Raw genomic sequence first — 72089 nt, forward strand, 5'->3', positions numbered from 1 at the left:
AATTGATGTGAGAAGATCAGCCCTGATTAGCTGCTTCAAGCTCCTGCAGCTGTGACCTCCCCACAGTGAGGGACTTTTACCTGGAATCGTGAGCAAAAATAAAACCCTCTTCTTCCCTAAGTTGCTTTTTGTCGGGATATCTCACCACAGTGAGTGAAATGAAGCTAGGAGATTCAGGCAGTGTGTCCCCAGTTGGCCACGATGAAACTGAATCTCAGTCACTTGTTGCCCCAAGCTTTACAGTTTATTAGCATCCTGGTCACCAGATGTTTAGCACACGGTTATCATAATAGAGACCTTGCAATTTGGGGCTCTAATCTCGGTAGCATGCGTCATTGTTCGTGTGGCTTAATGTCTTGAGTAATGACATCATCTCTCTCAGATTTCCTTCAACTGACAACCCTTCGCCCTCCAAGCTCCAGCCTCACAGATCCTACATTGATTGTACACGTTGAGATGCTAGAAATCCCTAGAAAAGTAAGTTTTGTGTCCATGTTCAGCACAGGAGCTGTAGGAAATGGACCTTCCATTCTCAAGGGTCATTAGGATTAACAGATCACCGTCTCAGAAAGGGAAACCAAGACGGGATAGAAGATAGGGAAAATCAACATGGTCTGATAGCAGAAGGGAGTCCAGTTGAAATATCTCCCTAGCAAAGAAGCAAGAATCCCAGCACAGTTGATGACTTTCTCCCTTCCAAGATGTCAGTGTGCAGTTTTCTCACCAGAAGCCCCACTTGCAGGAAAGGGAAATATATTAATCTCTGTGGCTCCTGGCTTTACTGTATCAGATTATTATTCTATACAAGGTATCTCCAGAACTGCCCTGTCATCTCAGTTATGAAAGGAGAGAAAGGAGGAACCACAGACCTGGTCCAGCAGCTAAGATCTGGCTCTTTCAGAGGACCCAAGTTTGAATCTTAGCACCCAGCACCCATGATGTTTGGCTCAGAACTGTCCATGACTCCATAACACTAGAGCCAGGGAATCCTACACCTTAGGGCCTGCATGTGTGTGTGCATGTACACACACACTCAAACATAGAGAAAAGGAAAACTGCTTAATAACTTTTTGATTTTTTTATGGGTAACATGTGCATGAATGCCTCTGTACCACTTGCCTGCAAGACCCATGGAGGCCAGAAGGGGGCACCATCTCCTCTGGAACTGGAGTTACAGAGAGTTATGGGCCATCATGTAGGTGCTGGGAGCCACCCAGGTCCTCTGGAAGGATAGTCAGTGCTCTGAACTGCTGAGCCAACTTTCCAGCCCTCCCTCATAACCTTCTCAGCTGTGACTGGAAAGCCATCCAAACAGAATGCATAACCAACGCCATCAACTGAAGCTCTCCCTTGAGCCCACTCAGCATTTGATTATGTCATATCTTCTTTCTGACCAAAAACCAGCTCTCTTTCTCTGAGCCCTCATGCTTATTAAAATATCTCATTTGTTTATTCATTCATTCATGCATGCATGCATCTATTCATTCATTTTTGAGACAGGGTCTCTCTCTATATCCCTGACTTTTCTAGAATTTTCCATGTGGACCAAGGTGGCCTCTTACTCACAAAGATTTGCCTACCTCTGCCTTCTAAGCACTGAGATTAAAGATGTGCACCACCATTCTCATACTGTGGGAAAGTATCTTTAATAACATCTCCAATTCTGTTTCATGCTGACAAGTCCTTAAAGTTTCTTCTACACTGAAACTGCGAGTCTCTGTTTGGCCTGAGCTGAAATCCCTAAAAGACGATGGGAACTCACTAGGCTTCTGAAGGTAACAAGGCCCTGGCTGCTCCTTCCTGTAACTGCTGACAATTGTTGGCATCCCCTGGGGGTGTTGGATTTGTTCTCCAAGGATGGGAGATCTATTGTACAAGCCGGGAGGAGGACCCTCACCAGAACCCAACCAAGATGCTCCTGCTGTAGCTTCAGCCTTTAGAGCTATGGGGAAAACAAATTCCTGTCATTTAATCGCTGCTTCCTGGTGTTTTGCTATGACTGTAGCTATAAACTCTAAGGCAGACAAATAGGAGAGGCCGTTTGGTGTCTGATTGTTAATGGACTATTTGTTTATTGTTCGTGTATAATAGTTGCTTCGGATTTGTTCTCATTAATTCATCGTCTTAAGGCAGTAGGGGCAGCTGTGCCTTACGCACCTAAAACCTCTCGGGTAATTGTCATTACATTTTAAGTGCCTCATTTGGAGCATGTTTCCAGACTGGCTGCAGTTACTTCACAGTCCAGTCTGGAGTTGGGACAGTAACCTGGGGGAAACGGCACCCATTAAGAATACAGGAGCTCTAATTACCGCACCAATAGGTTTCATCATTTTAGGGTGCCGTATCTGTAGACCTATATCCAGAATCATCTGCTGGGCTAGCCTGGGCTTCCAAGAAACACACAAGAGAAAATTAAGTATGCAAGTGACCTATTAGGAGAAATGTCTGTTCAGGGTTGGGGGAAGCCAGCAAGGCCGCAAGCATCTTCACAATGGAGATGTGACCTGATGTGCATGAGGCAGGTAAGGACATGGTGGATGCAAAAGCATCCGAGATGGAGATACGGTTGTGTACTCTAAGGTCACTTAGAACGCCATGAACTGATGCTGCCCTTTACAAGAGCCCTTGACTCTCAGGAATGGGTCTGCCATGCTCTGCCTGTTGCCCTACGCCATTGACTAAGATAGCCCACAGGCAGCCTGGCTCCCAACCTCAAAGGGAAGATGGTTTCAAAGTGTAGCACTTGCGGTTCATACTCCTGACACAATAAAGGCATTCTCGTGGTTGGCACACCAGAGTCTCCGGGTGGAAGTGTGTCAGAATTGAAACAGAACTTGTGGGCTGCAACACTGCCTGATTGTGGGGTGAAAAGAATTCCACACACTCTAGTGGTCAAGAGGGATGAGTGTGCTGTGTGAAAAACTGAGGTGTTTGTAAACCTGAAAGAACAAAGCTTGTGTTCCCAGCATTCTCACTCAGTTCTAGAGAGACAGAAACATGAAATTAGAGGCATCACTGTGTCAGAGGATAAATAGGTCTGTGGAGAAAATTTGAGACGGGGGTGCTGGGGAGTCTTGGCAGCAGTTATCACTGGGTGACTCAGAGAAAGCCTCCAGAAGTGAGATGGGTGGAAACTGAAAGGTACAGAGGCCGTGAGGGTTCCAGGCAGAGGTGCAGTGAGTGCGAAGGCTGCTTCTGAGGTCCAAGGTGTAGCCTGGGGTAAAGGGACACCATCCTTGCACCTACTCCCAGTTTTTCAGAAAATAGCCTTTATGTGTGCCAAGGGACAAAGGAGAAGGAAGAAGCAAAATGTAAACAAATGTGCTCTGGGTCAAGGCTGGCAGGTCCCCAGAGTTCTTCCTGTACCTGCCCTTTGGCCATCTCCTTACCCCCACCACCACCACCACAGCAAACAGAAAAGCTAGAGAAGATTAACTGATGGCTATGGAATTATCTAGAAAAGGAAAAAGCGAAGTTGGCCTTCCTGTACAGGATGAGGCAGGAGCGGACTGGAGCTGGAGCTCCTTGGGGAAGCATTTGTTTAGCCCGCAGGAGCCCCTGGAGCCAATCACCAGGACTTCAAGATCGACAGGAAGAACTGAGGCCAGGAAGAAGTTAGCTCTGTGCTGAGTTCGCTCTGAGGCAACAGCTGGAGAGGAAGAGGAGCCAAGAATCCTCCCAGCACTGCTTTCAGGATGAAGGAAGCCAACGCATGTTTGCATCCTGGTGTTAGTGAACTAACTGCTCAGAGAGGGCTGATGGCCATGGCTGATGGCCAGAGAGGGCTGATGGCCATGGCCTGCATAGCCAATGGCACCAAGACTGAGAAGAAATGATCCAGGGCCCAAAAGAGCACTTGTTTTCTTTTTCTCATTTCTTTTTTTTTTTCAGGTGTGTAGTACAGATGTATGTTGTCAGTGTTTTCTGGCCAACGGCCTCTAGGAATACATACGTAGATCATCAAGTTGGATCGTTACTTATCTCTGTGAAGGAACTTATATGTGGGGTATTGTAATAAATTAGTACTTTTTGAACTGAGCTCAGGATACTTGTCTAGTATGCATGACAGTTTAATCTTCAGAGTTCATAAATAAATTTAAAAAATGAATAACATATCTTTTGCAAGATGTGGATCTGGTGAGGTGATTCTGCAGAACCATGGAAGTTGATGTTCACATAGGATTGGGTGTGTCAGAAAGTAGAGACATTTCAAGGACCACTAATCTCAATAAACCATCTGCAGAGAACCAGCATTGGCCATTCTGATCAGGTGTGTGTGTGTGTAACAGGAAGTTGATTGTTTCTTATAGTCTCAGCAATCAGTGTGGGTGTTTTATCTATGCACAGACAAGGTTACAGAGTGTTCCATCTGGTTTCTTCTGGTTCCATCCTGATCTTCAGGGCCTTATCTGAGGTTGATGTTCTACGGAGTGATTTATGTGCAACAGAACATGAAACCCTCAATAAGTCATAAACAATGAGAAGAATGTTGCTGAGAGCCCTAGGGTGCACGCTCGCGCTCTCTCTTTTCCCCTCCCTCCCTCCCTCCTCCCCTCCTCCCCCCCTTTGTTAGATGGAAGCTTCTGAAGAAGTGAAGGTCAGGAGAGAATATCAGAAATCATTAGAAGTTACAGGACAGGCACATGCCTGGCATCAGGAAGGGTTTCTTTTTTTGTTTTCACTTTATGTGTATTGGTGATGTTTTATCTTCATGCAGGTGTGTGTGTGTGTGTGTGTGTGTGTGTGTGTGTGTGTTGCTGGGAATTGAACTCGGGACCTCTGGAAGAGTAGTGAGCCTTCTTAACCTCTGAGCCATCTGTGCAGCCCCCTGGAAGGGTTTCTTGACATTGGTGCTCTTGACTGACAGTGACTGGCTCTGTAACCATGCTTTGCTGCGTGGGCCAGAGACTCAGTTCAGAGCGTCCAACTTAAGCGTTCTGTCAGACTGGGAGAGGTTTGAATCTTGCCATTGCGTCTCAGATACTCACACCACTATGACTCTGAATTTGCAATTGGACAATTGTTTGTAAATAGGGCAATTGTTATGGATGTTCCCTAAGTGTGGTCAAGTTTAACTGAGTAAATTTGCCAGATAATCAGAACAGTGCCAGGATTAGCTAAACACACTCGGTGGGTGTTACCTCCTTCTCATCACAGCAGCATGGCTCTCTAAGTGCTGGCATGGAGTTTGGGTCTCCTTTACCTTTGCAATTGAGCTAAATAAGGAGATACAAAGAGTAGGAAACAGACCACAAGAAAACAAAGGGCAAATGTGAGGAGCACAGGTCCTGTTCTGTGTGTGAACTCAAGTGTGAACAAGTTCCTAAGGGGTCAAAGAATTTTGGAAGAGAGCCGGGGTAAGGAGAGGCTCACAGCGATACCAAATTTTAAAAGTATCCTACGCATCCTTTAGAAACAAAGCCAGCAACCATTTTTATGCATAAGAAAAATTTTACTAAGAAAATATAAGAACACATCTCATTACAAGGAAGATATCACAAAAAGGGAAACATAGTTCACATAATTATCGAGTCTTTATCCTAGCGTCATGGACTCTCCATAAAAAGTGAACGCAGAACAATATACTCTACACAGAGCATCCCCTTCACCTTCCCCCTAGGGAATCGCCTCTGCAAACCTTATCCCACAGTTCTGCCTACACACTGTGAGAAACACTAAGCGAAGGCTTACAAGGTGTGGTGTCTTTGGGTCAGCAATTGATGCTGGCCATACTACGGACGGACACACAACATCAACTGTGAAAATAGTTTTACTTCCTGGCAGTTTTAAAGCTTATCAGGCAAAATACAATAATAAAAAAAAAGCACTGGGTAGGAATGTTCAGCCAAGATAGCTTTCTGGAAATTCCTTATTCCACACATATTCCTCCTTCACCGAGGTTGTGTGTGCATATAATACACTTCACTCAAAGAATCCCTTCCAGGGGCACACAGACAGGACAAGATTCACAAAGTGAAGGCTGCTGCTGCTGACACTGATTTTCCAGAACAGTGACAGCAGTTGGTAGTTCTAAATCAAGAGTGAACTAGTATTGAGAATCTTTGGTGTAATCTATCACATTCAAAACAAACAGAAACCTCAATATATACATCTAATAATTAGGAAATGAGAGGTTTGTAATACATTTGAACTGTTAAGTAGAAACAAGGGGGAACATCACATGAACTGGTAAAATGCATTCTGAAGGACTCAGGTGGAAACACTTGGACAAAACAGCTTGCAGAGACCGACCGGTCTGAGCTGAGCGGAGCTCTGCTGGTTCATCAGTCTTCAACTCCCCTACGATGCTGTCCTTGCTTGTGAAACAGGGTCAGAGATGCAGGGCTCCAGTGTGAATTCGAGAAGCTTTGAACATCTGACACAGAGTAGGCACAGCCTCACACATCTCTTGCCAGCTGTCTCCATCAGACACACTGGTGATACGCAGTGACCACATGAGAACCAGCAATTCCTCTAGAAATGCCCAGGAAAGGAGAAGAAAGTTTCTAGGACATACGCAGACTATTTCAGCACAAGTGACACTAAGTTACAAGTAAGGCTGGATTAGGTACAGGGCCCTGCCTCAAAAGCACAAAAACCAAGATCAAAGAGCCGAGAGCAAGCACACAAGCCAGCAAGGAAAAATCCCAGGAACTGGGGATACAGAACATCAGATACCTCCAAGTCTAAGACTTAAGGGTATAGAATGTCTCAAGGAGCAAATGGCACATACCTTTTTATTTGGAAGAAAAGGAAGAGAGAGTTCAATTACTGAGAATACCACCTAGCCAAAGACACGCTTACTTAACGTGTGTGCTAGCCTGGGCCTTCCAGCAGACACACAGGTAGCAAGAAACACGACCAACTGTGAATGTCATCCTTTTCCTTTTCAGGGACACAATTTAAAGCAGTTGCTTTAAAATCCAAGTATTAATTCAAGTAAATCCTAATAAAGACTAGAGAGTTCCACAAGGCATGTCCTCTTTGGACTATGTGAATGTCGTGGAATTTGAAATTAAAAAACAAAACAAAACAGCACGTATTAAGACATCAACTTCAGATGAGGTGGTTTTCTAAGGCTAGGTTATTTTGAACATTTACATATTTAGTAGGTAACTTCAGCTCATCGCTGGAGGGTTATTTCTGAGGCAGGGTCTCCTGTAGACCAGGCTAGCCTTATCTCCATACGGAGCTGACGCTAGCCTTTAACTCCTGACCCTCCTGCTTCTACCTGCCGAGTGCTGGACTGAAGGCACACAGCACATGTGGCTAGTGGGGTTCACTTTAACTTTGTGTACAAGTACAAACCAGAGTGGCTGATGAGAGCCTGTCTCGTGTGTGCTGTCAGCATCATGTCCGCATTGGAGCACGGCTTGAACGGAAACAGGATGCAGCCGCTAGTTCATTGAGGATTTCTCTCCAATGTGGAACTCCAGAAGGAGCTCTGAGATCTGTGTTAATGCTCTCGCGTGGTGAATGCTCTTCAGGGCTGATTTTGTTTAGGTAAACCCAAGAAAACTGACACTCCAGTGACCCATCTGTACTTCCTCCAAGGCACTGTCTCCATTCCCCGAGGAAGCAATGGCTAAGGCTCCTCTCTGCACCCCTTAAAACGGCAGTCTGAATCCACTGATAACTGTAAAATCTCTTCAGAAGCTGAAAATTTAGAGAAAAATCAGTAAGTCCTTCCTCAGAGAATAAAGAAAACTGCCCTACAAATAGACACTGAATATCTGCTCTTACAAAAAAAAATTATGTCAAAAGTTTCCTTATTAATAGCATATATCAATGAAAGACGGTCAGATGAAAGCCATTACACACAAGATAATTTATAAGAAAAGTTGACGATTCAAATATAAACCCAAGCATACAGTGTCTGAGCACTAAACTTAAAAGTGCGCATGATGTGCTCAGTTTTACACCTGCACCCACAGCATGGGGACCACCAAGAGATCATTAGACATGTGAGACCCCAATGACTAACCAATAATACAAAAACAAAACAAACCACCACCCACAAAACCACCACCGCCACCCAAACCTCCCAAAACCAAAACCCCAAACAAAAAGCACACACCCAGACAAAAACCATGGGATGTGTTTGTGGACTGCCCTAGTGACATTCCATTTTTTTCTTTTTTGTTGCTGAGAAAGAGACCAAGAGAAAAAACGTGAAATTGGATGAGTAGGGAGATCTGGGAAGGTGAGAAACGTATGAAATAAAAATATATTTAAAAATGTAATTAAAAAAACAAATGCCAGAGAGTGAACCCCACCCCTGGCACCACACCACCAGCAGCATGGTCTGTCTGTGTCCCACACCTGTGGGTTCATGTGAGAACGAGGTGCTACTGATGTACACTGCCAGGGCTCTCCCCACTAGAGGCTATTTAGGGGTTTGAAGACAGGCATACCTCTGTTTAAGAGGTGCACAGTGACTCTGAGGCAACCTTCTGGTGGGGGAAGCCACCACTGGAAGTGGTTTAACGAAGTTCTCAGAGCTTAACATCTGCACATTCTCACCGAGTTTCCCTACTCTGCTTCACGGTGGAAAGGAGGCAGGGGCCCTTCTCCTCCTGACCGCCAGAAACCCTCTACCCAGCAGAGAAAAGCCCCATCCCCACTCTTACAAATAATGACCTTCTTGCTTGGTAAAATTCCCCATGGAAGGCCCCCGCAGTCTTCCCTCCCACTCAATTTGATGCCACCAGGGCCTCCCACATTCTTAGGTAATACATTTACACTAAATAATATTTATAAGTAGGATACATTTCATCTTGCCGTGTCCTCCTTAAGACTGACTGCTGTGAACTGTACCATTCAATAAGCAACATCTTAGTAAAATTACTTTAATTCAGCCTCTGTCCTAAACATTAACAAAAACTGAGCAAAAAACCAGCAACACATTTTTATGTTTGTAATGTTCAGTAGATTTCACATACAGAATAAAACAAAAACATGAAAAAAATAAACATTTCTCATAATTTTTGTTCATTTATTTATGGTGTGTGTGTGAGCGCGTGTGCGCACAACAAGTGGGGAGAGGGGGGCAGAGAAGAGCTTCTGGAAATTGATTCTTTCTGCCCACCATATGGGTCCTGCAATTAAATGTCAAGACCTAGGGACAAGGGCCTTAACCACTGAACCATCTTGCAGTCATATTGAGTCCTTTTGTAGACAGTCTGGCTTTGATTGAGATTCTCCTGCCTCAGTGTTGGACCCATGCCTATACATTTGTCTTTCAGTCAAACTGGTTTACCTCATTATCTGACTAGACAGACAGACAGCTATTCATGCCACATTAACCATCATGTTCACCCATATGTGAAATTTCAAGCCTGCCTCCTTTGGGGGTGGTTCTGTACACCGAACACAGGGTTCTGAACTCATTTTCAGAATTTCAAATCAATCTTAAGCAGGAAGATGGTAAAAGGTCCCCTTTCCCTGCAGAGTATAAAACATGTACCTCCGAACTGCCCTGTGCCGCTGCCATTCCAGGATGAGCAGCATTTTAAGTTTTCCCCTGAACATGGTGGTTCAGAGCTATGACCTCAGCACGTGGAAGCAAGCCAGGGTTACACACCGAGTTCTAGGTAAGCCTGCTACAGTCTCAAATAAAAAACTGTGACAGTTGGATGCCACAGCCATTGCCATTTCTCTAGATACTTCAGAGTTCTTTCAGAACATGACTTCCAAACACTGATGTCTTTCTACAGCTCTTACCCTGGGATTAAAAACGGCACTTTCTGGGCTGGGTTGGGGAGATGGCTCAGCGTTTAAGAGCACTGGCTGCTCTTCCAGAGGACCTGAGTTCAATTCCCAGCAACCACATGGTAATTCACAACCATCTGTAATGGGATCTGATACCCTCTTCTGGTGTGTCTGAAGACAGTGATGGTGTAGTGTACTCACAGAAATGAAGTTAATACGACCTCAATCCCAGCCCTCTGGGACAGGCAGGTAGATCTCTGTGAGTTTTGGGCCACTCTGGTCTACAGAGTGAGTTCCAGGACAGCCAGGGCTACATAGTGAGATCCTGTCTTGAAAATACAAAAGAAGGCATTTCCTGGTCTAATTCTACTTTATTTATCTCCACTAAAGTTGGAATCTACTATCCATTCTCAGCAGAGAAAGACATCACTGCTAATATTCAAAGGAATGTATGCTAAGAGAATCTCTAACCACTGCACAATAAAGAACGTGACAGACAAGGAAAAGGTCGACTGTAGTTAACCCCTTCAGACACAACCTCCGAACCACGTGACATTCGTCATGCACCTTAGATGATACTCCCTCAACTGAGTGCAGACGGTGCTGTCATAATCAACACACCTCCATGTCTGTTTGCTCGTAAGATAATGTAACTGAAGCAATTAAATGTAGGAATGACTTTTATTAATAAAAGTGGTTTGTACACTTGCGGACGCCGGTTCAGTTTGTCTAAGGCAGCAGTGACTCTTCCCACTCTTCCGTAATGTTAGTTAGCACTGACTTAGTTCTAGGAAATTGGGATCTTTTTTGTTTTGTTTTGTATTTCCGCAAACCTGCCTACTACAAAGGGATTTCAGAGCAGAAAGTAAAATAAGCAGTAGAAAAGAAGAGTTTTAAGTGCTACCACGTTTTCTTTGGGATCTGGTGAACACTTGGCTTCTTCTCAACATTTAGTACTTGTATGCGCAGCATGGAGGACGGAGCAGAAGGAGTGAGAGATACATTCACGTAACAGCAATACCGCGGCAAGCTCGAAGCACAGCACACCAGGCAGCCCCCTGGAACTGAAGCGTTCCCAGTAATGGACTGTGGGCACTATAGTATATTCAACATGTCTGTCCCCAACCAAATGAGAGTCACAGGAAAAATGCCAAGCCAAGTGGTACGGAAGAATAAACCACAGACAACACAGTAACTCAGAGAATATTATCTTTTTGTCTAAAAACAGTGGCTCCCTGAAGCATGGAAGGTCTCAAGGGAAAGCGTCTACTCGGTTATGTGGGGAGGCTTCAAGGAAGACTCTGGCCAATCATAAACATCCGGCAGCAGGGAGACATAGTTACTCCGCCATATTCTTTCTTTCACATATTTGGCCTTGTCCTCAGGTTCTGGGTATCGGAAAGCCATCTTGTTAGCGTACAGGTACTCCGCCAGCTGGAAAAGAAACAGTGTTACTGTTCAGGCTCTCAATGGCTCTCAGAGAAATACAACAGCATTACCACACACAGACACACATATAGATGAATTATACTTTACTTTTTCCAAAACATAAAATATCATTTTGACTCATTTCAAATTATTTAAAATGTGTCAAGTTTGAAAGATAATAAAAACTATCCATCATCTCATGAAAGCTGTAGCTTTGATGTGTTCTGGTCACCTTTCCTGACGCAGAGAAGAATGATAAGTATTTCTTTATTCAACAAGCACATCTAAGTTCTAGTACATGCAGGTGATATGCCAACCTCCATTCCTGTAACTCTGCTGACAGGGGCTGTGCTGTTTAGACTCTAACTCTAATTAAAACTGCCCCATAGAGCAAAATGCAATCTTAACTACATATTTGACAGCCAGGTGGTGGCGGCACATGCCTTTAAACGCAGCACTGTGGAGGCAGAGACAGATCTCTATGAGTTCGAGGCCAGCCTGGTCTACAGATTGAGCTCTGGGACAGCCAGGGCTCCATAGAGAAACCCTGTCTCAAAAAACAAACAGAACAAAGGAACTTCTGTATGGAAGTTAGCTGCAATCAGCCACAGTATTCTGAAGTACATAGGGCTGACTGGATCCTTCAAGGGCTTCTACTGCCTTCAGAGTGAATCTCTGTGTATGCAAGTCTTCTTGCTGGGAACTTCCTGCTCTTGACTCTAGACAATTCCCCCTTCTTACAGCCTATCCATCCGGTAAGTGTTTAGCCTCCAGACATTCCAAGAGGAAACAACAAATCGCGCATGCCAATGCTAATCAAGGTCCTCAGATCACAGGCACCAGCATCGGGTGGGAATTCTGGACTCTGCCCCAAATACACAAAACCTCTTATGAGCAAAGCTTTGTTGTAAGGCCTTTGTTGCCGAGCATTCCAGGAAATTCCGATGCATTTTCCAGTTTGAAATATGTTACCCAGTGAGATAAACCCTATTTCTCTGTTAAACTCTAAACCATCTTATATTTTTAGTGCTTTTCTCTTAAATATAAAGGAGAGAAAATTTTCCAATTTTGATTAAAATGTAAAATATGCAAAAATCCCCATCAGTTCAATCATAACAAGAGTTGAATAAACTAAAAGTTCATAAATTTCTCAGGCCTATCCACTGAAATAACAATGTAAGACAACAAAGACTTGAAATTCTGGGCTGGTCCAGTGGTTAGGAGTACTGGTTGCTCTCTTATCAAGGACCTGGGTTCAGTTCCCAACACCTACAGGGTGACTTACAACTGCCTGTTAATCTATTTCCAGGAGGCCTGATACCCTCTTCTGGCCACTACAACCATGTGGTATATTCAATTGTCTACACAATAAAGTATAGACAAAACACTTATACACATAAAAATAATCTCAGAGGGTAGAGGGGGGAAAGGAAGGAACAAAGAAAAGGTCCAATCAAAAGGGGATGAGATTCCTCAAGGGAGGATGGGATACTTTGTCAGCGTGCAGGTAAAAAGCAGGCATCTAAAACAATACGGTACTGCCTCAGTCAATATAAGCTTGTGTTTAATCTGTAATAGCCACAGACCCAAGAATAGAGCGGCACACACTGGCAATTTCTCCCCAACAGACAGACGGACAAAAAGGCTGAATCGGCAACAGATCAAGAGGGGTTTGGTTATGCATGCAGGCAGGGAGACGGGCATTAAGCTAATGAGCATGGCAGTCCAGCCCTGATGCAAAACTCTTCTGCCTCTGGACAATGGGGTTGGGTGGCAAGCTCCTGTGGGTAGAGCTGTGCGATTTTTCCCAAGCCTTTTCTTTTAAAAAGAAAGTCAACCTCTGAAGCCACAGCAGATTCCCTCCCTTGCCCAAGCCAGGAGTGCGACAAGCCGAGCTCACAAATCTACAGTAACCTAGAATAGGTAGGTCTCCTTCACTGTGTCACAAACAACATACTAGCCTGGGCTACATCACACCCTTCTTAAACAAAACAGCAGAATGTGAACCACAGAAAATTTCCTTCTAAATATTAGGAACTTATTTCTAATATGTTTGTATTCCTTGGACAAGAAATTGTCATTAGTGGCATATGTAAAGTGGCATATATCACTTACTTTAATAGCTATGTTAGCAGAAACTTCCTGAATGTTAGCAAGCGATGGGTAAAGCCTCCCTTGGGCTAACTCATCATCTGTCAATTGAGTTGTCAGGGCCTGAAAGGAAAAACAGCATCACATGTTTATGTAAACAGAAGAATCCAGTAAAATGGACAAAACATTGGAAAAACAAAAAAATTAAAGACAACAGAATTTTCATTTTTTTTTAATAGGATTACACTAAACCAATGTATAAATTAAATTGCTCATCATGGCTAGGCATGGTGCGACACACCTTTAGTTTCAGCACCCAGAGGCAAAACAGGTAGCCTGTGAGTTTGAGGCCAACCCTGCCTACATTATGAATTCTAGGCTAGCCAGCACTTCACAGTGAGAGCTTTCCCTGAAAACAAAACTAGAAGGCCCCACCAAAATACACCAGAACCAAAACAACACAATTCACCATTAAATAATAAGTAACCAGATCTAAAGATCTGATAGTATCTCCTGCGTCACACATGAAGCTGGGGTAACCGCAGCTCAGAAGAAAACAGACAAGAATTTATTACTATTGCTCATGTGAGTTCTTCAGAATCCCGTCTGAAAGGTGCAGTGCCCCATTCAGAGGGAAGGGTTATATCTTATCTGTTGTAATCTATGCAATCTATGCCGTCTGAATTACCCTCATGACAGGGCACGAGGCCACAGGTAGCGTGGGAGTGTGAGATACAGGTACAGCTATAAATACGAACTAATTTGCAGCTTCTACACACTTGAAAAGCTATAATTTTAAAAAATTAACATAATGCAGAAGTAGACAAAGTCATGGATTGCTAACTTCTTTTTCAACCAAGGATTTAAGTCACCTTGTTTTAAGATCTGTTTACCTCTACAATCCATACTTTATATAAAATCAGCAGTATTTAGAGCATTACCTTTGCAGCTTCTAAGAAAACAGTGTCACTGATGTGTCGGGCTTCACAGAGAATAACAGCTAAAGCCACACCTAGAATACATATGACACAGTTCATTTCCTAAGGTCACTTTTCAAACTATAAAGGACTAAATTCCTAAACTGAGAAAAAACACACGGCAATAAACTACAAACGCAACTGCCCAAGAGAAAGCAATACTGAATTAGATGATCTCTGTCAATGTCTACTTCTTACCACTAACAAGATCATTTTAGAAATAAGTTTGTTTTTTTACAATTATCAACATAGCAAATATTTATGAATTTTTGTTAGGGTCTACTTCAGTCTACAGTGCCAAAAAAATGAGAGCAAGATAGACAAACAGACAGAAACGCACACACACACACACAGAGAGAGAGAGAGAGAGAGAGAGAGAGAGAGAGAGAGAGAGAGAGAGAGAGAGAGAGAGAGAGCGCACTCACTAACCTTTAAGAGACCAGCCTGTCCTGATCCACCTCGACCCTGATTCCAACCGAGGCAGCTGTCCCTAGGTGCATTATCTCACTGTTTCTGAGTCTTTAAGAACTTGCTTTACATTTCTGAGCTTTAAAGACTTGCAATTCTTCCTGGTTCAACACAAGCATCCTGCCTTCTCGCTATTTCTAGCTTTCTCTCTACCCAACAGGGACAGAAGAACAGGTCCATCTACATCCACCGTTCACATTAGGACCTGTGGACACTATTTAATCCAGGCAGAGCTGACACTACACTGGCACTATCCCCCCACCCCCCTTATGTGTATAAATTTTCTTTTCCCCAGAGTTCATGTTCTGTTTCCCTCTTAACTGCTTTCTTTTGTAGTAATTAACATTATTTCATCCTGGAACTTCTCCTTGTCTGATCTTGTACTCTGGCATCCTGGGAATTTTCTGGTATAAATCTCTGCAGCAGCTCTTACTGCTCAGCTCACTCTTCACCCTGTCATTCAGGGACGTGCTTCTTTGATTCCAATTACTAACACCCCTTTGTTAACTAGTGCTTTGTTACCTTCCCTTTCTCGCAGCACAGATTTTTCTGCAGTTGTTCTGAGAATGTATGTTTCCCCCTTTCTGCTCCTCTGGGCTCTGATTTTAGTTCGGCATGTGTCCTGCAGATCTCTCCATCTCCTAGCTTCCAGCCCTGGCCTAGGATCTTCCTGTTTGGGATCTGTCTTTTCATCCCTGGAAGCATGAAGCTCCTTGACTCTGATTTTATAACACTGTGTCTTGGGGTATGTTTCCAAACCCACTGCATCTGACACTAAGAGGAGAGCCCTTCCTTTGAGAAATGTTTGTGAAGTCTTTGATGTTCTTCCGTATGTTTTTTTTTTCTTTCTTTCCTTTTGTCCTGAAATTTCCATTTTCTGATCTTGTAATTGTGGAGGTGACATGTGACTTTATTCTTTTTTGTTATCTATTTCCTGTCCTCTTTAGTGACTTCCTCAATTTTTTTCTTACAATTTTCTGCTATCCACTTTTATTTCAAGAATTTTGCTGCTTCTAACCTGAGATCCTCTCATTTTGAAACACAGCATCTCTATAAGTTCCTTCAAACTTTTCCTGCAGGCCTGTTTTCTTCCAAGATGCCCTGTTGTAAAAACACTGCTTTATCTGTTATGATATCAACTTTTAAAAAACCCATATTACAACTTTTGTTAGATGAAAACTCTGAAGAGCAGTCAGTGTTATTACCTGCTGAGCCATCTCTCTTGGCCCCAAAGCTTCTTTATTCTAATATCTTTCTCCACTCTCTGTTAGTGGTCTACGTCACTTTAACAAAGACACTTAAGTCTGTGTTTGAGAGTTGTCTTGCCCAGTGTATAATTCCTTTTGTTTTGTTTTTTAATTATTGCATTTCATCCCCCAATATCCTCTGACTGGAAATGATTAGTTCTTGTAGTATTCTAGTGATTACTCTCAATTTACAGCATATATCCTCATAAAAAAAATTCCATCAGCTTAAAATGTATCTTCATGCCAGTATGAATCCTTCATAGCCCATCAGGTCTCTTTACCTGAAGGAGCACTGCTGTGAATGTTACCATCTGCTGACATGTGGCATGACTTGTGTCTAGAAACCCTTTCTGTCTGTTTTCCCCGAAAGTTTACAAGATACCTTTACCTATCCTCCCTTCACACCCGAGCGTCTGGGAACTGTTTCCATTGGCTTGAGGAACAGCACTTTCGGTCCTTTCATTTCACACACTACGCAGGCAGAGTTCTCTGAATTCCGAAAATGTCTCCATTTTGCTTTAGCTCTTGTGAACTGTGGAATGAACTCTAGGCTGGCAAGTATTTCCTACAAGCAACATGAACACATCACTCCCTCTCCCTCACTGGTGCTGAGAAATCAAATGTTGCTCCTACACCTGGACTAGTGGTTTCTCCTTGGGGCTGTCTGAAGTCTCAAAGTGAGGATCTGAGTTCTGGACTTCTGGTCTACCCCACAGAGGTTTTCCTGAGGCATAATGAAAGGCAATCTTAGCCATGCAGCCTACAAGCTGCCTCTCCTTCATTTCTACACTCACCATCTTCCAGGACTTTACTAGCAATTAAAAGTCTCTTTCTTGTTGGCTCTTCCTTACTTCTTTCTTTCCACGTTGACTCTGCTTCATTTCCATCTCTTCTGTGCTGCCCTACAGCTACTTGCTTTGGTCTAATCTTCATTCACCCATTAGATTACTATTGTTACTCAATTCCAGAAGTTAGTGGTTTTGGCTTCTCAAGCTCGGATTTCACTGTTGTGAAATAATAATCATGTGTTAAAGCACCTGTCACCCATGTAGACCTGAACCTGTCTTCCTGTCTGGTAGTGCTTGCTGGACTTGAGTCTCCTCTTTCCCTCTCAACAAGAGTGGCATTTGTACATTTCTCTAGAAAACCAGCTTGAGAACAAGTGCTGTGTTTTCAGAGAAGACAGGCCACAGCTACAGACCACAGTCTATTCCCAGATGCAGTCCTGTAGGGTTTCAGCCCAGGATGGGTAGCCACTCATAAGGGGAGGAGTCACACCTGGACAAATGTCAATACTATTTTTCCTCAAGGGCAGATGTAACTTGTCCCTCAGTTGTTTACTTCCTGATCAGTGCTAAGGGACTACAAACTCTAGCCTCTTCAGCACGTTCTCTGCTCTTTAATCTTGACCTAGGACCTCACATCTTATCAGTGTGTACATTACTGGCTTCCAATCTCTGAAGGCTATCTATTCCTCGTTCTCCGTCTGTCTTTTAAAACTTGCTTATTTTTATTTTCTGTGCATGACTGTTCTGCCTGCATATATGGCGTGTGTACCATGTGTGTGCCTGGTGCACTCCGAGACCAGAAGACGGCACTGAATTCCCTGGAACTAGAGTAATACATGTGTGCTGTCATGTGGGTACTGGGAGCTGGACCTGGGCCTTGTGCAAAAGAAATAAACATGTTCGGCAGCCTCTGTTTTCTTAACATGTATAAGGGCTTTGAACTCATACTCCTCCTGGCCCAGGCTCCCAAGTGCTGAGATTATTGGGGAGGCCATTATACTCAGCCTTGAACTAGAAATCTTTATCCAGCTGTGAGTGGTAGAAATTGCAATTCAGATAATACCACAGCCTGAAGTTTCCGATTTCTTTTGTTAAGACTTTCAGACGATCTCCTATTGGTGGGTCCGCCTTTACTTTCACCTTGTCTATTCACAGGGCTTTCTCTCATAAAGCCAGGATTTAAACATGCGATATATACAAATGATCAACTGCCAAACTTCCTAAGAGTCAAGTATGAGGGCTGGGGAGATGGACGGCAGTCAAGATCACTGGCTGCTCTGGCAGGGAATCTGTGTTCAATTTCCAGCACCCACTCAGGATATGTGACATGTTCTTCTGACCTCCATGAGCACCTGGTATACATATGTTGCACACATATACATGCAGGCAAAATATTCATATAATAATAAACTAAATACATTTTTTAAAAAGTCACCTCTGAATGTAAAAATGGCTTTATCAAAATTAGCAAGTATTCTCTTCATTGCTCTCAATACTTTACGCTGTAAAAACAGGACTGTATAGGGCAATGTAAAACCCAAACGCTACAAAGACATCACTGATGGTGCAAGAGTCTTTACAGATGCTAGGTCTCAAGAGACAACCAAAATAACATGAAGAGAAGGGGGCAGTGCATACAAGAGGCCTAGATGGTCAGAAGCAAAACAAACACCTTGTTTACTGTGGCAGTCTGACAACGTACTTACTTGCCTATGCCCTGCACTACTTATGACTTATCCAGAGCCTGCTGCCAGACCTTTAGGAAGCAGAGACATATGTGGCAAAGGAGTTCACACTAGATCCCGATTCTGTTCAGTGTGGCCTTTCTTTCTAATGGACCGGAGTGTAGCTTAGTGGTAGAGCACTAGCCTATTATGCATGAGGTTCTTGGTTCAATCCTCAGCATCGAAAATGAAAAAAGTAAAACAATTTAAAAGGCAACGGAGAATCAACATAAAGTTATGAAACAAACACAAAGGACAAAATATTCCAATGACAGAGAAAAAGAATCCTTAACTTTAAAAATAAAAAAGAAGATATGAGAAAGTAATTCTAGAATACGGTACTGAGAACAAAAAGAATTTAAAGTTGCACAAACTGATGAACACACTAAGTAGTTATAGTGTTAGGATGAAAAAGACTGATGTGCCTTAAAAACCCCTGGACATGCAGTAAAGTACTAACACTCAGACTGCCCACCGGAGGCTAAGTGGAGAGCGGCCACAGAAGCTTCGCTATTACAGAACATTAAAAGGAGGTAGAAGTGAGAACCACGGTCAGAGACAATACAGGGATTCAACTATGAGCAACATATGTAAGCTTCATACAGAAAATGATTAGCAAGGGAAATGAGAGGAGAGAGCAAGTAAAAGTCCGTCACCCACACACGGGTATGACAAATGACAAACCACCCCAGACCCAGCCCAGCAACCATCATCCACTGGAAGGAAAACTGCAAAGACTGTGAGAGAGAAAACCTCTATGATAGAAGTAGACGAACCAGTCCTGACTTCAGATTTCCCATCAGCACCATGGGCCTAACAAAAGTGAATGGAGAAAAGGCCTCAAAGGTCTGAGGACAATGACTTTACAAATTTCACTCAAACAACCCACTGAGAGAACATAAGGAAGATCCTTGAGGTTTGCAAACTTACGTTTTCACAGTCTTTTGTTTTTCTGGAGAGGAGGTCTTGCCATGCAATCCTGGCTGACCTGCACTTGCTGAGTAGCCTAGACAGGTCTCAAATTTATGGTAACTCTTTTGCCTCAGCCTCCAAGTGCTAGAATCATGGGTATGGCCACAAGTGGTTTCACATGTTCTTTTTAAAAAAGATTTACTTTATGTATGAGTACACTGTAGCTGTCAGACACACCAGAAGAGGGCATCAGATCTCATTACAGATGGTTGTGAGCCACCATGTGGTTACTGGGATTTGAATTCAGGACCTCTGGAAGAACAGTCAATGCTCTTAACCACACCTCAAGGACACGGATGTCCTCCTCTGCCTCTGTGCACACGTTCATACACACATGTGAAGAATTCCATGAACATGATTTTATTACTTTGTGTGCTCTGGACACTCTGTCAGGGCGTACTACTCTGCGGTACTTTTACACAAGGCTGACAAAAATCAGGCAAAGCCACCAGCTTCCCTGGAACTGGAGCCACCATGTGGGCGCGCTGGGAATTGAAGCAGCTTCGCTGGAAAAGCCACTGGTGCTTAAGACAGCCCTCTGGAATATCTGTATGCAATTAACGACGGACCTATAACATCTGTAATGATGGCATTTACCTGGGAAAATATACGCATTGTTCCCTTGGCCTGGAGTGAAGACTCGTCCATCTTGGAGTTTCACTGGCTCAAACGGGCTGCCACTGGCAAACAAACACCTGCCCTGTAATGACAAATGATCTCAATTCTTTCTGGCCACTTATTCAGGACAATTCATAAAAGATTAAGTCTTACATTAGACAACTAAGTAACCTGGAAACAAGAAATAATTTACTACATAAAAATCCTTTAAATTCTTTTATTAAAAGAGGCTCTCTTTAATCCTTAACACATCTATTCCCTTTATAAAAGTAAAACTGTTAATAAATAGAATTTCAAATAATAAAGACTCATCAGTGATGTGAACCTTGTAAGTGAAGTGAAAAATAGTAAAAATAATTTGCAACCATATATGGAACATCTGTTCAGCTAGCTCTGTGTTGGGTGCTTTATATGTGGTGTGCAGTTCATTTACCTTTCCTAAAGACCTTAAATGAAGCAGAAATTAGGAATCTATCAAGTCGGTGAATCCAAGTTTTTATAAATCTGAATCCAACAGTTTTCCTGTTTTGCCATGGTGTCCCTCCACGGTTTATTACATGGCAGATGATATAATTACACTACCGTCACAGAACAAACTTGCCACGCTGCCTTGTGAAGGCAAGTACCTCTCCGTATTTTTTTCTTTATGCAATTATATGTACACACATACAGAGCTCTGTGACGCCAGTGGAGCCATCGGCGTTTCTAGGATAATCGGATGCTCTTGCAATTGAACAGGATTGTAAGTTTAAGTCATAAAAACTTTATATTATTATTCCCTTTGCCTCACCAAAATCAAAAATCAAAAACAAACTTACAGGGGACAGTGGAGGCAGGGGAACCTCTAGAAAGTCCCAGAGACCTGGGATGTGAGAGGCTCCCAGGACTCAATGGGGATGACATGAGCCCAAATAACCAACAGTGGGGAGATAAAATCTGAAGAGACCACCTCCAGTAGATAGATATGAGGAAGTTGGCCACCCACCCATCTTCAAATTTGACCCAGAATTTTTATTGTCTAAAGGAAACTCAGAGACAAAAATGGAACAGAGACTGAAAGAAAGGCCACCTAGTGACCGGCCCAACTTCGGATCCATCCGATGCGCAGGTACCAAACTCCAAGCACCATGTTGTGCTTGCAGACAGGGGGCTAGCATGGCTGTCCTTTAGAGGCTCTACCAGCAGCTGACTGAGACAGATGCAGAAACTTAAAGCCAATCACTGGATTGAGGTCAGGGACTGCTATGGGAGAGTTAGGGGAAGGACTGAAGGAGCTGAAAGGGATGGCAACCCCACAGGAAGAACAACAGTGGCAACTAACCCAGACCCCTCAGAGCTCCCAGAGACTAAGCCACCAACCAAGGAGCAAATATAGGCTGGTTCATCATGGCCCCAGACATATGTGTATCAGAGGACTGCCTTGTCAGGTCTCAGTGGGAGAGGATGAGCCTAATCCTGTGGAAACCTGATGCCCTGGGAAGGGGGATACTAATGGGGTGAGGTAGGGGTGGTGGTGGTAGGGGAGCACACTCTCAGAGGTGGGGGAAGGGAAAGGGGTGAAGAGCTAGGAGAGGGGGGACCAAGAAGGGAGGACAACATTTGGAATATAAATAAGTAAAATAACTTAATAAAAAAAAGAACAGGGTAATTTATCTTGAAATGTTTAAAAACAGTTAATGCTAAGTAACATTTAAATACCCAATTAAATTAGGTTAAAAATGATTTGCAGAAAACTGAAATGCCTTAATACGCATGGATAGACATATTGCCACTACTCTAGAACATTCAATAGTTTGCCTCCATGAGGCTTTGTGCATGATAAGTAAGCATCCTACCAACTGAGCTATGTCCCTAAGGCCTTATAGACTTCATAATAAATGCCAAGCAATCTAAAGCACTATGTTATATTGTGTTACTTTAGTGACACAATTTCAGAACAGTACAAATTCAAAGGCACAAAGTGTAAGTGTGGGAGCAAGCTAACTAAGCGAAAGGCTCAGAAAGCATCTCGGACACAATTCCACACGCTCAGTCACTCCCACCCACTCTACAGTTAGTAGCTGCCCCTCATGACAGCAGCAATCCCCTTCTGCAGTCCAGGGCTAACTGGCTACTGAGACATTATTCAGTCTCCTCCCACAACCCCGCTTGTTCAGGAGGCTGAGGCAGAAGATAACAGGGGTCAAGGGCAGCCTGAACAACTCTGAAAGTGTTTTCTCCCTGAGCAGCAGAGGGTGTTAGAGCAAGTCTTTTCTTAACAGAGGGGCACTAAAACCTTAAACGGTGAATACAAAACTCAACATCATCGTTTTGTATGACAGGGAGAAGGAATTTATAAGCTATGATTCAACGACTCCATGCTTTTTTTTTTATTCTGGTAAGACCTTCAAAGTTTCCAAACTGTGAAGGGGTGCACATCCTAAGTCTGTTCACACCGTGTGCTTGTTTACATGTTAAGGTAAAATGGGTGACCTATGGCAGTTCTTTTTTTCCATATGGAATCTGCAGACTGAATTCAGAACACTAGTCTTGGTAAGTACCTTTACCGCTAAGCCACACCCCTAGCCTAAAATCTGCAGTTAAAACTGATTGATTACAATTTATCAAACTATTCTCCTTGGAGAATTTTGTTCCTTCCAAAGGTATCTATTTAGTTCAATATTATTCATCACAATAATATTCAGAAATAAAGTTCTCAAATACCTGAGCAATATTTACTACTTTATAAAACATTACACATATATATGTAAGTGTGTATATATATATATATATATATACACATGTCTACACACATGCAAATATATGTGTGTATATGCAGTTGTATATAATTTTATTTGCAAATGTCAGAACTAGTGATATATTGGACCTGAGCCTTATATTCATTGTGCAAGAGAAAGGCTTGATTTGGAGAACAACAGTCATCAACATTTTACCCTTATAAACTAGGTAAAATACACCCAACAAACTGGTAGATCCAAAACCACAGTCATGCCCCCTCTGGTGAAAGTAAGGAGTAAGGACTAAGAAATGTTCCTTACAGAGGATTACAAGAAGCAGGATGTCACCGCAGCAATGCTATTTAGGGCTGGGAGACAGGAGGAGGAAGGCTCCTGAGACCCACAGTGACCCAGGAAGCAAAGGTGTGGCTGAGATCTCTAGCAGCAGAACTTTGGAACTTAATTCAGGGAGCACAAACCACAGAGGCCGTTAAGAAATACCTCGGGGCAGATCTACACCCAAAGAGCTGACCAGCTGGAAAGGGTGAGGACAGGGTGGAACTCTGGACCTCACCTGACTAAGCTAAGTGAGTCACGATGATCAAACCCAGCCTAACAGTCAGTGGAGAAGTAAAGGCCCAAGTAAGAGACATTCACCCAAGCCCCAAGTAACTTACAACCCGCTACCCACTTCACCTAGCAGCATTCAGACACACAAACCAGCAACCGACTAATTAAAACTCATTACTAAGGTAGTACTAAAATGGATTTACAGAAAGTGAGAGTGTTACAATCAGAAACTTTAACAGAATTCACATATTCCCAAAACTAAATAAAAAGACAAAAAGTGTCAACAGTAGATATGGTGGTTGGTGCAGTCCTATGATCTCCTGCTGAGAAAGCAGGAGGATACTGTGTGTCAAGCCTGGGCTACAGACAGCAAGGCTTTGTTTCAAACAAAGAACAAATCCACAAAGGGAAAAGGATATTCAGAAGAAAACTGAAAGTTAGGGTAGAGGGTACAACTGGAGGGGCAGCGGGAGGGCAGGTGGTCACTGTGCCTGCTGCCAAGCCGGACGACCTGGGTTTGATAAAGAAAAGTGGTTCCCCTAAGTTGTCCTCTGACCAACACATATACAATGTGTTGTGTGGCATGTGTGCCCACACTCATACACAGAATAAATAAAAGTATTTTCAAATTTTAAATATGGTACAGTACTATTTATTATTATACATTTTGTTTTGTTGTTGTTGCTGGTTTTTTGGGGTTTTTTTTTGTTTTGTTTTGTTTTTAATTTTTCCCCTGGAGCTGAGGCCCGAGCCCAGGGTCAAGCACTCTGCCATGGAGCTAAATCCACAGCTCCATAACTATACATTTTAATCACTTACGTGTTTACTAGAGGGGGGTGTACAAACTCCTGCCAGGGCACACATGCTGAGGACAACTTGTGGGAGTCAGTTCTGTCCTTCCACCATAAGGATTCTAGAAGCTGAACAAGGTTGTCAGGGCCAGGACAGAAGCCTTTCCCCGCTAAGCCATCTTACTAGCACCTGTATTATTTAAGACTTAACTTCTGACAAGTCTACAATTGGTATCTAAGATCTTTACACTCATCTGAGGATATGTGAAAGAAACAAGATTGCCGGTGACTTATTAGTGGTGAGAATATTAAAGACTTAACTACATTCTTTATTCTCAAGAGCATAACCCAACAATTATATTCATGAATATTCACATATTCGAGATAGTAAATGAGAATTTGACACATCTGGTTAACAGAACTGTAAAACTCACTTCCTAGGGCCGAGGAATATAGCTTAGTCGTAGCTTGCTTGCCTAAATGTGTGTATCTGCAAGATTGTAGGTTCATTACACAAAACAAAATCCAAAAGCTCCCAATTCTTAAAGTCACTCTGATGACCCAAGAATGCAGGAAGTCATTACGCAGTAGAGAGTGGAGGCTAAAACGCCATCCTGCAGAGCACTAGGGGAACCCCACTACCTAACGGCACAGCAGCTACTGTCTGCAGCTGAAATGCTCTACAACAGTGCCAAAGGCCCCAAAGCACTGACTTGCTACCAGTCTGGGTGAAAGTAAAAATCCACTGCAGACAGCCATTGGTTTAAAAACAAAATGAAAGCTAGTGCTAGCAAAGGCAAAAGCTGATGGCAAAGAGGTCGGAGACAAGTAAAAGGATCGTTTATAAAATAAGGGCAAGAAAGCAGAATTTCTGATTATTTTGAATTTTTATGACTGGAAAATGTATAAGAACTGAAACCAAGAACCCAAGGACAGATCAACAGAGTAAGAAAGTGACTGCCACGTGAAAGGACGGGGACAGTCAGACCTGAGCAGAGCTAAGTGGGCAGCACACGCAGAAATGCAAGTGCTCAACACTGGCAAGTGAGTCTCACAAGAGAGAACACGGCCAAATCAAACCTCAGCACTCAACTGTCAAACAGCATCAACTGTTGACTCAGGAGTACGCTAACCTCCAGGGAGAACTAACAAAGAAACCATCCGTGGGTCCAAACCAAAGGATTGCCATCAAGACACAATGCAGAAACAACAAACTATTTTTTAAAGTACCAAAATACAGCAATTTCCAGTTGTTAATTCCAACTGGGGTGAAAATGCCCTTCAAAATAAAGGTGAAATATACTATCAAGAGATTTCTTCAGACCTATACTTAAGGAAGTGTTCTGGGAGAAGGAAAACTATCCCAGATGGAAGCAGCCAGGCAGGAGGGATGGTCATAGAAAAACAAAGAAGCAAGCAAGCAAACAAACTGTAAATGTGGGCAAATCTAAATGAATAGTTTTTATCTAATAATAATTTAGAGAAAAAGCATATTTGGTTTCAAAATAGAGAGAGAAGCATTCGAGGCAAAGCACAGAGCTGGGAGTGCAAGTAAGCAGGAGCCCACGTTCAGGAACTTCTCTCAGAACTGACACATTTATTTCAGACTCGGTGACCCACTGCCATTTGCACTCAAACACGAACTGAGTGTTAGGAACGTGCAACTAACAAGCCAATGAGACATAACCAACTTGCATGATTCTCACTGGTAATACCTCTGTAAGTGTGTATGCTTCTTCCGCTGTGCACTCGGCCTGTGCTGTAGGATTACTTAAAGCAAATATTATAGGCCTCTCATTGATAGAGGCCATGGCTTTGATCACACCAGGAGTAAAAAGTGGGCCAGCACCTGCCACTCCTGCAATAGATAAAGGAAAAAAAAAAAAAAAACTTCAGCACAGATATAACAAACTGGTTCTTACTAACAGTGTTTCTACAAAACATTTACCATAACAAAACCACAGGTATCATTACAAAGATAGATTTTGTATTGCTGAGAGAATACTATGGGAACACAGCTTCAGATGTTCAAAGGAAAACAATGAAACGCTGAAAGTTTTTACTTACATTTTTATTATCTAACACACACAGTAAATTCTAAGAAAACCAGAGAGAGAGAGAGAGAGAGAGAGAGAGAGAGAGAGAGATAGATCCGACCTCAGCTGCCAGGGCTGAGAGAATGCCACGATATTCATTATAGAGTTTCAGTTTCATCTGGTAATGGAAATATTATATATACTTAGCATCCTGACTACAGTTGGGAACTCTTAAGTGATATTCTTAAATTCTTAAGTGGTCAGAGGACTGTTATGACTAAACCAATCAATTTTTGATGCAGCTGACTTACCTTGATTAAGTTACCAGTCCCAGACACTAAATTAGACCACTAGGTAGAAACGTAACAGAGGACCAGGTGTGGTAGTGCACACTTTAACTGCAGCACTCAGGAGGCAGAGGTAGGCAAGCTCTGAGTATGGGCCAGTGTGGTCTACATACTGAGACTCTGCTCAACAAACACAGAAACACTTAATGTAGGGATACGGAATGTAGCTAAATGGCAGATCACTTGCCAAGCAAACAGGTTTGGTCTCTAGCACTAAGAAAGAAAATACAGTAATGCAGACAGACCATAGTGGCAAAGGAGAACATGAGAATTTTTTCTTCAGCAAGTTGTTAGACAAATGTTACAGGGTTATGGAAGATCTGTGTGAAGGGAGAACACTCAGGCCTTGGTGGGATCTGGAGGTAGCTAAATGAGGCCTTGGCTGAGAGCAGCCCCTCACTTTCTTTCTGTTTCCTTGCTCCCCTGGAGATAAACAAATGAGTGACTACATTCTCAGCTTTCCACACCGAGTTTTAAGAGAAGTGATGTAGAAAACCCTTTAGGATCTTCTTGATGTGTGTGTGTATGAAAAAAACACAGACCTATTTTTCTGAGCATAGGATCTCCTTGTGAAGAGTTCCTACAGGAAGATTTTATAGCTAAACATTAAACAGAGTTCCTACAAGATTACTAAAATCCCATGGCTGTGAACTCAAACCTACAGCTACAGAGAATCAAATAGCCCTGCATCTGTGCTACTAAGAACTCGGCTGTGTCAGCACAGATGTCAGCAACAAGTGCCTCACAAAACACATGGAAAGTTTCCACTTTGAAATTCTCACTCTGCACTGGATTTTCCTGGTATAGTCTGTCAAATGACCTTGGCCTTTTAAAGTTGAGTTTAACAGTCACAACAACTCTAAAAGCAAAACACCATAAAAGCCGGGCTTGTAGTCCAAGCAACTTGGTAGACTCAGGCAGGACAAACACCGGAGCCCAGATGTTCAAAGCCAGTTTACAGGAAAGTAACACAGCCTCAGTTTTGTTTTTAGTTAAAGTTAAAATGTAGTTTTTAAATTACTTTCCCTACTTAGTGTCTCCATGTGTAAGTCTGGGGGCCTTGCCACGGAGAACATGTGGGGAGGACAATTTGTGGGGAAGGCTCTGCTCCTGCTGTGTAGACACTAGGGACTCAACTCACATCAAAAAGTCCAGCAGCAAGCACCTTTACCTGCTGAGCCATCTTGCTGGCCCCATTTCCAGAACCTTAGATGTTTCACTTTGTAGCCCAAACTGGCCCTGAATTTAAAATCTTGCCTTAGTCTCTACAGTGTTGAGACTACAAGTGTGCAACCCCAAGCCTAGGATGGAATTCTGTCCCTTAAAACCTTTCTGTGGAGAAGCCAAATATTTTGAGTCATCCTCTTTATCTGTGAGGTTCTGTACAGATTCAATATGAGCACATTTTCAATACAGGGCAACAATACAGAAGGAAATAAAGCAGTGTATGTACTGAGCATGTGCAGGTCTTTTTGTATCATTCCCTAATAACACAGCTGAAGAACCATTTACACAGCATTCACACAGCAAAAGTCACTAGAGGTGCGCTCAAGTACACAGCAGGATATGCACAGGTTATGCATACGTCCCACACACTTTAACATACAAGATTTAGGTGCAGCAGGTTTGGGTGTGTCCAGTGGGCCTTGGCACCAGTACCCTATAACACTGAGAGACCACCTGCAGATGCTGAAGGCAAGGCAAACAAAATACAGCAACTTACTTTAGTAATCCCACATGCTAGTTATGGCTGACAATGAAATAACAGTTACGTATAAACAACTTCACTTACCAATTATAACTGAAGGCTTAAGTTTGTTTACTGCGTCTTCAAACGTTGCAGGGATGCTCTCTGGAGCCGCGTGAGCGTATGGTTCCTGGTTGCTGTCTATGTTAGCGGTCCGCCCCTGAGTGTTTTCATAAAGTACAGAATCAGTAACTGTATGTTAAAGATAAACTGAACATATGAATTATCAATTAGATGTATTTTGTCCTTATAGCACAAATGCCTTTTCATTTACTTTTTTCTTTGACCTGATGCTAATTCTAACTTCACAGAATTAAAAAACAGTTCATCAGATTAATTACATCCCGAAACATTGCAGTGTTTCAAAAACTCATTCCCTCTATGATGTCCTCCTAAATTCCACATCTACAATTAAGAATCTCTAGTATTTTAGAAATGTGATATAGCAATATAGCAAATATTATAAATTTGCCCAACATACGTAAAGACTGCAGTCTAACAAACTTATGAACAGCCACATCAAAATGGCCTTTTGGTATTAGGAATAGAACCCGAGGGCTTGAACATAGTAGTCAAATGCTTTACTTTAAAAAAAAAAACTCCCCAACTCCCTTCCCCCTTTAAGAGATGGTCTTAGGGGACCTAGTCTCTGCTGGTCTAAAGCTCACTTCATAGTTAAAGCCCTGCCCCACCGCCCCATCTCCAATTAAAGGAGGTTAAGGCTATTAGAACACTGGCGTCTTACACTGCGTTGGGATCACAACCTTACAGAGTAGGGATTTAGTGGGGAACGCTCGGTGTCTTCAAAAGGACAACAGGTTTAGGATCACTAGAAGAGATTTGGGAGCCCTAGACCCACATGCCAAACTGCCTGTACATTCTAAAGAGCAAAACAAAGACATGCTCTGAGGCTGGAGGGGACAGGGATCCCAGCTGTGGGGGAAGCTGCTGTAACCACCACCAAGGTTGTAGTCATTTTATACCCAGACGCTTGACGAAAACCAGCACCACAAAGTGAAGGTCTGAGCTGTATGCCAGCAGAGACATACTCCCCTCCATTTACAGCCCTTCCCTTCTACATATGCTGACAGACACTTCAGCCATAGCACCGTGGGGGCAGCTTCATGATTCAGAGTCTGGGCTTCATACTCAGGCAACAAGCTTAGACTTAGATTCTGCCTCCATCTCTTTGAAACTAATGATTTTGAAAAGGCAAAAATCTCTGCTCATCCAAAAAAAAAAAGTCTCTGCAACAAGTGCTCTTAACTGGTGAGCCATCTCTCCTCCCTTCTATGATCATTTAAAACTTGTTTCTGTGATTATAAAATTTTGTAAGAAAAAAAAACAGGAGCTAAAAAATTTTTATAAGAAAAACAAAAACGAAATAAAAATGCAATGTCCACTCCTACCCCTCAGCCTCCCTGCCTAGGGACATGAGTTTTGACAGGACTAACGGGAACAGTACATTTGATGTTATCCCAATGTCTGGTTACTGATATGAAAAGAGCCAGGACTCTACATACGTGGAGATAGCATGCATAATGCATGTAAATGGGAAGGAGATGTCCTGTCATTATATTATAGTCTAGACATGGGAAACTCAAACAGCAGTGCATACTGGATAAATGGAAATACATATGTAATATAGGTCCTATGGAAATCCTTAGTAGTCAAAATGCAAAGGAATGCAGGTAGGCTCAGGGGGTGCAAAACTCACCCAGGGAAGGTCTTCATTATACATGACTGACACTGGGGATTAGGACTTAAACAACATTATAACACTTAGGGGTTTCTGCTCAAATATGAAACAGCTGCATTGCTAATAGTTTATGCAGGATGTTGAATTCCAATTCAAAACTTAGTTTAAGGGGTATAGCCCAATGGTAGGATGTTTATGTTTGAGTATCATGCATATAAAGCCTTGGGATCAATCCCCAGTACCACAAAATGTTTTCATTGAAAAGAGTCAAATACAATCAGGCATAATAACTATTTCATATCCTAAAAGCCTGAGAACAACGCTAGAGAGTATGTCTGGTAGCTGGCAGCAAGCAGATTATAATTTAAGCGTGAACTAAGAGTCTCTATAAAAAAAAAGACAGTGTATCTGTAACTGCCAATTTCACAAACAACCTTAAATCACTAGATAAAAGTCTAAGTGAGGAATTGTTTAGACCAGGTTGGCCTTTGAGCATGCCTAGAGAAGTTAGACACATGTGTGTGAAGAGTGTGTGTGTGAGGGGGATTGTCTAGATTGTCTTAATTAAGGCTGGATGGAAACCCTCCACTTCACAAGCTAGGCCTTGACAGAGTAAGGAAAGCAGGCCGACAGCGAGCACACATGCCTTCTCTCTCTGCTCTGGCCTGTGGAGTGTCAGTTCCAGGTTGTCTTGACCGCCCCATAGTAAAGTTATAGTCACAGTTATAAGCCGTTAGCCCCTCCCCCTACCCTGTATTTGCTTTGCTCAGGGTCATTTTATCACGGCAACAAAAAGGAGAGCAGGGCAGCCAGCCAGGCAGGATGATCTGTGCCGGTGACACAGTGGAGGACCAGGTCCTGCACACTGAGGCAGTCAGTGACGGGTAGGACAGTAAGAGACGGTACTGTCAACGCCCAGCTCCAACACCACAGCCAGAGGCCCTGCAGCTTCTCCAGGCTCTGCCTTACCTTAACTAGCAAGCCATTCTTGTCAAACATCCAGATCTTTCTCTGTGCTTCCTCTTCTGAGAGACCATTTTCCATCATTGATATGACTATGAGATTCGCAATTCCAAGTGCAGCCTGCCCAGTAAACACATTTAAAAATCAAGACTAGATTATGAGGTGACACCCAATTGCTTTGTTCTCCCTGTAGAAATCATATGTAAATAGATTCTCTGTCAGTCCCTCTGAACACAAATTACTTATTTTAAAAGAGGTCATGATTCTTACACCATTTTTAGTGAATTCTAAATTCCGTGTGATTTTCAATAAGTACCAATATGATGCTGTCTTACTTTCTTTTCAGGCTCTTTATATAGCCCTGGCTGTTCTGGAACCCACTCTGGAGACCAGGTTGCCTCAAACTCACCTCTGCCTCCCAAGTGCACTAGGATGAAAGGCTTGCTCTGCCACCCCTAGCTAATCTTAATTTAAAAAAGAAAACAAACTATTTGTTTTAAATTGTAAAAAGGCTTAAAAACTTACCTCTCCTGCTCCAAGAAATAAGATTTTGTGTTCTGAGATTGGTTTATTAATAACTCTTTGGGCCGAAAGAAGACCAGACAAAGCAACTGCAGCTGTCCCTATAGGAAAACCCAACATTTTAAAAAGGAAACAAACAAAACGCATTATAAATGCTTAAAAAGTGGGAAAAAGCCTTTCATTTTAGCTTTACCTTGAATGTCATCATTGAAGGTACAGTATTTTTGTTGGTATTTTTTTAAGAACCTGAATGCATTATGATTTCCAAAATCTTCAAACTGAATGAGCGTGTTCCGGCCGTATCTAGAAACAGCAAAGTCTTAATAACTTTCTTGAAAGCATCACTACTAAACAGATTTCCTAGGTACTGTTTCTATTACTAGGATCTGAACGTAAGTTATCGTCCCAGCTCAAGGCCATGAGTTTCAGAGCTTGTGGAAGCTTAGAGCCAAACTGCAGACGCCTTGTTACTTCAAGGACACACAAGAACCGATGAGCCTGTGGCCATTCCCTGTATGAACTATCTCCAGAGGCCCAGCAAGGTGTCCAGTGCATATGAGCACTAAGTGACCCCCAAAAGGGACACTTTCTGCAAATTAAAGGGCAAACCTCAACATAGATGCACTTGGTAATATAACAGGAAGATGCACTGACTACGGAACAACTGTCCGTGGAGTCTGTCTTGGGAACAGTAGTGAAAGAGAAGCCATTACAGACATGGTGGCACACATGTGCATCCTGACCACAGAGGGTAAGGCAGGAAGACCATGGGTGTGAGGCCAGTCTAAAGAACACAGGGGAGACTGACTCAGACGAGTAAACCAAGGAAAAGAAAAAGCAAAAAGACTTGAAAGGGAGTTGCATTGAGTCTTCATCTGGGAAATAAATAAGAAGCAAAGGAGAGTTAAACACGACTAAGTGTTTCAACACTTTCAACAGACACCGTTATATTCAGGGTTCACACGGACAGACAAAGAGAAGAAGCTGGTTAAACCAAATGGGGGACAAGGGACTTGTGTATCTCATGTTGAACCCTGAAGGCCAGAGGAAAGACAACCTGCTGGTGGTGTGTCACGTGCATGAGCTGCGGCTGAGAGATGAGAAAGACAGAAGCAGCAGCTAGGAGTCTGCAGTGGCACTGTAACATGAAGCACATGCCATGGGTACCAGAACAAACACTACAAAGTGAGGAGCCAGTCCAGTGCGAAGTAAATGCCACCTTGTCCAGGGAAGGCAAGTGAAGGAGGGAGGACCAGAGGACAGCGTGTGAGGACTCGAGTGGTTCAGCCCTGAATCCGCCATCGTCTTTACCTAGAGGAAAGAACTCATTTCTGAGCAGCCTGTTTCCTATCATTTTAAAAGCTGAGCTTGCAAGATGGCTTCCAGAATTTTTAACCCCTGGGGTAAAAGTACTTGCCCACTAAGTGTGAGGACTGAGTTCAAATACCAAGAGTCCTCCTAACAAGCTGGGTCCAGTGAGCATATGTAACCCAGGGCTCTTACAGGGAGACAGAAAGCAGAGCAGTAGTCTCTGGAAGCTTGCGGCTTAAAAAGTATGCTATATTAGAGTACACAGCAGAAGAACAATGAAGAGACAGACCCTGATTAAAGGAAGAAGGTAGAGATAAGCACCAGAGGTTGTCTTTTGACCTTCACATGCTTGCTATGGTATGGTACATGGGCCATAGAGATGCATATCTATGCATAACACACACACTCACACACACACACACACACACACACACACACACACACTGACCACAGACAGGCCATAAAGATGAAGGGTTTTAATCTGTGGCTATAGAAAACCACTGAGGAAGATATATGTAAAATATGTAAAGCAATACACATTTTATAAGATTAATCCTAGTATTAGATGGAAATGAACGAGAGGGAAACTAGAAAAGAGTTTACAGGAAGCCAGGAGAGCTGGAAGAAGACTACGGAACAGAAAAGACACGCTTATGACACGTGCAAACGTGTACCAGCTGATTCTGAGGAAGTGCTGACGGCATGGTTGGCTGGTGAAGAAGAGCCACAAACAGCACCAAGACTAAAGGTCTGGCAATGGGTGAACATGACTGCCACCGTTAGCACTCAGAGTACAGGAGGCAGGCTGTCTGGGAAGAATTCCATCTGATATAGAAACAGGATGCAATCACTGAATTTCTCAAGGCAGGATGGCCCAACAGGGGCCACACAAGTGGCTTTATGAGTCACATGTATGAAGGCCACAATTTACACATAAGACCACATGCAAGAACTGACAGTCTAGCTCAGTCATTCAGTGCTTGTCTAGCATGTATGAGGTCCTGGATTCCATTCCCAGGACAGCATCTCATAAATATATGTACAAATATAAGATCAGGTAAAGTCTTGCTAAGCAAGCCTGGCAACCTGAGTTCAGCCTACATAAAGGTATATGGGGACACCAGTCTCCACAAAGGTGTCCTCAGACCTCCCTATGCACACCATAGCACATACGCACACACCTCCTATAAGTAAGTAAGTATAGCTCTAAGAAAAAAGGCTAAGAAGTCAGATGTCAAAAGTTGCAGGAGCGCTCAAGTGGGGTGGTGGGAATGAGGCCAGCCATGAAAGACTTATGGGAAAAATGTGCTGTGAGAGTTTGGGAGCAGTGAATGCAGACTTCCTTTAAGATGTCAGGTAATCCCAGCCAGCAATGCAGAAGTGCATATCACCAGGCGTGAAAAAGCTCACAACCTAATAATCCTTCCCTTACAGAGGCTCCTTCACATCCATCAGCTTCATAAGATACCTGTCAGTAATCGCCTCCATAAATTCATCCATCAGATCGTCATAAAGCTGGGAACGATCTCGCTTCTGATACAAGCCCATATAAAACGGATCTTTTAATAGTGCCTATATAAGAAACCGAATGCAAAAATAAAGTCTTTTATTACATTTATTTACATCAAACACATAAGATAAAATCTTTAAGGAACTTAATAGACTTAATTCATTATTACTTATATAAACTTGAAAGCCAAGCTTAAGAAAAACATTAACATCTAAACTTACGAGATCTTTTCCCCTCAGTATATCATGTGCAAACAGGTGGATGGGAAGGAGATGCTCACCATGTTGTCAGTCCCCACGTCGATGCACACAGGCAGGCATTTCTCAGGCTGTATTCCTGCACAGGCTGTATACAAACACAGCTTCCCTACTGGGATCCCCATTCCATAGACACCCAAATCTCCAAGGCCCAGGATTCTCTCTCCATCAGTCACCACAACAGCCTTTATTATAAACAAAATAGAACAAAACGTAAATTCAAAGCTGCCAAAAGTAGGATAGCAATGAGGTGTAATTTTTAAAGGACGGATTCTTTTGCTATAACTCTACTCTCATTGACCAAAGAAGAATCATTAGCCTAATTCCCAGTATAATCCATGGAACATACTTAGACTAGGCTTCTGCCTATTGTGAGGTATTAAAAGAGAATTAATTAGCGATGTTTTCCATCTGACTTTGGTCTGGAAACACAATGAGGAGACAGGAGGACCCATTCAAGAATTCTTTCCATGAATGAAACATGGGAAAAGCGAATTAAAGTCTGAAATCACCGCAATAAAAAGTCTAGCAATAAATAGTGTGCTCTACTAACCTAGGCCAATCAGAAAAACCTTAGCAACAGTAGGGAGAAACCACATAGATTTTAAATACATATACCTACACAGAAGTTTGAAAATTGAGATTGTAAATTTAGTTATTTTGCCAGTTCTTTCTGGACTTCCTGAGCTAGTGATGTTGGAAGGATGGGGAAGGAGGGTGTAAAGTGTAGCACAGGCTGGCTTAGAACTCCTTGTATGGAAGGATCATGTGATCCTTCTGCTTCCACCTTCAAAGTGCTGGTACTGCTCCTGGCCAAACTCACGCTCATCACGGCTTACTCCGGTAAAGACTTCATGACAAAGGCAGTACCATCACTGCAGTGACAAGCACAAAGTCACCCAAACATCTTTAAAGAGGTTGTTCAATTTGCTTCATGGAACAGTTATATTGACCCCTGGCTTGTATTTGCTACATTAAAAACTCTTGACAGTGTGATATTTGCCAAGGATCTAAATCTACTTTAGCTGGGGTAGGGAGAGAGGGAGGAAGGGAGGGAGGGAGAGAGGGAGGAAGGGAGAGAGAGAGGGAGGAAGGGAGGGAGAGAGGGAGAGAGGAAGGGAGGGAGGGAGGGAGGGAGAAAGGGAGGGAGGGCATAGCTACCACCCAGAATCCAAGTTCCTGTCATCTCCTTTCCTTTTTCTGAGGCAGGATCTCATGTATCCTGGGATGCCTTACACTCAAGCTTCTGATCCCCCTGCCTTTACCTGACAAGGGATTAAGTGTATCATAAAGCACACTTGGTGGAGCATCTGACTTTCTTTATCGGGGGAAAGAAAGGCTGAAGGGGCTCTGCCCAGTCTTGTACACTGGTGTCAATGTCTTTCTCAGGGCCAAGCACAGTCCCAGCAATCCACCTCAGAATGATGCTCTCTGCATCTCCTTAGACACAAAGCATACATTGGCACGGACATAGTGTAAGTAAGCAGAGCAACAAGGGAAGCTTGTCCTCAGCAACTTAGAGTTAACTTACAGGGAGGAAGGAGACATTGTGAAAAGGAGGGTGTGCTCTTAGTACCTTAACATGATTTTCTGGCCAGTTATCCACAATTGATCTAACATGACCTCTGTCTGAGATTGAAATAAACAATCCCCTGCAATAGAACAAAAACACCTTTGCATTTCATGACAGTTTTTTGGGTTTTTTTTCTATGTTTCTGTCCATAATTGGGATACTTAGATATTTCGATAAAAATCAATATACTGTTTAATTTCCAAGCACTGATTTATTTCCAAACATTTCAACTCTTTCAAATGATAATTATGTTGCTTACAGAACAGCTATAACAAATATTATTGTTAACTGATATGATTAATATCCCCAAAGAGAAATGTGTCCACATTATAATCACCTAAGTAGAAAATAAAGTAAATAATCCTACATTGGCTTCGATGGATTAATGGTATGATCCAAAGCTCTGCCCCATAATGTCTCATTTCCAGTCAGTCCTCATCTGTGGTGCATGCAAGAGTCACAGCAGGAGCCTGAACTATACCTGGGCCTACGCCTGCTGACTGAGCCAAACAGCCTGCGGGTGAGCTCAGGGCAGTGGGTGAGCTCAGGGTAGCATGCTTTCCTGTCTCTTTACTCCTTTAACCTGAGTTGAGAAACTTTCTAATAAGAAAGCATACATGTGCTAGGCTATCTCCTAGAAATGCTTACAGACTTTGGTAACAGCACCTTACGGGTTAACTGCTTTTCAGTGTCTGCCAGGGAATATCTGCCACATAAGCACAGAGGGTGCTTACTAAGTTCAGGCTGCGAGATCTTCCTCATCGGAACCTTGTGGGAAGAAAGTTGGCAGGGGTCAGCCTTTTAAATAACTCAATGGATGAGTCTTATGCACTCTGAAGTTGAAGGTCAGATGAGATGCAGGGGCTAAGAGTCATGTTTAGCCCTGTCTGAATGCCTACACTGATATCCATGCATGAGCTGGTCATGGGAAAAAACAAGGGTTAAGGTGAACAACAGATCAGAAAGGGCAGAAAACCTCAAATAAAAATAGTCTTAGATCCAGCACATCATTTCCTCTCATCTTCAACAGGACCATTCACCCTTAGTTGACAACCAGTCATGTGCTCCCTCAGGGACTTGAGGTAGTGGCCCGTGGAGTAACTCTTCCTACTAAAATGTTTGATAAAGTTAGAACAGTCTGAGAGCTAATTTTTCTTTTAAAGGGGAGGAGGAGAAGCATCAAAAATTAAAGCTGACAAATGAGAAGCCTATCCCAACCTGGCAAACTACCAAAAGGTTTAACAGGAATTCTGGCTTTAGGGAGGAGGAAGTGCAGCGGCCGCACAAGTCCTCTTACAATGGCAGTATTAACAGGAGCTGCTTAACTGTTTCTACAACATAAGATATGAGCATGCTGACTTTTTATTAATATCTTTTAATACAAATTAGGCTTTTATGAGGCAGGACACCTGGCTGGAAAATACTGTAACACTCAGAATCCTAATTAGATGTCACAGAATGATTCTTTTTCCTTATACCATAATCAATGTATATTTGTATTTAAAAATAAGTCTTACTTAGGTCTCCTAAAGATGTGTCCATATTGACAACAGGCAAGACCAACTGTTGGTGTGTACACAATTGGCATCAGACCTTCGATATCATCTTGGAGTATTCTATAAAACAGTTTCTCATTCCTTTCTTGTATGCCCATTATATAGATGTATCTGAAATTAAGCACAGCAAATGACATCCAAGTTAACTTGCCTCACACGGAAAATTTCGACTTTCAAAAGCTAATCTAAATGTTTAAAACTGAGCTCACACAGGCACATACACACACACCTCACAAAAGAAACCACACCAAAACCCTAAGTTATAATTCTGTAACACTCAGAAGTAAAAATCAGCAAGACACAGGCGCACCTAAAGGTAGATATAACAAAAGAAACGCAGCTAACCCTTTGAAAAAGGCCTGGAAATGCTAAGAAGTCAACAGAAGGCGCACCTGAAATGAAGAATTTTGAACATGGTAACTCCACAGGCCCAGCTCTGGAGTCCTGTCTAAAGAGTTTAGAATCCAGTCGTGTTTCTAGCATTATTCTATACTTGGAGCAGAAACAACACTAAGACAGCACGAGTCAAACCGGAGGCCATTCTTAGTTTCTTCTCCTACGTTTCTCTACCACGGTCTAATATAGATCATCGAGGCCCAAAGCATACGCCTGCAAGTATCCTTCAAACACGGCACTACTTCTTCCCACATCCAGTGTAAACCACTAACTAGTCTTTATACAGCTTTGCTTCCTTGCTCCAGCCCACCTCATTTCCTTATACTGACTTATGCTTATTCTTACCTAGGAGCCCATGTATCTGATGGCCTCGGGACAGTCCCCTACTCATGTCTCTGAATGCAGCAGCTTGGAGGCCAGTCCCCTCTCCTACCCATCCCCCACTCCCACACTCAACTGTGTTTTGCTCCCAACTATGCTATGATTTCTTGTGTATTCAACTTCACATTGCTTTGATACTGTTTTTTAAAAAATTCTAAATTGGCCCACCAATTTAGTGGTTATCTGTAAAACAGGATATATGTGTAGGCTATATGCAAATGTTCTCTCCATAGCTTCCAGGTAGCCATGCAACCAAAGGTTTGCTCTGAAATGGATTGGGCTAGTGAGCTGTACTTGGTAGGCTGGGTGTGCTAACACACATTCAAATTATAATACTTCCAGTTTGCAAATTGAAATTTGAAAATGCTTTGTTAGACTATAACTCCATCTTAGGCTAAGACTTCTGTATTTCTATATTTTATTGGGTGAATATGTAAGTAAACCATCTATGCAAATGAACTTCATTGCTCCAGGGGACAAAGATGGCATAAACAGGTAGAATAAGATAAAGAGATTTCCCCTCACTGTAAGGAATAGCCAAAAGCAACCAGGCCATAAAATTAAACAAACAAACAAACAAAAACAGCTTTCTGAAAGAAAAGTACAAGAGGGTTAAGGAAAAGAAACATGATCCATCTGACGTGAGAGGGGAAGCTGGGCCATTCCTGGGCCTAAGTCACCACTCTTACCTTAGTCACACTTCTGTGCCTCACGCTGACCACAGCCTGACTATTTACCTGGCTGTCACTGTTAGACTGGCTATCGATGGCCTCACTTCCTAGTGTTCTGAGTTCTCTACCTCCCTCCCAGGTCCGCGGCTCCCTCTTTCTCTGGTTACAGCCCATCTCCTGTCGTGAACTGCAGACCAGTTCTTACTGTGAGCAATCCCTCGCCATCTGCTTATGGCTGCACACATCTCTACCACTGCACGACCCTACCAGAGCGTGTGTCCCATCCCCAGTCACACACTCAATTCCAGACAAGCAGGCTAAGTATTACTTTACAGTGATATCAGTTGGAACAATGCCAACACCTGCGCCAATGCTCCTTTTCTCCTTTTCTGCTGTGCACAACAACACAGCAAGCGAGATCACTCCACAAGGCCAAGGGCTGCTCTCTTCCTTGTCTGTCCAGACCTCACTATGTAGCCCAGGCTAGTCCTCAACATCTGACCTGGCTCCTTCTGCCTCAGTTTCTCAAGTGCTACAACACCTGAGAAGTGAGTGCTGTGTACCACAATGCTGGGGTTTTTTTTTTCTAGCTTATCTTTGAAGGGCTTTATTTCATAACTGTCTCTTCCTAACTGAATAGGCTTTCTTGGTTTGACCTTAGTGCTCCCATATTTTATCTGGAATGTTCATATTCTGTTTCACAAAGAAACCCCTGCACCAGGCATGAGCTCAGAGCCATCACTACTATACCTACCCTTAACTGTATTTATCTCCCCCTGGATTAATGGACCCTTTCTACCTCTGTACTTGAGCCTTCCTATAGCAGTTTCTCCAGAGTCTGTTTTGTGCAGCTAAGAACATACTCAACTTTTCCCTCAAGTGAGACTATTTAAAGCAGAGGTCCACATGTTTTATAGTGCCATGTCTTTCCGCCATCCCACTCAAACTTCCTCAGGGTACATGACATTTCTCCCGGCCACCTACTTGATGCAACTCTCCTGCCTCATCATGTCATGGACACTACTCTCAGAGATGAAACCTATTTGTAAATGATCACTGCCTCACTATTTGATGTCCCAGACAACATAAAAATGCATGGCCTCAGGGCTGGAGGGGTGGCTCAGTGGTTAAGAGCACTGACTGCTCTTCCAGGGGTCCTGAGTTCAAATCCCAGCAACCACATGGTGGCTCACAACCATCTGTAAAAGGATCTGATGCCCTCTTCTGCTGTATCTGAAGACAGTTTATTTTTAAATAAAATACATCTTTTAAAAAACAGACAATTTCTACTAGCAGATGTAGCCATTTATCACTGGATTCCATCTTTGAGCAGAATGTCACGAGCAAGTGGGAGATCAGTGAAAGCGATGGGACAAAATGTGAGCAAATGAGGCGACACCGTATGTTTCCAGTGCTCTAATCACTAATAGAAACAAGGCAAGTAATTATCACTCGAACAAAACTGACTCCTGCCAAATTCTATGACAGTGATCACTGGCAACTGTACCCTAAAGTGACGAGGACACGATCATCACAGGTGGAAATGACGAAAGGACAAACGTCACTGTGTGACTGCACACTTCTTGTGCGGGCTCCACACTGTGATTCTAAAAACAGCCTGCCAGTATAAACACCAAACGCCAAGCAACTCTTACTTTTCCAAAGGGCTAGTCATTTTTTTCAAGTTTCTATGGAATCGTAAGGCTTGAATATCCTGTGTCTCTATTTTAGGAGGTAAAAGTCCTTGAAGACCAAGCATTTGTCGTTCTTGTAATGTAAACGCCATCCCCTAAAAACAGAAATAAAGAATTAAAATTAGTACCAACTACAGCAGCAATATCACCGTCCTTTAAAATACAATTCAACTGCCAATTCTAAAAAGTAAAACATACTTTCCAGTAGTTTCACAGTGCTTTAAGGTTGATGACGTCACATAGTGATGAGTGTACAACAGGGAAATGTAATCTAGTGTAAGCTTCTGGAAAACAACCTCAAGTACAGCCTAAATGTCTTGTTTGTTTTTTATTAGAGTCTCTGTATACGCCTGGAACTTGTTCTGTAAAGCAGGCAGACCTCAAACTCAAGAGATCTGCCTGTCTCTGCCTCTCTAGTGCTAGGATTAAAGGCATGTACCACCACCACCTTGGCTGCACTTAAATACTTTAATGCACACATTTGTAATTAAGCAATATGACTTGCACACAGCCAATGCATAGAAGTACCCAGAGGGATAGGGAATGCAGAGGTATCACAAACTAATAGGGACTCTGGTACATCCATACCATGATTACTTTAGAGCTGCCAATCAAAGCACATTGTTAACCTTTATGCTTAGAAAACATCCACAAGGGAGAAGGGGATAGGATTCGGGGTTTCCAGAGGGGAAACCAGGAAAGGGGTAACATCTGAAATGTAAATAAGTAAAATATCCAATAAAAATTAGTTTAAAAAAAGGAAAAGAAAAAGAAAACATTCAGAAAACTCCTATCGTGTGTAGATGCATGTAGCACATAAATGAAATTAACAATATACAGCTAAAAATGAGTCTATGTCAGAACATTCAATTTCCAGTTTTTAGCTGTGGGATAATTATATGAAAATAAACACAGCAAAAATGCTTGGGTAAGGATTTCTGAAAGTCGTTTCCCCATAAAGGGGTGAGAGCATTGCCACATGAGGAGAATCCTTTTCCTTAGTTCTGGAAGATAACTAGCGGCTTACACGGGGCAGTTAACCAAGAGAAACGGCTGGACTCGGTCTCGGGCAAGCGCTTGAAACACTGTATAATGCCCAGAGTAAACAAAAAGCTAAATGAAACACTGAATAGGAAAAAGCTTAGGTAATAAAATGCCAATAGGAGTGAGGCACTGAAAAGCTCTGCTGTATTTGGGGAATACAACATCCTGGAAAACCCTGGAAGCTAGAAGCAAACCTGCAAGTATGTGAGCAGGAGCTATAAGCTGTCTCAGTGGTGCAGGCATGCACACAAAATGCAAGAGAGCCCTTAGAGCATGGGAGACTGAACAGTTCTACCTCCATTTAAGTCTTTGTCTAATCATTAGCTGAACTCCAAACTAACCAGAGACTTCATTAGACACACAGAACAAAAATACACACTTAAATGTTACTATAAAGTAAAACTTGAGATATAGCTCAGTGATAGAGGCTTGCTTAGCATGTACAAGGCCCAGTGCTGGGATTGAAAGACAGAAAAAAAGGTAAGAGAGAAAAAGACATCTATCAGTGTAAGAAGCCAAGTATAGTGTGCTAGAGAGGTGAGTCAGCAGGTAAGAGGGCTTGCTGCTTTCTAGAAAACTCAAATTTAACTCCCAGCACCTACATAAGGAGGCTCACAGCCATTTGTGATTCTGAGGATTCTGACACCTTTGCCTCTGCAAGCACCTACACACACACACACACACACACACAGAGAGAGAGAGAGAGAGAGAGATAGACACACACACACACACAAATAAGTAAATAAATAAATAAGTAAACCCAACATATTCACAAAATGGCTGCTATAAGACATTAAAAAAGATACAAACAGAGAATGGTATTGCCCCAAAGAAACAGGAAATAAAAAGATATAAACTCCTGGAGAAACTTGATCTTAAGATATGAAAAGCAGCAGAACATGAAAAAACTGGTGATGCCATAGGAACAGGGGCCAAAAACTGCTGCCAGGTTTCGGAGAAGGAGCGGCTCTCCCGGGCTATGCTGGTCTGAAAGGTGTTCAGTATTTGTTAGCCTGGGATCAGGAGTCTCCAAACTTGCTATGCTGGTGTTCTTCCATCACACTGTCTCTGGTCCTCAACTAGGAATGAGTTACAGGTTAAGGAACAAGTAATGCAAGTAATGCTTGGAGTCAAAAGGAAAATAAGAAGGGCTGTCTTTCACTAAGCTTCCTCAAACCGGCGGCCTGCGCAGCTCTCTGGCCAGTATCAAGCACGATAACAAGAGGAGCACTGCACCTAACATTCTTTTGCAGGCACGAAACTCCTATAAACACGTTATAGTAAACAGGTCCTATTTTTTTCTCTTATAATAATAAGAAGAAAAACAGATTGGCAAAATTTATGGCAAGTCTTTTAAAACAGATCACACCTTTAATCTCAACACACCACTTCCCACAGGCATACTCCAGTCACTGTGATAACCTGTGTCATCTCACAAGCCTTTTCTATGAAATACCTTTTCAGAATTATATTTCAAAACTATCTTGTGTATATATTCACCCAGAATAATGTTGTTTTGGGGGTGCTAAGTACAGAACCCAGGAACATGGTAGGATGCACTCCACTACTGAACTGTTCCCTACCCATCACTTCCAGAAACATAACCATATGCCCGGCACTATGCAGAGCATGTCAAAACAAGTTTCATTTCCTCCATTCAAAGCATCAGCAAGCAGGAGCTACTGTTCTGCCATTTTTCAGAACACATGAGGCGAGCTGTAAGAGAGCTTATTCCGATGCTAGTGTCACACAGGAAATAAAGCCCAGAACTGCAGTCAAAACCCAAAGTCTGTCCCTACAGACCCTGTTTAGTATTCATATGACTACTAAACACTAAGCAGGATTCGCCCATGGAGCCCATCTTACACAAAGATAAGGGCATGCCTGGCTGGTTCTTGTACTGATGACTTCTGTCCTGCTAGTGTTAATCTAAATGTCAAGGTAATTTCTCCTTTGTAGCATTTGCTAAGTTAATGGCCAAAAATATGTGCAATGATTTGAGTCCAAAACGAAGGGTGTGAACTGGAAGGTCAGCAGTTTCATTTCCATTTTACACAATCATCCGACTCAAGCCAGGTAAATCTACTAAGCCCTCGTGCCAAAGGTCCTGGACCTAGCACTGCTCTGAGGTACTCTGATACTACTGCTGCTTTACTGCACACCTAGCACTAGGGAGTAGCCAAGCCTTTTCTGGCAGTAAAAGCTGTGGAGAGTGAGACTCAGAAGGCAGGAAACAGCCCAGTGAAAAGACATGTACTGCATACAGCAGGCACCTCTCCCCTCACGGCCTTAGTTACACAGCTACAGAGCTATCGAATACAAAATTCTCAAGCCTTCTCATCCTAAAAGCACAGCCCTCACCAGGAAGACAAGCTGTGCTAGCGTTGCTGACGCTACCAACCTTGTTTGTTCGTGGATTCAACATGAGTGGCTTGCCTTTCTCCTTCAGGTGCACGCCGCGGCGGGTCAAAGTGCAAGGAGTGGTAACAGCTCTTAGCCGGGAAAACATCTTCTCTCCTGGAAAACAACGCGACAACGGTAAGCACCACACACCGTAAGCATTTTCAAAAGCAGATATGAACGCCCACCGCATACTGAAAAAATGTTTCAGTTTAAAAGCAACACCGAGAGCGCCCTGTGAGCTGTGTGGCCCGCCCACAGCAGAGCCACTACAGGCAAGTATGTGGTGGAGAGATGGGAGAGAGGAGCAGGATGACTTCATCACTATGAAGAGGTAGACCCGGAGACTCAAGGGTGAAAAGGAACAGCCTCCTGTGAGTGAGCCTCCTGTCAACTGAGGCCACTGCGGAACAGTGGCCTGTGTTGAGGGCTATGTCTGGATCTGAGTCCAGACAGTAGTCTATATTAATGTCCACGGCCACTGAAGGTCATGTGGACGTCCCTGCTGCCTGGGACCGTGTTGACAGCCAAGGGCAGTTCAAAGCTGGCCTGGCCCCTCACTGGCCACAGCACTTGGAAAAACGGGTCCTGCACCTCGCCTGAGCAGTCCAGCAGAGTCGACTTGGTGGTGTGAGTGCTGGTGAGCCACCAGAGGGCATGAGAGCTGCCCCATCAGGGCAGTGCTAGACAATCCTCCCTGGTGGTGAGTGAGGAAGAGCTGGCAGGCTGACCAACTCAGCTTCAAGCCAGGCCCAGATCCAGGGCTCTGAGTTGGCCCACCCCAACATCTGCCTCATTTATGCACTACTGGAGTTCATGAAGGGGCCAGTTCCACAGATCCAAAGCTGCAGGATCTCCACAAGGCAACAACAGGGTCTCTGAGAGGAGTCTCCATGAGGCCCCTGTATTGACGGCACAGCAGAGACCAAAGGCCTCGAAGCAGACCCAGGACTCATTACAACAAACAGTTGCAAAGATCCGCAGACCAAAGGTATACACACTGAGTACACACTGCAGCATCCACAGGTTTCTGTTTTCAGTCTGGGGGTTCTTTTTCTATTTTTTAAATTTTCTTTTAGGGAGGGTTTACAAAGGCCAAGAGGAGATACAAAGGACAGGAAGATGAGTGGGATTAGGGTGCCTGGTGTGAAATTCACCAAGAGGGCTGAAGAGATGGCTCAGCAGTTAAACTCAATTCCCAGCCACCACATGGTGGCTCACAACCATCTGTAATGGGATCTGATGCCCTCTTCTGGTGTGTCTGAGGACAGTGACAGTGTACTCATAAAATAAATAAAAACTCCTAAAACAGGAAGAAAGAAACTCACAAAGAATCAGTAAGAAGTTTTGGTTTTTAAAGGGCGTCCCTGAGACGGCTGACTATCGGGGGCTACACTACGGACGGGGAGACGTCCTGACTGGTAACTGAGCTTCACTGTCAATTTCACTGAAACTAGAATCACCCAGGGACACACCTCTGGTATCTAAAAGCCCATTTCCAGGAACCAGCCTTCATTTCCCTCAGCCCCCTTGGTCCCAGCCACAGGCTCCTCCTGCCGTATGTTTTCCTGCCTCGATGGTCCTTACCCAAAATAAAGCCCTCTCCTTATAAGGTTTTTTTTGGGGGGGGTTGGTCTTTTTTTCTGGTTAGGGTTTGATCATAGCAACAAAAAAGCAAATAACCACAGGTACCATATTCCACTCCGCATGAATGTTATAAAGTTACAGGTGGAAACGGTATGATACGTGTGTAATACATCTTCTAAAATTATTTCAAAAGAGAAATGCTTACAGTAGTGTCAAGTGTGCCAGCAAATGCTGAAACAACCACTGATTTTATTATAAGACCTTGAGGGTTGAAACGGCACTGTACACAAGGCTGGAATTAAGACACAGCTGCGTAGAAGGCTGAAACACAGCTTTTGGTTGTCTATACAGTGATGCTATAGAAAGTCTTTCTGCTTCTCCACTTCTCTTTTCAAGCTTCCTACCAAACAGGAAGTTCAAAGCCAATGGAGTGCTTAATTAACTACGTAATTAAACAAAAACACAGCTTGATCAACTTAAAAAAATTCCTCGGCAGCCTGTGTACATCAGTTCCTGGCGGGACGGGGAAGGCGCAGGTAGCCAACAGCCTGTGTAGCTACATGCCTAAGTTTTATTGTGACTGCCTTGATCCCTATCTTACCCACAATATTCTCCATTTGTGAGTTAGACACACTGCAGTGGTCGGAAACACAGAGAGAATGTGAAGGACTATTACCAGAAATGGATGTAAGAGCCCAGCGCCTGACTGACCTTTCTCTGCTTCTCCACCTGCAGGGGCCATGATCCCATCTCCCCCCAGTCTCCCGGCTCCTCCCGGTCTGGCAAGATGCCTGCACCCCACACGGGAAGCCCTCCCAAGATGCCAATGATGCACCCTCCTCCTCCTGGGATGATGCCGGTGGGACCAGCTCCTGGGATGAGACCACCCATGGGAGGCCACATGCCCATGATGCCCAGGGCTCTAACGACAAGACCTCCGCCTGCCCTATGACGGTGCCCACACGGCCTGGCGTGACCTGGCACAGATAAGAGCAGAAGCGCTCACTCTTTATCATTTTGTTGTTCTTGTTGTTTTACCAGGAGCTCTCGGTGCTGAGCCTGAGTGTTTACTAGATGCAGGACAAGGAACTTCCTTCCTAACAGAGAATGTTTCCAGAGATAGAAGTGATACAAAAGTGGGGTTTTTACTTATATTGTGAAATGTGAAAATAAAATCGTCAGCTCCTTTAGTTTAAAAAAAAAAAATCCTCAAGAACAACCATAAAATACAACGTTTAAGTAAAGCTCTTGTTCCAGCTTTCATTACAGGGACAGTTTGGTGTTCTTAGATTTACTTTACTCCCAGTTTTTGGTTTCTCCTTTGGCTTCCCATGGAAAATGATTCCAATACAATAAGAATTCTCTAGAAAATAGGGGAAAAATGCATATCACACTTTACATTTTACCATCAAAGAAGACACTAGCTTCAAAGTGTCTCAAGACCATACTGTTTTATTGGCAAAGCAATACCGTTTTATGGTGTTTAGTATAGGCTGGCGATCAAAGCTGCTTTTCTATAAGCAACAGGCTATGCATGGCCTGTTTGCACAGGGTCCTTAACCTGAGAATGGGTTTCACATTTTTACAGGATTACAACTCATGTATGCAAAATAGAAACACAAAAAGACGCATGTGGCTCAGAAAGCCTGAACTATCCATTCACTGATTCCTTGCCTAAAAAAAGCTGCTGGCCCCCACTGCAGAGGCATCCTGTCATCTGCAGGACAGAAAATCTCCCACCTGCAGGCTGGAGCGATGGCTCCGTGGTTAAGAGCCCCGAATACTCCTCCAGAAGAACTGGACTCAATTCCCAGTACACACTTGGCAGCTCACAACTGACTATAACTCCAAGATCAGACATCCTCACACAGAAACATGAAGGCACAGTGCACGTAAAGCAAAAATAATTTTTTTAAAAAATGGAAAGAAAATCTCCTACACATTGTACTAACATACACATCCTATAGAACTGGGAGTCAGCAGCATTTCTGAATTATTTCTACAGATATTTCAATCCAGAAATCAAATGCAAGTAAGGTTAGTTTTCAAATTAGTCCTGGACACTAAAATACTGCACTTTGTAAGTAACTCTTTTGAAGCTGTTCTCTGCCTCGCACTAGAAACTGAAAGAAAGGATACAGTGTTTCCAGGGCATCTGCTTGAGGCCTGCAGCCCCACCAACACACACCCATCCCGAGTGTAAGGCTGATGATGCTCATGTAAGGCTTGCAGCAGCACGTCACTCACTTTAGATAGTCACAGAGACAAGTAACTTTAAAACAAAGTATGAAAGGGGATGTAGAGAAAAGACCGTCTGAAGCAAGTTTTCTTCTGGAAGAAAGTGAAAAACCATTGTACGTGAAAGGCAAGGCAGACACAAACTTGTTCAACTTTAGGGAAGAAACTGAAGCGGAGAACAGTGAGAACAGAAAAACAGAGGGAGGGCTAACAATCAAAATCTTCATAAACGACCCATTCAATCCCAAAAACCATCTATGATCCAATTCCAGGCCACAGTTAAAGTGCAGCTGTATTAAGTGAGAAAAACTGGCAAGAGTCTTAGATGGAAGCACAGTTGTGTGTTTATTGAACATTGTACACACACAACACAAACAACACACTGAAAACAAAGGTGCAAACATAAGCACTCAATTACGATCTGGAGAGATGGGAGAGCAGAGAGAACAGAAGACAGTCTGACTTTCAATTTTTACTTCACATAATTCTTTATCATTCCTAAAAATTTAATTTTATTTATAAATAACCTGAATATCCATAAAAACACCTAAGTGAGTACACTGAAGATCACAGAGCTTGGAGAGCCAAACGTCGAATAGCCTCATTTCTTCAGATTTAATTTTACCTTTCGTCTATACACTGGAAACTGAAGACACAACATTAAAAGAACAGTGACTTTGTTTTCCCTCCCATGCAGCTCCCAGTCCTCTGGAAACAAGCACCACACCTAACTTCTTATCCTAGACAGTGGATCTACTACCTATAGAACAACTAAGGAACAAACCTATGTATGTATTTATAGAGACTGTTCACTCTCCTTGCACATTTCAGCCACCAATTCTATGAAGATCAGCATCTCCTGTAAATTACAACAAAGGACTGAGCAGATGGATATGGGGACTTACTCCAATCCAAGCAATTCTACAGCAGAGAGATAACAGAGACACCCTACAACTCCATTCAGCTGTGACACCACACAGGAAAAGTGCCAACCAACAGGTTTAAGACCCATGCTCAAGTAGACTGTCACCTGTCCTTCTCAGCAAGCAGCTTCCTTCAGGGCTCAACAGTTTGTAGACTAGCTCACAGTACTTGAGGGAGAACTACTGCACGACAGCAAGATGGAGAGAAGTGCTGCACAAAGTTCAGAGCCACAGGATGTGCAACCCTCCCTGTCTGCCACGTGCTTGGCAACTCAAAAGAGCATGTACCCTTCTAAGTCAGGAGGTTTCACAGAGCCTAATGTCCAGCCTCACCCTTCCCAGGGATCAAGGGTGAGGCTGAATGTTCCAGCCCTTTAGTCCCCACAGCACCCAGTCGATTCCCAGAGCTCTCCAGGAACTCCACCCAGATACCTCATTAGCATAAAGTGGTGTGATCAAAGTCTTATCAAGAACAAGTGATATTCCTGTCACCGAAGAAACTCAAGAGAATTTTAGCTCTCAGTGAAGAACAGGAAAATGATCAAATACATTTTCTATTCATAGAATATGTAAATCATTTTTTGGTCTTTAAAAATACTACTGTAATTCTATACATGTATGTAATACATTCGGGTAACACACACACACACACACACACACACACACACACACACAAACACACACAATCCTTTCTCATTCTGTTTCCAATCCATGAACCCGACAAGTGCCCCTCCAACTATCAGGTATTTTGGAGAGAGGGTTGTTTTATTTTGTGGTCTTTTCTACCTCCTTTTTTTTTTGGGGGGGGGGGTGAACTCTGTATCACCAAATCAAGCAAATCTTCCTGCCTAAAGCAGAAGATTATAGCTACTTAAACCAAATCCAAGCCTTAAAGTTAACCATGCTCTATTAGTGGATTTACATACTTGAACAGATTTTCCTAGAATCATACCTAAAGTTCCATCTACCTTAATTTATTGGAAACTATGACGGCTCAGTGACAGAAACTGGTAATGCGCAATTTCACCCCATTTTAACAGCTGCTGTCTGGCTTTCCCTTCATGGTCCAAACTACAGCCCTTCAAACTTTGGTTAGTTTTGTTTCCTCGAATGTTATGTAGTTAATTTCCTTTCCCTCTTAATCCGGCTCTTCCAAATAAACTTACTAAACAATTTCCCTATCCTAAATGCTGGTAGATTTTTAGTGTTCTGTTTCTTTTAAATGACAGATCTCAAGCTTCTAAGCTTCCAGCCTCCACCTCGCCTGGCTAGATGTCCTACTGTGCTAAACAGCAAACCCAAGAAATCACACACAGTAGCAGGCAAGCACTCTAACAACTTAACTACATCCCCAGCCCTAATTACCTGTTTCTGATAGGCACTCTTTCTGCTTTGTCTGTCCATATTCTATAGCTTGAAATTCTGGTTTCATTACATATTTCAAAGACCTTTTCAGGACCCTTCCAAATCATTCTAATGTCTCTAGTACTAAGATACAAATTTTGGTTTCTTTCCTGGCGTAATTTTTATCCAAGGTCATTTTCTTCTGAAAATAGTAGAGATCCTTGACCATGGGCCACTCTATGTTTTATGCTAACTTTTGTAGGTCACTGAAAGTTTGCTTCAGTGAGATCCAGGGTTTAGGTTTACAGCCTAAAACCAGTTCTTAAATGAGTTCATATTCTAAATACATGAGTATCTCCAAACCCAGATTCAAGTAAGCTGAAGATACTTCAATTGTAAAGCCACTGGCACATCTTGGAGATAGAAATGAGATGACCACCATCTGGAAAGGCTACCCACTGGAGACCAGAGCTTTCTATCCACAGACAGAGGTCATGGCTTGCTGTAATGAGTAAGTCTGGCAGTTAGAGATCTGAACTTGAATGTGGACTCGGATAATTACCAGTTTAGCATGAGCAGTCACTCTGGAGATCTGAAATGATCTTCGAATTGGTTAGTCACATTTTCACTGGCCTGTTACCACCTAAGAAGAAACTAAGACAATGTAATAGCACTGTTCATAATACTAAATGCATCCTTTGTTTTTAATGTTATTAATTATGACCTTCCCTTTCTGGTAGCTAAAGCCTATCTTTTAAGACATGATAGGGACAGTGGACTTTTCAGGGAGTTTTGTTATTGTCTTAAAGACATTGTTTTGCTGTTTCAAAGGTTGGTCTTAAAGTCACTAATTAGAACAGGCAGATCTCAAAAATCACAGCAGCCCTCCTGTCTTCCAAACAGTAAGATTTACAGCAGTCTTTAAAAAGGGTCTTAATGCAAAGAAACATTGGCACTCTCTTGTCTGGTCACAAATATCTACATATATCTTAACAACAACAACAAAACTATTATTCAAGTTTAATCTAGGAACCAACCACTCCATAAGAATGCTTATTTTTCTGGTTCAACAAGTAAAGGGCTCCTTTCACAATCTTGAGGACCTGAGTTCAAATCCCTCACAAGCTCATACAGGTGCGTGTCACCCCAGTGGGGGCGGGCAGCAGTTTAAGACAGCAGATCTTGTTCAAGCCAGTCTAGACAAAGGTTAACCAGAGGAAGAGTGAAAGATCATGTCTCAGAAAACAAGATGGAGAAGTAACTGTGACAGCTGTGGTCTCCACGCCCAGTGCACACAGGTACAACACACACGAAGGGGAAACCAAGTTGTCAAACTCACAGTGACAAAGCACATGCACACACAATATTGTCAACTTATTACAAGCTTCACTGCCTGACGTGACGGTTTCGGCAAGCTCTACAGTCAAACCGCCTGGACCTAAGACCCTTTGTTTGCCACTTGTACCTACTCTTTGGTAGTAAAGTTACACCCTCCCTGAGTTTCAGTTCTCCTAGAAGCTCACAACCGGAACTACTCAAAGGGCTTTCTTCACTCCCTGAAGATTTAAATTAAAATAGTTTAAATTTCAATTAGACCCAAAATGCTTATAGCAATTCGGCATAAATGCTCCTTATTAAGAGTTAGCATCGATACTGGCTAACCTGGACAGAAGTTGCATTCTAAATGCCAGGGAGTTCCTGCATCAACACTGTTTACTGCTTGAATTAAGAAGCTATGAGAATAATTGAGACTAACAACATACCTCGTTCTCTATCTGGGTCAAGGAGAGTATATATAGCACAGAGATACGGACAACGAACACTAAACAGTATCTACAGAAATAATATCTTCTTCACCTTGAAACTTGGAAACATTGACCAGTTTCAGCCATATGAGCATATTTCAGCCAGAAGTATTTCCTTCAACTAAGTTAGTTAACTTTCAATAAAATAATTAAACCAAATGTTAACTTTGAGCCCAGATTTTGTCCCTTAACAAATTTCAGTGTTTTCTTTGTGTCTCAAATACAATTACTTTGCTTCACAATCAATGAGTTATGATTTTCATTTAACATAATATAAAATTTTAATACAGATGAGAATTTTAAAGATGGCATTAGGGGCTGGAGAGATGGCTCAGTGGTTAAGAGCACTTCCAGAGGTCCTGAGTTCAATTCCCAACAACCACAAGATGGCTCACAACCATCTGTAATGGGATCAGGTGCCCTCTTCGGTGAGTCTGAAGACAGCTACAGTGTACTCATATAAATAAAATAAATAAATCTTTTTTAAAAAATGGCATTAAATGCAAATTAGGCATAAACAGAATCATGAAGCTTTTAACTTAGATAATGACAAAGCCCGTAAAATGAGCTTTTAAGGAGGTAAGGAGGCTCAGATGTTGGAGTGCTTGGGAATCCAGAATCCAGGCAGGAGTCAATTCAAAGATAACCTTAGTCAGACCCTGTCTAAAAATCAACCAACTAAATTTTTAAAAACAACAACCCTGAAATGGTGAGTCATTTATAACTTTGAAATATACTTTTCATAAGTCTACTAAACCCCTTATAAGGATGTAACTCAGCTGCTTCTTCATTAGCAGCTTGGGGAGAATGAATGAAAACCTAATAAAAGCAAGGTCCAGCAAGTCTAATGATGAGAAAGCATTATGTCATCATTTCTGGCCTCTATGTCTAACTTCCAAGCTTACATGACTACAAAGGAGCCAGGTTCAGCTTACAAATCCAGCTCAAACTGGATTTCTTAGAAGTCCAGTATTTAAAAAGTTAATCTGTTTTCTTGAATTTCTGAAAACCGTGTAGCGATATCTCGGCAAGTTATAGTGGTTATACAAAAGATATGTGTACTTTATAATTTATTCGGGAGATACGACTATTTCTCCTCTAACTTCCAGAATATTTGGAAACTAAAACTAAAGCATTAGTTTGCAATCCCTTAACAACATAAACAATGTTTAAGGTGAATGCATGGTTAAGAGGTCAAGTATGAAGTCAGCTTAAATCCAGTCCTTTATTATACAAGTCCTTTATTACTTACTCTGGTCTTGAAACAGTTAACTTAACCTGAAGTATCTGATAGGATACAACAGCACTAACCTGAAAGAGTTATACTGGAGGTAACCTGTTCAGAGAACAGTGCCCTGACCATTTCTAACAACAGTACTGCTACAGTGACTAACAATTCCTACACCAGAGGTCATAACAACGGCATTAACTGCTTTGCTTAGAAGTGATTGCCACAAGCAATTAAGAGGATAATTCCGGGGATCTGACGTTACTAAGGGTGCACTTCGGTTGAGGTCAGTTATTTTGATCTTGCTTCTCACCACAAGCAATACTCATTTTCTAGAATGATCGTCAGTACCACCCCCCCAAAAAAAAGAGGCTAAAAAAAAAGTCTAACCTAAAGCCACAAACGCAACACCCGACTCTGGGTTGGTTATGAAAAGCTGTGAGAAGCACCTGCCAATCCCGGTGCACAGATGCCATTTCATAAGAATAGACAGAACCACGGCAATCTTGGAACTTTCTAGCCTGCAAAAACTCTTCTAAAATAAGGAACACACACACACACACACACACACACACACACACACGCACGCACGCACACACATCCCAACTCCTGTGCCTCCCTAGGCTCAGTTGAAGAAGAAATCTTGCTGAAGAGAGCTTGCGCCACAAAATAAGTCTTTCCCAAGCGCAGGAAGACTGGGATGCTCCAGGTCTGGGAGCCACCTGGCTGGAGTCCTAGGAGGAAGGCGAGGTGCCCTGGCACCAGCGAGCCGGGAGCCCTAGAGAGCGCGGCGCCCCTCGCTCCGCCCCGCTGCCCACCGGCCAGGCCGGCCGCACGCGCGGTCACCAGCGGCGCGCGCCGTTCCCGGAGCAGAAAGGCCCGGGACCACACCCCGCGCCAGGCCGCCCGCTCCGCGCCTTACCGAACGCCTGGCCCGTGCCAGGTGGTGCAGCAAGCAGGGAGGCCGCGGCACTACAGCCGGAGATGCTCGGCCCTGGCGCCGCCTCCCGCGAGCTCCAGGCAGCCGGCGCCAGCTCCGGCTCGGTCTGCCGGGGACCCGCCCCACACGCGCAGAGGTAGCGGAGAAAGAGGCGCGGGCCGGTGCTGGGCTGATGAACAGGCACGCGGGCCAATGAGAGGCTGGAAGCTGGCGTGGGGCGTGGCTCAGGCCTGGTCCGCCCCCGGCTCGGTTCCTCTCGGCGGCACCTTCCTGCGCCCGGTTCCTGGGTGTTAACTGTTCTGAGGCCGCTCGCACCGGCTCACGTGCTACCCTGACGGCGGGAGGAGGGACGTGCTTCGGGGGAGCAGGGTAGTACCCGGCTCTATGGGGACGCTCAGGGTGGCTAATCCCGGTCACGGGCCAGGTCCGCAGAGAGTCGGCGGCCGCCGCAGGGCGTTCACGCGAGAAGACGTTGTGCGCAGGCGCGGCGCGGGGTCGGCGGGTACCAATCTCCTAGTCCAGCAGACTGGAGAAAATAGAGGTGTGGGTTCTCATGGACCTACGATGGAGGAGGGAAGAAGCAGACAACACAGGAGGATGGAGAGTAGACACCACAAGAAACTCAAGATCGTCGCCTTGGGAGCACCGTATTTTTCTGATTAGTATTTATTGGTGTATAGAGATCTGTAAAATTCTGTGCCATCGTCCATGGCTGCTGGCCCAGTTACTGACCTACCCGGAATCTACTGATCATTAATGCTGCCACCGTCGCCGTAAATATACAGTGTTCTCGGGAAAGTGCTACTGGAGTTCATCTTCGCATCCTTGAAAGCAGCAAGGAACCTACACACACACACACACACACACACACACACACACACCATACATCTTCCCACATCTGTTCCCACTCTCAACTAGGATTTTGGAGAATATTTGTTTTTTGTTTCAGAAACTAATCGCTATAAATCATTCACTGTAATGGAATCTATATACACTTAGGGATAGAAACAGCAATTTAAAAACGATAAGAAGGTAAAAGGCAGCAAGGGGAAAATAAGAAAGATAATGGAAATGAATAGGAAAACTTTAAGAGAAGACAGAAAAGTGAGTTACTCCCCTCAAAGCAGTTACGAGGCTCTGAACGTTGAAGGGCGGGGCACGAGAGGAAAGGCTACAATTAGATGACCGATAATATGCATGCCCGCTATAGTCACCAACTCAGTAAAGAGGAAGTAGAAATAAGTGTGGCCCAATGTAACTCTGCCTGCCACAAACTCTGGGCGTGGCCAGCTGAATGATCGGAGCTGCAAAGTGCAAGCGTCATGGATTCATTGGTGAAGCTCTGGGTGTCCTCGACAGCTTGCTCTGTGTCAGGATTATTCCAGCTTGAAGGGTTGCAAAGAACCATCACAACAGAATTCATTTTGCTCGAGGTCAATAGAGCTCTTATTGAATGCAGTGTCTGCTAATGTCAAGAAGACAGGCACCCATTTGCCTGATGTACTCTGACTTACAGATTTTCCCAAGAGATTGGTCAAACGACTTCCAGTGAAACACAAATGATTTGTTACTATGCAAACAAGCTAGCCTTTCTGTTGTTCTCCCTCTTCCTCCTGTTCTTCAACCCCTCACCCCCACCCTCAACCCTCTCCATCCCTTGACCCGTGTGCGAGCACACACACACACCACTCACTCTTGGAAAGGGCTGGGCATGGAGTGTGAGGTGGTGATAGGGAATTGGCCAGATACACATCATCAGTAAATACCAGGCCTGGTTTTAAAATGTGCTACTCGGCCTGGAGAGATGGCTTAGCAGTTAAGAGCACTCACTCACTGCTCTTCCAGAGGTCCTGAGTTCAATTCCCGTCAACCACATGGTGACTCACAACCATCTGTAATGGGATCTGATGCCCTCTTCTGGCGTGTCGGCATACATGCAAGCAGAATGCTGTATACATAATTAATACATTTTTTAAAAGTGCCACCCAGCTATATTGCATGACATCAACACAGTGTCATAAGATGGTGATTGGGGATGAAGGCCTGATCTGAGAAGTAGGGAGAGTTTTGTGTCCACAAACATACTGAAGAACTTAATCCTTAGAACCCTTGTGTCTGTAGACAAGAATCACATTGAAGGCTCTAATCCCTGCGACAGTAAAGCAGCCATTGCTTTGTAACTGACAAATTGTGAAGAAAGTACAAGCTTTAGAAAATTCTGCACTATTGAATTTCCTGTTTAACAAATACCTAATATTCAGTGTTGCCAGGACCAAGCAATTCCATCCTCAAATGGTACTAATTTTTTATTCTATAATAGTTGTAGCAAAACAATAAGATTAATATTTGCATTCATTTATGAATCTGGAAAGCGTGGGCACATGCATTGGAAGTCAGAAGACAACCCACGGAAGTCAGTTCCTTCCACAATGAGGAATCGAACTCATCATGAGATTTTGCATTAAGTGTCTTTTATCTGCTGAGCCACCTTTCTAGCCCTCACTAGTTAATACTTAAAGGGTGAAGATTTGTTCTATCTGGAGAAAACTAGAGTATACTGGTTCATATTCAAAAAGACAAAGGAATTATACACGTCTCCATATCTCTAGGAATAATGCAAAGAGGTGGGCATTTTTGTTTTTCATACAGATTTAACCTAGGGCTTCAAGCATACTAGACAGCCATTCTGTTGCTGAACTATATTCCTAGCCTTTTTACTTTTTACTCAAGACAGACTCTCACTGGCTGGTCTTGAACTCACGGTTGTGTGGCAATTTTTCTAAAGGAAGGCAAAACATTCTGTCATACAGACCAGATACACTAGGTCCCTCTCTGCAAGTGCATGTCAGCAACAAAGACTGAGAGGAACTCTTAAATAAGCCCAATTGTGTGGCAAACTCAGATAAACTGAGCTGCCTAGAAGAGGCTTGGACCAACTAAGCTGCCTGGAACAAGACACCCTCCTACCCGCTGGTTGTGCGGTGTAGTCCAAGTCTTCTCCCCTGTGTCAACCATGCTAGTGTGGGATTTTTCCACTCAGCTGTCTTTGAGACATTTTGTGCCTGTGCATAACCTCAATAAAACTTATTGGTGTATCAGGTTGGGTTTGGTGGTGTCCTTACTTAGGTCAGTCACCAGTTCTGTGTCTGGAGTGAGTAGACATTGGTCTTAGTCCGGGTTTTATTGCTGTGAAGAGACCCATGACAACAGCAACTCTTATAAAGGAAAACACTTAGTTGGGCCTGGCTTAGAATTCAGAGGTTTAGTTAATCATCACTGTGGTGGGAAGCATGGCAGTGTGGAGGCAGCCATGGTGCTGGAAAAGGAGCTGAGAGCTCTACATCTTAATCCGCAGGTAGCAGCGGGAGACTGTGTGCCACACTGAGTATAGATTGAGCACATGAGACCTCAAAGACTGCCTCCAAAGTGACACACTTTCTTCAACGAGATCACACCTACACTTACAAGGTCACACCCACATACCCACAAGGCCACAGGTCCTCATAGTGCCATTCCCTGTGGGCCAAGCTTTCAGATACGTGAGTCTATGGGGCCATTCCTATTCAAACCACCACAACATTTGTTCACATTTCCCCAGGAACAGTATCACAGCACCTTCTCCGTTGCCAGGACAGAATTTTTTTTTTTTTTTTTTTTTTTAATTTTTATTTTTTTTAGTACGGAATAGAGTTTATTCAGGTCATGGGAGAGTTAAGAGGGTGGTAGAGGCAGAGAGAGAGAAGTAGGAGTAGAGGCCGGCCATGAGCACATGGGAGAGAGGGGGGAAGGGAAATGGGAGAGCAAGGCTGCAAGAGCACAAGGGCAGGAGAGGCCAAGAGAGGAGGGGTCAAGCAGCTCCTTTTATAGTGTCATGTCACTGGGGCGGAGCATACCTGGCCACTGCTGGGTAATTGAGGGGTGGGGTATACCTGGCTGTTGCTAAGTAACTGAGGGGTGGGGTTTACAGAATCCCAACATTCTCCCATTTTTGTTTAATTAAAAAAGAAAAATTAGAGGCGATGGTGGACCAGGAATAGGGTCGTTGTGATCTCTTAACTGCTTCATGCTTGTTTGGGGCGATGTTTTTAGAGAGTCCAGAAAAGTGGGGGTAGGGATGTTTGTCTAGTCTTAAGAGTTGGCTGTTTCCTTGTTGTCCAGGGTCTGTGGAACCATCTGAGGATAGGCCAGAAGTAACAGGTCCAGTGGAAGCATCTGTGTCTGTGAGAGAAGGCTGAAACATCTGTAGGTTGCTTCTCTGGAGCTGTTCTAGATGTAATACACACCTGGACTTGACAAGATGCTGGAACACACATATGTATACATTATAGGTAGAGATTAAGTACATTTGGTTTGGAAGAAAGATTTTTCAGGAGCAGTTCTAATGCTGTCATTCCTCCCCTTTTCTCATTATAAAAAGGAGAAAAAACGGGGGCGGGGGAGGCCGATGGTGAAAGGGGAATAGGGGCGTCGAGTCTCATTGGCTACTTCCTGCTGTCTTGGGGCGTTGTAAGGGGGTGCAGCTGGCTTTCACCATCGGGATCCACCTGGCAGATGTTCACATCAGGCTCCTCTATGGACAGTGGCTGGTAGTCCTGTAACAGGAACTAATTAATAGTTTGATTAGAAATTTTTTGTCTGTCGTTGAAGTAGACAGAAGATTGATAAGGTTCGGAGCAAATTACTATAATGTGTCCCGGATATTTTAAAATGGCTTGCCATACCATGAAGAGGGATAGGGGAAAGGTGTGGAGTCATGGCAATGTCAGAGTCAGGGCAGCTGAATGTTGATAGTACTTACAGGAGGGACTCTGGCTGGTTTTTTACAGTAGAGCTTACCAACAACTTCTGTCTCCCACCTGGGATCTCATGGATCTTGTATGTGGTAAAAGAGCTGCAGGTGTCTCAAGAATCACCTTAAAAGGGTCCTGGTAGGGTCTAGTAATTGGATGACAACAGAAGAGTGTTTAGCAACAGACTCGGGGGTCTACCTGATAAGCTGGTAAAGGAAACATGTTTGTGTTAGTAGGTTGACTGGATAGAAGAAGCAGAGGGGTTGCTAGCGAGCTTGGGTTCAGGCAAATGGGGGGGAGCAAAGGAAATAGAGGCTCCCAACTTAGCTAGATCTCTTTCTCAATAAAGGCACAGGACATGTTGGCACTAAACTACCAAAAGGAATGACTGAGAGGTACACCCCTAAAAATGTAAGTGAGTGCTGGAATCTGGTCAGGAAGGTAAGGTGTCTTCTTACCCGACAATAGGAAAATGAGAGGGAGAAGTGGGTCCCCAAAACTCCGTCAGAACCGAGTAAGTGGCCCCAGTGTTCAAGGGGAAGGAGATGGGCTGCTCACATACCATGAGAGCTACCCGTGGCTCCCTGTTCGTGATGGCAGTGGTCAGGTCAAGGGAGCCTGGGCCTCTTCAGTTGTCCATAGCCAAGCCTAGAAGGCTGGAGGGTTATTTGGGCGTGATGTCCCTCTGTCTTGCGTGACACAGGGCAATCAACAGCCCAATATTCCTCTGGATCATACTTAGGACACGGCCTCTTGGCTTGTGAGGGCTGGAGCAAGCTTTCACCCAATGACCCATTGACCACATCTGTAGAAGGGGCCTGGTGGTGTAGCAGTGGCTGGGGCTGGTCGGGAAGCCTTTGCCAGCATATGGTATATGTTTGTGAGCCTTTTTACCTTTCCCATGGTACACTTTAAAGGCCAGCACCAAGACTTCTGCCTGTGGAGTTAGGGTTCCTCTCTCAAGCTTTTAAGCTAGTCTCTTATGTCGGGGTAGCTCTGGGGAAAGAAATAGGTCATTAGAAGTTGTTTACCTTTTGGGTTTTTAGGATCTAAGTTAGTGTCTATCTGTTTGATGGATCTCGTCTGCATGCATTTTTTCTGCTCCCAAACTCGATGGTTTTCCTCAGGAAGTAAATTATTAGTGAGACTCATAGTAAAGCATGGAACATCAGACTATAAGATTGCGGCGCAGAAGAGGACAGAAAGGGAGGAAAGGGGCACCGGCAGTGGTGCTTGAGGCCGGATGGCGTGCCCACGTCTACATGTGAGTCTGGCTGTGGAGGGGAGTTTGAAAAGCTTAGAATAACATGAGTAGAAGCTGAGGTAGAGGTTTGGATTTTGCGGCGATGGCTCGTTGGCTGGATCGAGAGCTGTGGTGTCATCTGCCTTATTGCCTCATTGCTAAAAGGAGGTGGGTGGGGTTACAAGAACACAGAGAAGGATTAGGGCGGAGATAGATAAATGCCTGTACACAGGGAACCTCTTTCCATTTACCAGATCTTTGGCAGTATGAGTGATGGTCTCATAAAATTAATGAGTCTAGGGTGCCATTTTGAGTCATTATCTAGTAGATACTGAGTCCAAACATTGTTGTAGAGGTGTACCAATTTAGATGTCTTTAGCTGAGGTATCAGTGTTAGAGATTTGGAATTTTCCAGGAGACATCCCAGTGGGGAGCCTGGTGACCCGTTTTGAGACATTGAGTTGTCCATTGGGAAGGTACAGGGAGGGGGCTACAGAGCCATCCAATCCAGCGTCCCAGTGGATGAAACTCGGTAGAAAAGTTTCGCCTATGCGCAGGGGTTGCGAGTCATCACTCGGACTCCTGGTGGCTTCGCCAGATCCCGGATCTGGCAGAGAGTGCCCTCGCCAGGCCTGGACTTCGGCTGAGTGAACCAGCTGCTTAGAGCCCTGGGGGAAGGGATAAAGAGTGAAGGGCACTCCCGAAGGGACCTTCTCAATGGTCAATGTCTGTCTCAAAACTGTGGTTATAGAGAAGTAACCCTCTTTGCCCGCAAAGGCTGGCCAGGCCTTTTTTGGGAAATCAGGGATTTTCTCTGCCAACTGGAGTGACAATCTCTACCAATTTGCAGATGTTTGTGCGGGAATCTTAGCCATGATCTGGTATCAGGAAAAGTGAAACCGTGTGGTGTGTGGCTGATCTATCTCAGCGGCCCACGTGGCAGGAGCTATTGGCACACATGGTGGAGTAGTGGCCAGCAAGTGTCTAGAGCTTCAGTAATGGCGACAACTCACGTGCTGGAAGTCTGTGAGTCAGGCAGCTTTTGGCAGATCAGCCATGGCGGCAGACGGGGAGGCAGCTGTGGCACATGGCGGCAGCAGCGGTCGGGAGATGGCGGCCGGGAGACGGTCACTGCGGCAGTCAGCGGAACGAGAGACAGTACGGGAACTCGAGGCAGTGGCGTCGGTTAAGAGGAATAGGCAACCACAGCGCCAGCCATGCAGCCGAGGCTACGGCCGAGCCCGATGGGGTGGGCCGGGGTGACCGGCAAGGACTGGTCGCGAGAAAATCTAGGTCCCTGTGCAGGTTTGGCTTAACTATCTCAGTAAAGAAAGAAAAATTTTAGATGTACATTTGAAACCCACATTTGAAATCTAGAGGAATCCCACCTTTTAGAATAGGTAGTGAGCTTTAGGCAGATGTACTTATCTGGGTGGAGTCTTATTTGGTCTATTGGAGGTAGATCTGATTGTAGCTTATGAGAGATAACAACATGAGTTAACAACATAAACATTTTTAAGATAAGCCTTTATGGAACAGAAGGAGCAAGAATTATATGTAGTGGAAAAGGAAGTTTAACAATAGGAAACATGAAGCATTAATGGAACCAGAGCTTCCATAAGAAAGTAACCATATAGCTGAGCTACTTGTTAGAAAATAGAAATCTGCTTTTTTTTTTTTTTTTAGTTAAACTGCAGTTACCTTAGCTGTCAATGCAGTCAGAAATCTGGCTTAGAATAAATAAAACTTTAATCTAGCAGGCAGAAGATTGAAAGTAATAAAGGGAAACAAAACATGCACGAGACAGGCACTATTGCACACAGGTGAGAAAGTGCAGTTGGGGCACTGGAGGCACTCACATACAGGGAGGGGGTTTGGTACTGTGGCAGCAGGGCAAGGCTAGGTGTTCCGGCCAGGGGGCGGGCCACCCCGCCCCTTGGTGGGCGGGGAGTACCTGTGCTGCCGCCATGGCAGGGGACCACATGTGTGATCTGCTAGGCAGGCGGCTGCTTACTAGGAGATCTGCTTTCACGGTCTCCCTAGGGACTGCCAGCAGGGCCAGGGTCCCTGCAGAAACCCAATCACCACCCTTCTGTTCACTGCCCCTAGGGAGCGGCGGGAGCCTGGGGCACTAGGCCTACAGCACATCAGCCTGCTCTGAAGCTCCTACGGGAGCTGTGTCCCTGGCTGCTGCTCCTTTCAGGAAACCCACCTACTGGCAGGCTCTACTAGCTCCGGATTCCTGCCGCAGGCCCAAGCAACCAAGGCTGAACCTTCCACAGGACCAGATGCCTGCCCACTGGGTCCCAGCGGACAAAGAGTCTGGGACAGAGACCAGGACGGAGAAAGCACACGTGGGATGGGAACAGTTAGGTCTAGCAGACAGTCTCAAGCAGAGGCTAGGGGCAGGACCAGACCTTCACACAGAACAGATAGCTAGGAAGGGAGTGCAGTTTGTTGGTTTCTGATCACTGTAAATTAAGCTAAAGCATCCCAGGAAATAGGGACAAAGGCAGTGAAAACAATCTCATGGGTGAGGGTAGGTATAGCTGCCATGAGGGCCCTAAACTCGGAGGCTGTGCTCCACGGAGGCGGCCCATGGGTGAGAGTCGGATATGGGGTTAAAGCGGAGGCAGCGCTCCTCAGAGGCGGTGCTCCAGAATGAGATCCAGGCCCAGCCTGGGTCTAGTAAAAAGAGGAGGGGGTCCCAAGGGCAAAAGTCCTAGAATGAGGGTCAGTAAAAGCATCTGTCCTCAGGGGTAGTTTAGGAACACTTCCCTGGGACCTCTTGGATGCTTACTCTGACCGATGTGGGCTAGTGAGCGTCCGGGATGCGAACCTGCATTTTCTTGAGTCGAGCTGGCACCAATCCAAGGTTGTTAAAAGTCACAGAATGAAAGGAAAGAGAGATCTGGTAGTGAGGAAATCTAACATCCTCACACGGGGCACCAATGTAAGGAAAAGATGACGGGGCACCAATAAAAGGAAAAGTTACAGGGCACCAATGTTGTGAGAGGATAACGATCCAGTCAAGGCACCAATGTTAGGGGAAGGATGAAGAGAGTGGGGGGCATATGGCCCATGGAGGTGCGGCGAGGCCTGGGGGCAAGGGAGATGCCTCTGAGGGGTCCATGTTGGGAATCCCTTCCCTGAGGGACCAGCCACACAACAGTATAGTACGGAATAGAGTTTATTCAGGTCATGGGAGAGTTAAGAGGGTGGTAGAGGCAGAGAGAGAGAGAGAAGTAGGAGTAGAGGCCGGCCATGAGCACATGGGAGAGAGGGGGGAAGGGAAATGGGAGAGCAAGGCTGCAAGAGCACAAGGGCAGGAGAGGCCAAGAGCAGGACAGAATTTTAAAAACACAAACTAAAAGGTCTGCTGTCTATGTCAGTGGGTCAGGGGTACACAGAACAAAGCATGACTATTATTACTGTTCTGTTCCTGGTATTAATAGCTTTTATATTCTTAGTTTCATCTAACAGATGTTAAGACATATTCTATGCAGGAATGATGATTATTGTGATAGGAGCAAGATTTTTTTTTGTACATTTGAACAGTAACTGTTAGAAGCTGAACAAGGTTTATCACTTTTCGAATGGTCCCTAAGAGAATGAAAGAACCTCCAAAGAAGAAGAGTCCCTAGTAAATGGAGCTAGAAGCTGAGGACCCTGACAAGAAGTGTGGCTCGACTCTAAGCAGAGTGTAGATTAGGCACCTGCTGCGCATGTCCTAGGAAAGAGTCATTGCTGCACATGTCCTAGGAAAGAGTCATTGGACTCCAATGTTGTTTGACTGTTGGGGTATGTGTATAAATGTCTGAAAAAATGCTTTATTCCAGAGATTGTCTTTTTAGATCCTTGTTTGTTTACATGGAAAGAAAGAGCTCATTTGGGGAGTTTGTATATTTGAGTTCTGGTGTCCTCTCGTCCGCACACTTTTAACCTAGAACAGCCTTTTGTCTTGCCAGACAGAGACAACTACACTTTTCCTACCTATCCCAGAGAGCCCTGGCAGGAAGAATTGGGGAACACAGTGCAAAGGCACACGAACACACGCAGAGAAATCTCATTTAGACCCCCTGCCTGGCATACAGGTGATGTTCAGGAAATAATACTTATCTTTTGTTAGGCGGTTAATTTTTGCAGAAAATTGCCTTGTAAATCTCATTTACATACTAAATTTACTTCACCGCATTAGTAAGACCATGAGGCTGGCATAAGTTCTGTTGAATCTTACCTATGGGAACACTAGAGACCGGGAGCCACTCTCTCCAAAAGTACCACTAGTAAGTAGAAAGGGGACACATGCTATGCTGTTAAACATTAGTTATGGTGTCTTATGCACAAATGGAAAACTGCTGAGTTAGAGAAATGTAAGTTTTACGGCCCCCACCCTGGACCCAGTAAGTAAAGAAAGCCAGCAGTTTCGGGCTTGGGTGTTTTGTTCGTTTGTGTTTGTCCTTCTGGGATGGAATCCAGGGCTGCAGGCAAGCCGTCTACAGAGCTTCTGCCCTGGCAGGTGAGCGGAGAACAAGCTAAGTCCACCATGCACCGAGGAAATAGAGACATAGTCACTATAAGTACAACCCCTCTGTCCCTCAAGACACCCTATTATAAAACGACCAAGCATTTACACAGCCTCAGACGGTGTGTTGGTAGATGCGTCTTCTCACACACAGTATAAAAGGCAGTGTGGTGCGAAATGTTTGCAGGTGAGGTGTTTGATGGCAGTGTTTGCACTCTGGGGAAAATGGAGAGAAACAATATTGTCAAGGCTGGATGACATTTTCATGAGGGATTATTACACTCAAATATCTACCTTTATGTTTAATCGTGTGTCTTATTTTGAACAGGCATTTTCATAATAAGCAAAGAGTAAGCTCCAAGTACTGTCCTTATTCAAAAGAGGGATTACCTCAGAAACCTCTGCAGGGGATGTGACATGCAAGAAAGCCTTGATCATCAGAGAAGTTCCTTAAATGACACCTTATCGGTGCCACAAAATGTTATCGGCAATTCTCAAATCCAAATGTTTCAAAAATATTGGTAGTTTAATGATTTGTGACAATCAGAATATGTCACAGGGCTCTCTCTATGGCTCTTGTTTTCCCCAGCATTATATAAGTAGTTATTAATTTATCTTCGGAAATGTGAGTGCCAGGCTGCTGGGATGGCTCAGAAGGTAACGCACTTGCTAATGACCTGGGTTCAACTGCTGAGTGTGGGTGCCCACACCCACCCACCCATATACACACACAATGCATACATGCCATAAAGAAAAAAAATTAAAGAACTATTAATGCATATTTGAAGCACAGCCCCAGATCTCATTTTGAGTATTACATAACATGCACAAAACACACCTCATATTTTTTTGAATCCAAAGGTTTCCAAGTCTTCAACCCCCAGGCCTTGTTCATTTATGTATGTGTGTGTTTAAAGGCTATCTTTGTCCTAGAGCATAGAGAAAGGCTACAGGCAGGTTTTTCTGCTTACTGGGATGAAATAGATTACTTATTGGCTTCATGTTTATGTGCATACGCACAGGTACAATTCTCTCCTACTGTGTGGGTCTCCAGGACTGCACTATTTCCAGATTGCTTGTTATAATGCTTAAAAAGCTAAGTTTATTGTGAATGAGAAACAACTATTTTGATATTTTACACGCTTTTCTGAGCATAGAAATGTCTGACTTGTTGAGCTGTAAGATTTACTCTTAATACTATGCTGATAGGGGTCAGTAGTGAGAAGTTACATTTAACATCAGTTCACTGAAGGATGCAAGAGATGTTTCTGGAAGCTAAAATCATTCCACAGCTCAGGCTGGGCAATAGCCAGGCGGGCATGGACTTATTGAAATGAGTCTCCTATACACACCCTCTGCATAACTTTTATATCAATACCCTGATAGCTACATAAGATAACTCACACTGAATGAATTGTTCCTTGTAGAGTGAATGCCCTCTGGTACTGGCGTAGGTCTACTGCCTTCCAGGCCTGTTTCCTCATTACTATTCTCTGTTGGACCGTCCAATAGAATGGAGAGATCTCTCTAGGCCTGTTTATGGCTAACTGAAATGCAATTCACCTGCTCTTGCAGGCAAATGCAAACAGCACCGGGTCCAGAAAGAAGACAGAGGTTCTTCTTCTAAGAAACATGGAGCCTGACACATGAGGGTGGGGGAAAAGGTGCCAAGACCCAAATCAATAGGAAGCCGGAAGGAGAAAACAGTTGTGAGACAGGCCATTGAATAAACAGAAAAGCCTATCAGTCTGTTGAGTTTGTTTGAGTTCTGAGTTTCTGGAGTTGAGCTTGCTGCTGGATGGTACTTTGTGTGCCTTTTGCTCGGTTTGCCTGTGAAATGAGAAGAGTCTTAAAAGGACAGGCAGCTGATACGTACCTGGTCATGGGATTTCTCGGTAAAGCTCTTCAAATGGGCAGGGTTTAGAGTGATGACTTAGTAAGAAGGACATTGAGTAGCTCAGGAGGCAGAGGCAGAGGGATGGTGAGTTCAAAGCCAGCCTGGACTAGAAAGAAACGGAAGGAGCAAGGAGCTTGTGTTTCCCACTTATCTCAGGATGGCATACTCCCCTGCCTTTCTCAAAAATGGAGGAGAATGCTGGAGGAGGCCTTTGTATTGGTCGCCATGGAAACTGGGCAGTTTCACTGCATCTAAACACCCAGAATGTGTTTCCTTAAGGAAAATTCTTATTGAGTTTTCTGAGAATTCTGGGAGGTCATTTTCTTTGCATGAAGGGGTGGTTGGTTATGGGTTCCAACCATCTGTAGCACCAGGAGATAGATTTTGTGTGGGGATCACATTTTAAGATCATCCTGCCATGACCAGAGAGCATGTTAGGAAAACCCATCCCAGACTGTAACTTATACCTAGGTGGTTCTCTGCACTGTAACCTTGGAGATCATGGAGGACCTCTGCTGTTCTATATACTGAGAATGCACACTGTAATCATCAGATTCTTATTTCTGGATACGGAATCATGCAAAAGCCATTAACGTATATTACAACATATATGTGTGTGCGTGTGTTTTATATATATATATATATATATATATATATATATATATATATATATACACCTATATAATATATGCGTTGTATATATATGTGTGTGTGTATGTGTGTGTGTATATATGTGTATTATATCTTCAAGGGATATTGATAGAAACATGCTTGCTCTACTTCTTTGACACACTAAGAATATATTATCCCATATTTTATCAATATTAATTAACATATAATATATATTATATTAAGAATATATTAATATATATTAAATCCCACAATCTTTTTTGTTCATTCTGTATGCACAGTGATCATATTTCCTAAGAGAAGGTTTGCAACAAATACAGTGACTCCAAGGTCTCCTTCTGGCTGATGGCTGAAGGGAAAAAATAGAAACAATGTTTGCCTTGATCATTCAAACAATATTTTTGGCAGTCTGAAAGGTACTCGGCATGAGTTTGTAGCAGCTCGGCAGGTGTGGACATTCTTAAATAACACTGTTTGGAAGCTTTGCAATTCTATCTTTTGTGGGCAGCAAGGGGCCTTTTCCCCCCTATAAAGTATTTAAGACTCTGTTGGCCCAGAAACCTGCCACAACAGCAACAGTAACATAAGTGGATTATCTAATGCCTCTTCCTTCTAGCAGTAAATGGTGGATCCTATGGTGGATATGAAGGATGTCAGACCCCAGCAAAGCAGTGCTGACATAGTTACCCCAGCAAGACATACTCAGACCACGGAATAAAATTCCTAGATGTAATTGTCCTACCAATACCTTTGCTGGGCTTTCAGATAGGGTTGCCCAGGCTAGCCTGAAGCACAGGATTCCCGGTCTCGGTCTCCTGGGTGTTGGGAGACTAGTGGCTACTGAGGTAAACTACCCTTTCATGTCACAGTGCTCTCCTGGCCTGGAAATTTCAGTGTTTCTCTCTAGGGACAGCGGCTTCCTCAGGATTGTTAAGAAGAATTCAGAAATTTGACTCAATTCCTGTGGTTCATTTTAGACCTTAGTCGTTTCAGGGCCTGATTAGGCCCAGTAAACAACAGGAAGGATTCTGAGTGTCCAAAAGGAAGTAAAACATCCAACTTTCCTTGCACTTGAACCAAAATTATACTTGCGTTGGGTAGAATATGATTAAATGATTATTCCTAAAACAAACAAAACAAACAAACAAACAAACAAAAAACCTTCCACTTTGCAGAAAGGTTAGTTAGTGCACAATGCTGCAGAATGCGTGGTTGAGCACAGTGGGTTCCTGTCACGTCAGGCCAGAAAGGAGAACGTCCTCCCTTTCTCTGGGTTGTTCACTCTTGAGATGGAACCACTACATTCAGTGTGGGCCACCCTCTCTCTGTCCTCTCTGGAAACACCTTCATAGACTTACCTGGAATTGCACACTATCCCGTTGTTTCTAAATCTAACTGAGCTGACACTTAAAACGCGCCATCATAGCTGGGGGACTGTCTCTCAATGGTAGGGCACTTGCCTAATATTCACGAGGCTCTATGTTCAATACTCGGTACTATAAGAGAAAAAAAAAAAAAAAAAGAGTGATGTTGAAGAGGAGCAAAGTGCTTTAGGTGTCGCACGGGCAAGGGAAGCCACTGGCCTCCTAATGGATCGGGGCATTATTACTGTTTGTAACTTGTAATTTTAAAAAACATATTCCCGCCTTTGCCCGGAACCTGGACCGCAGCTAGTTCTCTGGCCCCTCCCAGCTTAACGCCTCCAAACATGCTTCTGCCTTTCCCAGGATCTGGCCCCTGGCCCCTCCCGGCTTAATTCTGAGATCGATGCTCACCAAGCCCACTCCCAGCTTGTCGTTGCTGTTTTGCTCATTTGTTTGAGACAGACTTGCTGTGTAACCAGGCTGATCTAGAACTCACAATCCTCCCGTCCCTGGTTCCTCATGCTAGAATTATAGGTGCGTGCCACAAAGCCCACCTAACTACTCATTCATTGTATTGTTCATTGGTGGCTGTGGCTGTGGCTGTGTCCCTGGCAGTAGAACCGCCTGGGGACCAGAGACACTGTTCTGTGACTTTTGACCTGAATAAAGGATGCAGGGAATATCAGCAAAGAGGGTGAGAAGAGGAAAGATTTTCCACTCTGAAGAAACAGTGTAAGGAACAGTTCATGCCAAGCCATTCAGAGCTTCTGGAACAGGGAAGAAGGTGAAGGCAAGAAATGGTGCTGGAGAGGAGGGAAGGACAGGACAATGAGAGGCATTGGAGGTTTTCGGGGGGGAAAATGAGATGATCCATACAGCCACTCTGAATGACTGCGTGGGGTGGGGGCGGGGCTTATCCCAGCACCTATTCCGCCCCACCCCCACCCCGGAAGGCAGCAAAGGGGTATGAGGTTAGTGATCAGGGCCAAGGTTGCTTTATCTTTGGCAATTCACTGTTCTGTGGCCAAAAGCTACTATCTTGTAGCAATGTTTCTGACTTCAGCTCTTTGCTGTTGTGTTGCCAGAAGCTGCTTACTTTGGCAATTTTTCTCTTCCTTTAACTCTTTGCTATTCTAAGGCTAAAAGCTGGCTTCCAGTTATTTGACAAACACTGATAGCAACAGGGGAATTAGACAAAAAAAAAAAAAAAAGGACTTAGCTTCTCTCTGGTCTAAGGGCCTCTCTCTGGCCAGGTGAGAGACTTGGAGTTTGTTAACTCTTTGTGAGCCAGAGGAAAAAAAATAAGAGGAAGGGAGAATCCATACTCACAGGCACACACAGACACACACACTTTGGCTGGGGCCAGACTACCAGTCTTCAACAATTCCACAAGTGTTCATGCACATTTACATATATACACATATACTTGCACAAGTATGTAGTGGTGAATTAATTAAATCTCTTTGACTTCTGACGGGTTACTTGTGCTGCACCTGCCCAAGACACACACACACATGCACACGCACACACACTTATGCACACACACATGCAGACACACACATATGCACACACACACACACACACACATACACACACCAGCTAAAGCTAGCATACATTCCCCCCTTCCAACTTTCTAAATCAACATTTCACCTCTGCTACCTCAGACCCAACTGGGGTGTGTCCCCTAGAGCCATTTCTCCCAATTCTTACATGGTTGGTTGCTTTCTTTCCTGCAGCTCTTACATTTGCTTCTTCTCCTTCCGAGTCATAGTGATTCTCTGTCTCTCCTCTCTCTCCCGGCCCCTTGCCCATGAGATCTAAAACTCCTGCCTCTGTCTTTGTGTCCAGCCATTGGCTGTATGGCAATTTTTTGTTATCATTCGAAGCCAGCTGGGACAAGGACCCTTAGGTCTGGAAGTTTGGCTTTTGAAAGTCAAAATAAGGCAAAGCATTAGAACCAATCCCCAACATTTTACCTTTTCTGTCCAAATTTTTAAAAGGCTCTTCTCTTAGCTATAAATCGAGCATAACCATAAAAATTATGTAAATTACTGTCTTAGTCAGAGTTTCTATTCCTGCACAAAACATCACGACCAAGAAACAAGTTGAGGGGTAAAGGGTTTATTCAGCTGACACTTCCACATTGCTGTTCATCACCAAAGGAAGTCAGGACTGGAACTCAAGCAGGTCAGGAAGCAGGAGCTGATGCAGAGGCCATGGAGGGATGTCACTTACTGACTTGCTTCCCCTGGCTTGCTCAGCCTGCTTTTTTATAGAACCTAGGTCTACCAGCCCAGGGATGGCATCACTCACAATGGTCTGGGCCTTCCCCCCTTGATTGCTAGTTGAGAAAATGCCTTACAGCTGGATCTCATGGAGGCATTTCCTCAACTGAAGCTCCTTTCTCTGTGATAACTCCAGCTTGTGTCAAGTTGACACAAAACCAGCTACTACAATTACAAAGTATGATATATAATTAACATCCAGTCCATCATAATTGTTAAATAGATAAAGCATTCTATCATCTAACCTAACTTAAAGAGCTTACAATTCTATACCTCAATTATGTTCTGACTTTAACTAGCCTTGCCATCTGAAAAACCATCCTTTCTATATCATCTTTCTTAATGCTAAACAATTAAGTTTGATTATGAGACTGTAACTAGCCTTTGTCCCCATTAGAAATCTGAGAACAAATTAAATATTACCTGACTATGTAGCAAGCACAAAAACATAGCTTCTAAAACTTAAGAAATTTGCAGAGACAGCTACTACCCAGACAGTCTCCTACTCCTCAAAACATCCGAGCATCTGTCTTTAGTCTTCTGGCCCAGAACCACCTTACAGACCTTGACATGAAGCGGGAACTAAGAATAACTTGTTTATTCTGACTTGGCAGAGCTAAACTGTTGACAATCCTGCATTGTGTGTCTTTTCTTGGATAGTATTTTTTTTTTTTTGTCTGTAAATGAATAGGGTAATTTTTTTTTCCAGTTGCTCTCTGTCCATATCTGGAGCAACTTCATATTGAGGTTTTGATGCTCAGTTTCTTCTTTGAATCAAGAAAGGGGTACTTTCAGGAACAGACATGTCTCTAGTTGAATGATCTTTAATATGAATTGATATGAAGTGTCATATTCTGTGGATTTCTTATACTTTTGAAGACTATCTATCTATATAAAGTATATCTAAATTGTTGAACCTTGACTACTCTTAGCTATTTCTATTTGAATATTGTAGAAAGCACCTTAACATAATTAGATCAGAGTCTAATATAACCATAAGTTTATTACCTGGCTATTAACTTGCATTACTTAATCATTCTAAACAGTTTGTAATAGCAGTTATTAGAAAGACTGGGCTAAA

At 43.6% G+C, this 72089-nt stretch overlaps 1 protein-coding gene across 1 annotated transcript; it reads right to left on the reverse strand.

Annotated features, from left to right (window-relative positions):
- Positions 1 to 10413: 10413 nt before the first annotated feature.
- Positions 10414 to 54380, reverse strand: ME2 (malic enzyme 2). The gene is made up of 16 exons (XM_080920035.1): positions 54257 to 54380; positions 44211 to 44326; positions 40727 to 40860; positions 37585 to 37734; positions 36071 to 36146; positions 34518 to 34679; positions 34196 to 34299; positions 31610 to 31719; positions 31420 to 31517; positions 30901 to 31014; positions 28278 to 28392; positions 25818 to 25960; positions 20004 to 20106; positions 14172 to 14242; positions 13255 to 13353; positions 10414 to 11145 (listed from the first exon to the last, which is right to left on the reverse strand). The coding sequence occupies exons 2-16, from the start codon at positions 44316 to 44318 to the stop codon at positions 10978 to 10980; spliced, it is 1755 nt and encodes a 584-aa protein (XP_080776161.1). The 5' UTR covers positions 44319 to 44326; positions 54257 to 54380; the 3' UTR covers positions 10414 to 10977.
- Positions 54381 to 72089: the final 17709 nt, after the last annotated feature.

This window comes from Micromys minutus (genome assembly GCF_963924665.1).
Source record: "Micromys minutus genome assembly, chromosome: 8".
NCBI lineage: Eukaryota > Metazoa > Chordata > Mammalia > Rodentia > Muridae > Micromys > Micromys minutus.

Bases quoted from the DNA above. Each gene is read 5' to 3' on its own strand.
- ME2 (XM_080920035.1), bottom strand. From the start codon at position 44,318: ATGTTTTCCCGGCTAAGAGCTGTTACCACTCCTTGCACTTTGACCCGC. The intron at 31,015-31,419 runs GTAAGTTTTTAA...TTTACTGGGCAG, and splicing joins TATTTCTTGGAGCAGGAGAG to GCTGCACTTGGAATTGCGAA. The intron at 28,393-30,900 runs GTAAGGCAGAGC...GAAAACACTCAG, and splicing joins AGAATGGCTTGCTAGTTAAG to GGGCGGACCGCTAACATAGA.